The sequence below is a fragment of the Vigna unguiculata genome, chromosome 11, assembly GCF_004118075.2.
Source record: "Vigna unguiculata cultivar IT97K-499-35 chromosome 11, ASM411807v1, whole genome shotgun sequence".
Classification (NCBI taxonomy): Eukaryota; Viridiplantae; Streptophyta; class Magnoliopsida; order Fabales; family Fabaceae; genus Vigna; species Vigna unguiculata.
In genome coordinates, this window is record NC_040289.1 from 34,642,815 (window position 1) to 34,714,903 (window position 72,089).

The window sequence follows — 72,089 nt, forward strand, 5'->3', positions numbered from 1 at the left end:
CACTCTCAATATTTACGAAAATGCCACTATAGTCTCAATTACTTGTAATTTTTTATTTATTGTGTTGTTTATTTATCTTTAAATCTTTAAACTTAAAAAGTAGTTACTAATATTTGGTAAATTAATAGATCTGGAAAATATATTTTTATAATAATAATTATATTACATTTATAATTATTATTATTATATTACTAGCATAAACACAGGCGCGAAGGCTTCGCGTCTGTGTGTATGCATTTTTTTAAATATGCGTGATATTATATTAGTAGGTGATAATATTGTAATATTATTAAGTTGTTATATAAACTAAAATTATATTTATTAAAAATAAAGTGAAATATATAAGAACAAATGAAAGAATAGCCATTGATAAATAAAGAAGAAGAGAAAAAACAGAGATAGCCGAATTTATAAAAAACTTCTAAAAATAACGGTCAATTTTAAAAAAATTAATAAATTATTATATTTAAAGGGTAAAATTGGCATTTTGAAATGTGGACGCAAAGAGGGGAATTCCCTTTATATATTGTTATAGATTATAATGGTATTATTATTATTATCATTACAAGATATTATTATAATGATATTATTATTATTATTATTACTATTGTTATTAGTATTTTTATCACTACGTGATATTATTATTATTATTATTATTATTATTATTATAGTTAGACACATATTTTGTTTTTGTTTAATATCAGAGCATATCTCAACCACTTATACTTTTTATTTGTTTTGTTGTTGATAATCAAAATCAAAGTAATTATTTAAATTTAAAAATTAAGTACTAAAATTAGCAAAATTATAAAACTTAAAAGTAACTTTTTTATATGAATAATTATTTCAATTTAAAAAATAATAGTTAAGAGGATAAATTTATAAAAAAAAAGGACACTAAAAATATGTATTGTTTTTTATATATAGTTATAAATTATTACTGTTAATATTAACTTTTACATTAAAACTTTTAGTATAAACATTTTTATTATTATTATCATTAGTTTATAATTAATATCATTAGTATAAACATTAGTTTATCATTATTATTATTATTATTATTATTATTATTATTATTGATAATGTTATTATTATAAATATTTTTTAATTATAAAAATATTATTGTACTAAATAATTGTATTAAATAAATTTTTAATTTTTAAAAAATTATAATTTATAATAATTAATAATATTATTATTAATATTTTTAGTAGTTAATTATATAATTTTTAAATTTATTTAGATAAATATAATAATTATTATATTATTATTTTATAAAAAAGAAAAGAAAAAAAAACCGTGCATACGCACGATTACATACTAATTTATACATAATTTTAGGTTTATCTAAAATTTATAACATGAATAATACTAACAATAAATGGAAAAGTTACATTAAAACAAAATAGCATAGGGTTAATTATTAGTATAATCAAACTAAGTTTTAACGTAAAATTTTAGATGTTATTCATATAAACTTTCTGTTGATTATTTTTGTTGACAAATATCTAAACATATGTTTACATTCTAGAAGGACAAAATAATACAAATACTCTTAAAGTATATTTATAATTTTAAGAAAACACAAAATCACATCTATCGACGTTCTTATACGAATTATCATAAAAAAAAATTGATGACGTAGCAATTATTCGAGAGTAAAATAATATAAGAATCAATTTATTTGAAACTTGACATTACTGTAAAAGTAAACTTTCAAAACGTTACTACGTTATTTGAAACTTGACATTACTGTAAAAGTAAACTTTCAAAACGTTACTACGTCATATAATGACGGTTAAAAATGTAACTTCTTCAAATGAAATGTGGTGACATTTTAGTTATTTAAGAAAAATTTTGAACAACGGTCGATACCTCAACAAACATTGTCAAAATTAGTGTATTTTAAAAACAATGATACTTATTTTACACAACCGTCGTTAAAAGTGATTTAGATGAGAGATGACATTTTCCTGTTGCAACCGTTGTCAAAAAATTGGTGCATCTTGTTATATTTTCATTTTCGCTTCCCCTACTCACACATTATTTTTTTCTCTCTCATTATCATTCTCATTAGCATGTTACATCGTTGTCTACCCTCCTCAATACTCACATTGTTGTTGTCACTCAGTGCACTGTCGTCGTTTGTGTTGTCGATGTGTTGGCCGTTGCTCATGTTGTCATCGATTCGTGCCGCCATTGCTATGCATTCTAATCATGATGCTGCTTGTTCACACACCTTGCTGTCACTGTCATTCTTACCTCATTACCACCCACTACAAGAAAAATATGAAATAGTGACCAAACCGAAATTTCGGTCACTATATGACTAAAATTGGTCATTGATCAAAATAGTAACTGATATAGTAACTAACTAATTCGATCACTATTTCCTTAGTGACTAATGCATAATGCTTGAATTAGTGACTGAGTGAGTGATTGATTCAATAACTAGTTTAGTAATCAAAATTTATTACTAATTTTGATTTAGTCAAATAATTTAACTCTAATTTAGATACCACCTTTTTAGTAACTAATAATATTATTCTTTAATTTTAATGGCTTTCTTAAAAATAAGATGCTTAGTATTATATAGTATAAAATTTAGCTCTAATTTAGATAGCACTTTTTTAGTAACTAATAATATTATTCTTTAATTTTAACTGTTTTCGGACAAATAAGATGCTTAATATTACATAATATAAAATTAATCAATGAAAACTTTAACATATACGTACTTATAGAGTATAAATAAACACTAAAAGTTAAATAAACTTTAAAATCATAAGAATATGTAAACTAGTTATTTAGACAGGTATAAATTATCCTTCAAACATAAAATGTATTGATAATATAATTTCAATGTTGCCTTTAAGAAGAATACATTTTGAATTTGGTAAAGTTACAAATATAACATGCTTTGCCTTCGTTCCCAATAATATCAGCCAAGTGAGTTTGTGGAGGGAGTTAAGGACATCGTCATCAACAAAGTTTTCAAAGATTTAATGGCCAATGAGAGCAACAAGGCCACAACTAAGTATCCCCACCACATGGTTGCTTCAATCTTCCCCAGCATTGGCAAAAGTCACATCACCCAAGCGCTATTACTGTCGTTTGCACTGTGCTGTCGCCGTTTGTTTATGGGCGTTGTACTATATAAAGGATGATTAAAATATTTATGTTCGTAGTCATAACTTTCGGTAAAAATTAATTTTTTTTTTAAATTTTGAATTAATTTAGTTTTTTATTTTCGAAAAATGTAAAAATTTAATTTTTTGACAAAATTTTATTACTTTTATTTTGACATTTCATGCAAATAATTTACTTTTAAATTAAAATTAAAACACTTTAGTTTTGACATATACCGATTCTTTTACTGTCACATAAGGTTTTTTATATACTGTATTTTATAATACTCAAACCTTCCATAAAAAATATTAAATACATAAATAAATGTTATTCTACTATTTTTAGGGCATTATCTTGTTTAGATTCATTATGGTTTATTTTCAATCTAACTTTTTCACACAAATAGTTTATTTTTTTAATTAAAATTAAAATATTTTAGTTTTAACATTGGTCAATTCTTGTACCGTCAGATAAGGTTTTCTAAACTGTATTAGGATATTTTATAATAATGCTTTAAAATAGATTTGATTTGCCACATATTTACTTGATGATTATATTTTTTTTTTTGCTCTTTTCTTTATATCCGTTATACATAAAACTTAATTGTTTTGTTTTTAATAGGGAAAAAAAATGGATAACAAATCAACATCAAAATAACAAAGATAAAACTGAAAATAAAATGCTGAAAATAAAAGACTTAGAATAATTCACAAAAAACAGTCAACACTAACCAAATGTCAAATATAACTACATGATTGAAAATGACATATTTGACATTTGGCTCAATCAATAAATGATGCAGGTAACATACAACTACAAAATAACATATATGACCTTTTTCTTTCATATATATATATATATATATATATATATATATATATATATATATATATATATATATATATATATATATATATATATATATATATATATAATGGTCCATGATCTAAGATGATATATATGTAATGAAGCAAGATAGTAAGTACTTCACATGTTAGTAACACCACCAAAATTAAAATTAGGGTATTTTAATACTTTACTTTATATTTTTTCATTTGAAAACACTTACTTTCCTCATACTTTTCATTTGAAAGAAATATCATTATTTTGTTTTTCGAAATAAGAATAAAATGTTGAAGATTTTTCACTAAATGAATAAATAAGTTTTAATTTAACTTATTCTCCATGGTGTTTTGTAAAGTAATGACACTTGAAAACATTATCTCATTCTAGTTGGTTAGGTCAATAAACAATAAAATAATCAAATTAATTCATTTATAAAATAATGCATGTCATGTTTATATATATATATATATATATATATATATATATATATATATATATATATATATATATATATATATATATATATTGTGTTTTTCAATTATAGATTCATTATTTACAAATTTATTATATCGATTGGAGTTTCACAATTATAACCGATAAAAGAAGTAACTTACTTTTTCAAAAACAAACAAATAATATTTACTTTCTAAATTTTTTATTTTCTTCCATTATATCAGAGAAAATTTTCATATTTTTATTTATTTCTTTCTATTGACAGAACACACCAAAATTCATTGCCAATTAAAACTCATAACAATAGTATTTTTTATATCACTGAAAGTATTTCTATTTTTTAATATTTATACCAATATATATATATATATATATATATATAATGTCTCATAAATAAATTACAATGTTTAATTTTAAGAATTAAGAACCATATATATATATATATATGTATATATATTAACAAAAAATATTTTTTTTTTATAAATGACACCGGAGATGAAATACATTTTAATAGATATATCGACTTGAAATTTTAAACAAGTACTAAAATTTATATATACACATATTCTATTTAGTTGACCATTTAAGTTGTAACATGTATAAAACAAAAGGTTATTCTACTAATACTAGAATTATCATTGTCTCAGTGACATATAGTATATTAATTTCAGAACTTGATCAAATATATTAGACCTTTGAACACACATTTTAGTATGACATGCACTAGAATATATTATAAGAATATAGATATTTAAACAATGTGACTACAGGGACACAATAAAATCTATGTTTTTGTTACATTATAGTACAAAGTAGATTCTTCATTCTCGTGTACACATTTTCTTTCTAATTTTATTCTTTAATTAACTTTATCTTTTAATTGTGGAAACTACGTGCCCCGTCAATTTTTACCATTTTTATCTTTTTCGTTAAGTAATAATTAATTTTTCTAATTATTACTAAAATAGAAATGTTATTAAATTTAAGAAAAATATATTTTAAAAGATAATTATAAAAAAAATGGATAAAAACTTTAAAGGATAAGATAGTGAGATGTGTACTTAAAAGGGGTTACAGAACATTTATCAAAAACAATTATATATATATATATATATATATATATATATATAATTATAAATTATTAGTAAAACAAAGTTAATAAATTTAAACACATATATTTTCAGAAAATAATTATAACAAAAATAGATACAAAATATAAAGAGTAAAATGATTAAAAAATAGTTTATATTGATAAGGGCAAAATTGGTAGTCAAATTGTATACCAACAACCTGTAACTGAGTTACCAAAAACAATTTTCTTTATTAATAATTATAGACTATTTGACATTTTTTTTATAATTAGCATTGTTTTAAATAAAAATGTCATTAAATTTATAAAAGATATATTTCTTAAAAAGTAATTATAAAAAAGTAGATACAAATTTAAAAAATAAAATAATTTATATTAGTAAGAATACAATCAATAGCAAATGTGTATAACTTAAAGAGATAGTTATAGATATATAATTATAGATAATTATAAATATAATTATTTTTTTAAAAGTGATTATTTGACATTTTTTTTTAAATTTAACCATTATCTTAAATTAAAGTATGCATTTCTAATAAAAAAATTATCTACAAAATAAATGTAACGTTTCATTTAATTATTATGCTTATGCGGAATTAAAAGACACGTCACACAAAATAGTAATAGGGAGTAGTCCGGGGGTCCTTATCACAATTCCTACAACCTAGACACACACGATGCCAACGGAAAACCAGATACAAGTCTATCAAAGAGGATAGAGTAGTAATGCATAAAACGATACATGGGCCATAGCCCTAAAGAAATCATGAATAAGATAAATCCAGCCCAAAAGGCCAAGCAGCGGAATCACCATTTTCTTGCTGACCACGAGAACCTCGCCCATCTGCTCCCATCAATCAAATTGATGATCATCGCAATAAAGAAGAACCACATACAAGATAACCATACAACAAACAGGGTAAGCTAGAGCCAACAATATTTTCATCATACAGTTAAATATACTTTCACCATCCAATATCCATACAACAACCAAGCATGTTATGACTTTTCAATCAATACACTACGACTCGACTCATCCGGATACGTATAACTTGGTCGGATTCAGCAGATGCCCGCACTTGTGGTGGATACCTCTGCTCACCCCCGAGCTGTGTGTTACAAGTGTTACGATGGATCAATTTTCCCTCACCACAAGGTTAGCCCTTAATGAATTTCGGGCCTCCTGCTACTCTCACCACAGGAGTCAGTCCGCTCTAGGTGAGACTAACTGACCCCTTAGAGTGTCAGGATGCAACCTTACCTTGAATCTGAATCCTTACCTAGTTATACATGGGGCACCACCATGGACACCCACTACCAGGGGCCATGGATTACGTCCCGACCACTAAAGCGCAACCCCGGAGGTCCCACCTAGAGACCCCAAGGAATTACACGCTGACACGGACCAACATTCATAAATCAACAATAAGAGAACATTAAATCATATTTACAATTCCATACCAATCCCTGAGATTAATTCCTCATACGCATCACATTTTGAATCCATACACCTGATCATCACCACCCCATGAGTCTAGGGCCTTATCTCATATCAATACCATGTTCCTTTAGTTCCAAAACACTCATTCATCTCACATGCCAAGTTCCCACAACACCTATCATTCATCATTTATGAATCATGTAACGCATATATAGCAATCCATTAGGCATATATCCATACATATGTACATGTACCTCATCATGGCAGTCATACCCATACAATTCCAATCACAAGAGAGTAAACACACAACCAAACACAATACAGTCTCGCCCAATCCCTCGCTCAGGCTGAAGGGTCTCGCTCAGGCGAGACATTCACGCTCAGGCTAGTCCCCTTCGCCTAGGCGAGGGCTCGAAAAGGGCATCGGGAAGCAACGCGAGATCTCGCTTAGGCGAGATGCTCGCTCGCTTAAAATAAGGAGCGGATCGCCTGGGCGAGCCCCTGTTTGTCTCGGCTAGGCGAGGCTGGCTCGCCTGAGCGAGATCAACAGGTCCCACCACTGTTTCAGCTGTAGCAGCCATGTTTTCCAACCAAACAAATCATGCAAGATAACTCTCACGCATCAAAACGAAAGATCAAACCATACAATCAACAACCAACTCATACACAGTTCAAAACGACTCGAAACTAGAAACCCTAACTTCCCGTACCTGGAAAAGGGTTAACCGAGCTTCGACACGGGACCTCGAAGCGCAACAACTCAAAGATGGGTTCGCAGAACTGGCGGGACAGCGGAACAAAACCAGGGAAACTGTGTTAACGGAGGCTTTTTTAATCGAAAACACAAAACAAGATAGCAAAAAGGAAACTAACACTGTTGGAAGAGACACTTACATGGAGTATAAGTTCCTTTAGCTTAACGTGACAGTGGAACAAAAACCCTAGCGGAGGGGGATTGACGGCTGCAGCTCAAGTTCTCTGAAATGGAATGAAGATGTGACTTAGGACAACTAGAAATGATTTTATCTACTGGACCAGCCCCTTAGGCCCACTTACAAAAACAACCCCTTTAGTTTAGGGCAAAAAGAATAATGAATAATATTAACGGGCCTTACAATAAATAAAAATTTCTATCATAAAATTAAAAAGTTATTCATATTTATTTTTATAGTTATATTAATAATAATTTTATTATAAAAGAAATAAACATACATGCCCTTATATTTATATCTTTTTAATTCAAAGATGTAATTCAATGGAAATATTATATTAGATCTATATGAACATTGTTTACTCTGTTAAGATTTAAAAAAAATCTAAAGAATTAAAATAATTTATTTTCAATCTACTATTAATGTTTTGAATTGATTTTCTGTTATTTATATCCGTTACGGTTTGTATTTAAACACTTTACTAATTATATTAAGGAAAAATCCAACTAAATTTACAGTTACATCTGATATTATGTATTATATATTATATTTTATACACACGTAGGAATAATAACTAATAAAAAAAGATAAGTGATTGGTTCCTAATTCCTTATATAAAGTTACAAGAGGAGACAAACCCCTCAAAGTCACTCACCCACTACTCTCTTCTTCTCTGCATTTTTTCTGTCACAGCCTTTGCTTTCATCTTCCTTTCCACCAATGTCTCACCATGCTGAATCGTCCGACTCGTGAGTCAACTCCTCCTCTCCTCCTCGCTGATTTTCTTCTGTTTTTTCCCAAATGTTGAAATACCCATGCAATGAAATTTGAGTTTTTTTTTTTTTGGTTTTGTTTTTTGGAATCAAAATTCAGGAAATCTGTGAAGAAAGACTTCTCCACAGCGATTCTCGAGCGGAAAAAATCTTCTAACCGATTGGTCATCGACGAAGCGGTTACCGATGATAACTCAGTGGTTTCCATGCACCCTCAAACCATGGAGAAAAATCAATTTTTTAACGGTGATACTATCCTCATCAAGGTTCGCTCAATCCTCGGACTCTGAGTTTCACTTAACTGTTTATTTATTTTGTAAAGTTTTTTTTTTTGTTAAATATTGTTATTGGGTATGTGGTGCAGGGGAAGAAACGTAGGAACACGGTTTGCATTGTTCTTGCAGACGAGAAATGTGAGGAGCCGAAGTTAAGGATGAACAAAGTTGTGAGGTCGAATTTGAGGGTTCTTCTTGGGGATGTTGTGTCTGTGCATTCGTGCTCTGATGTTCCGTATGGGAAGCGAGTCCACATTCTTCCCATTGATGATACCATTGAAGGTGTCACTGGCAATCTCTTTGATGCATATTTGAAACGTGAGTCAAACCTTCTTCTCTTCTACCACTTTTGAGGCAGTGATTGATGATCATTATAATGTAATACTTTGTTGCTGTTTTTTGTTTTGTGCTGTCACTTGTCTCTGCTTTGTTGGTTCGTGAAAAGATGAGTTTGGGTAGACAGTATACTTAAGCTTTAATTGAACTAGTGTTTATCATAGAATATTTATTTGAAGTTGCATGAAAAATTGAGAAGGAAATATGGTTAAATTGATTTCATGTTGTTGTGACATATTTACCGAAATCAGGTGAAAACAGATTGTGAATATATTATTAATTAGTTTTCACATGTTGCTCCAAATACTTGTAAAAGTGCTTGGAAGATAAATTCAAGTAAGGCCAAGCCAATGTACTAATAACGGCGTTAATTTTTTTTCCATGTTCATGGTTTTTCGCCTTTTTAATTGGAACAGTTGGTGTGGGATTATTAATGTTGCCGGGATTTCATTTGATGACCTTTCCATTACATATTCTGCAGTTGTGTAAGAGGCTTTAACTGCATTTTTGTTTATAATTTGCAGCATATTTCTTGGAGGCTTATCGTCCTATCAGAACGGGAGATCTATTTTTGGTTCGAGGAGGGATGAGAAGTGTAGAGTTTAAGGTAATTGAAACTGATCCTGGGGAGTATTGTGTGGTTGCTCCAGACACTGAAATATTCTGTGAGGGGGAACCTGTGAAAAGAGAGGATGAAGAAAGGCTTGATGATGTTGGGTATGATGATGTGGGTGGCGTCAGGAAGCAAATGGCACAGATTCGTGAGTTGGTAGAGCTTCCTCTTAGGCACCCACAACTTTTTAAATCAATTGGTGTGAAACCACCCAAAGGAATTCTGCTGTATGGACCCCCAGGATCTGGTAAGACCCTGATAGCAAGAGCTGTGGCTAATGAGACAGGAGCGTTCTTCTTTTGTATCAATGGACCAGAGATTATGTCTAAACTTGCTGGAGAGAGTGAAAGCAACCTTAGGAAAGCATTTGAAGAAGCTGAAAAGAATGCCCCCTCCATCATATTTATTGATGAGATTGATTCTATTGCACCCAAGCGGGAGAAAACAAATGGTGAAGTTGAAAGGAGGATTGTTTCTCAACTTTTGACACTTATGGATGGATTGAAATCCCGTGCACATGTTATTGTTATTGGAGCTACAAATAGGCCAAATAGCATTGACCCTGCATTGAGAAGGTTTGGTAGATTTGACAGGGAAATTGATATTGGTGTTCCTGATGAAGTTGGGAGACTTGAAGTCCTTCGCATACATACCAAAAACATGAAGCTTTCAGATGATGTAAGCTCAGCATTGCTTAACTTTCATTTATGCTAATGAGTTTGTATTTTTTTTTTTCATGCGTGCCTAACTTAGTGCAGGACTGGTTGCTATGATAGTCTAGAGGATAGAGGTGCCTTGGCACTGACTCCAAAGAAATTTTGATTTTTTATTTCAAAAAATACATTTTTTTTTAATTCTTTTACTTTTTTATGTTAAAATTAAATTTTGTATATATATGAGGCCCTTGTTTATTATTTTAAAATAATTAAAAAAGAGGTTAGTTTGTTTTTTTAAAAAGAAGTTTCATGTTTACATGTTAAGATTAAGATTTGCATACATAGGTACCCTTTATTTATAATTGTCAAAAGGACCCACAAAAGGTCAGGATCGGCCTTGGCGTGTATACTGTTAACTTTTATGGATTCAATTTACACTTAATGTAAATTACTCTATGTAAATAATGTCCAAGCAGGTTATAGTAAGCGCGATGTGAAGGTTTGTTTCTAGTTGTAGTTATTGTTAAGCACATTTTTTTATTTTTCTTTTATTGAACTGCACCGGTTCCCTCACTGTAGGTTGATTTGGAGAGAATTTCAAAAGATACTCATGGATATGTTGGTGCCGACCTTGCTGCCCTTTGCACTGAAGCTGCTCTGCAATGCATCCGGGAGAAGATGGATGTCATTGATTTGGAAGATGAGAATATTGATGCTGAAATACTGAATTCTATGGCAGTTTCAAATGAACATTTCCTCACTGCTTTAGGAACTAGCAATCCATCTGCTTTACGTGAAACTGTTAGTAATTTTTTTTTTGTTTCTCTAAATTTAAAACACAATTAGCTGGTGAGAGTTTGTCTTTTAATGTTCTTTCCCCTAACTAGTTATTTTATTTTTCTGAAAGGTTGTCGAGGTGCCTAATGTCAGCTGGGAAGATATTGGAGGTCTTGAGAATGTCAAGCGTGAGCTGCAAGAGGTCATAAATCACAACTATCTTAGTTAAACATTGTGACTTACTTTAATATCAATATAATCTGAAAGAATCTTACCTTTTTGGTGTAGACTGTTCAATATCCTGTGGAGCACCCTGAAAAATTTGAGAAATTTGGTATGTCACCATCAAAAGGAGTTCTGTTCTATGGTCCTCCCGGATGTGGGAAAACTTTGTTGGCCAAAGCAATTGCTAATGAATGTCAAGCTAACTTCATCAGTGTGAAAGGCCCAGAATTGCTCACTATGTGGTTTGGTGAAAGTGAGGCCAATGTTCGAGAAATTTTTGACAAGGCCAGACAATCAGCTCCATGTGTCCTCTTCTTTGACGAGCTTGATTCTATTGCTACCCAGGTCTCTATTTTTGTCATGTATTATTACTAGTTTGTCATATTAGTATGCCCTTTGATTTATTGTGTCTGTTTTTATTATTGCTTATTATTGCTTATAACATGTTTTAAAATACTCCATTGATCTTACTCACCAAAGTTACATTTTGGAAGTTTTTTAATACCTTTGCAGTTGTTTGTGTACTCATTTTCTTCACCGTGTCATTGTTGTAGAGAGGAAGTAGTGTTGGGGATGCTGGTGGAGCTGCTGACAGAGTTCTGAATCAACTTCTCACTGAAATGGATGGCATGTCTGCTAAAAAGACTGTGTTCATAATTGGGGCAACCAACAGACCCGACATCATTGACCCAGCACTTCTACGGCCTGGCCGTCTAGATCAACTGATCTATATTCCTCTCCCTGATGAAGAATCCCGTTATCAAATCTTCAAGGCATGCATGAGGAAGTCACCTGTCTCAAAAGAGGTTGATTTGGGAGCACTAGCTAAGTATACTCAAGGCTTTAGTGGTGCTGATATAACAGAGATATGCCAGCGGGCATGCAAGTATGCTATTAGAGAAAACATAGAAAAGGTATTATTTTGCATAGTTGGTTGGTGATAAAAAATTCTGATTCTTTTCCTATACCTGCTCAGTGAGTTTCTGATCATTATGTTTGATCTGGGTATATACCTATCTTTTCGGTTTCTTTCAGGACATAGAGCTTGAGATGAAGAGAAAAGAAAACCCTGAGGCCATGGATGAAGACAATGAAGAAGATGTTGCAGAGATCAAGGCTGCTCATTTTGAAGAGTCGATGAAGTTTGCGCGTAGGAGTGTTAGTGATGCTGATATACGTAAATACCAGGCATTTGCTCAGACCTTACAGCAATCCCGTGGCTTTGGAAGTGATTTTAGGTTTCCAGAGACTGGTGGTTCAACAGGTGGATCTGACCCCTTTGCAACTTCTGCTGCTGTGGCTGAAGATGATCTGTATAGTTAGGTTTTACGTTTTTTGAATAGTTTGCTCCAAAGACGCGTTTTAAGGTTTTTTTTTTTTTTTCAGCTTTTAATTTTCGTATACTAAAAAAGTAACCAACATCAGTATCAGCTTTTGTAAAACTCATATCATATATGATGGACGAATTTCTGATTGTGTTGAAAAATAATTTTGCATATCTTTCGTAGCTTGCTTGCCTAATTTCAATTCAGCTGGTTTATCAGTATAACGTTATCAACCTAATTTTGGAGATTACTGCGTTACTCCCAAGTTTTTTGTGAGTTTCGGTACCTTGGATGTCATCAATTATACTTGGAGGAATTCACATGATTGTTGTGAGAATCAATTGCCAAAATATCTTTTGACAGCCATATTTTTGCAAACAATCACTTTAATAATAAAATATTACACTCAGTCTGAGGAAAATGGCATAATTAAAAGTGAAAAATTATTATTGTATGCGATAAAATGAGTGTCAAAATATTGAAACTCAGAAAAAAGAGTTTAACAAATAATTAGGATATCGTTTGCAATTGGTACTAATCTGGTCTTCTATGTTATCATTGTTTATGCTTGACTATTACTGGCTTAAAGAAAAGATTGCATATTGCTTTGCTTTGTTTTTACATCAAATGTACATAAGCTAATAATGACATTATAGTTTGCGCACCCTTGACTTAGTATGCTCAATATAATACTTAGAAAGAAAAAAATGTTTTATTTATTTATTTTTTAAAACAGGTAAATTTAGTTTTAATTTTTAATAATATTTAGTCATTTTTACTCCTTTTAGTTTCAAAATGTATTATTTTTTAAATCTCAAAGTGATTTCAATAATGTTTTATAAAGGAAAAAGGGGGTTTACATAATATGCTAAGGGGAATAAAAGTAGTGTATTTCAAAATTAAAAAGACCTATAAAAACAGTTTTTTAAGGGAAACTAAAACTAAATTACATATCCATGAATAAAAATCATATTTTGCCCTTATAAAAATAGAATATGTGCCTATTTTTATAATTCTTTTTTCTTCCAATTGGACAGGTGCTTTAAAAAATAAGACTGTTCTCTATTTCTTTTTCCAAACAAACAACCTTTTAATAAAAAAAATTGAAACTGAGAATTTTGTTTATTAACTCATTCAATTATAATAACTTCTATCCAATCTTTTTACTAAAATGTAACATTTTATATGCCAAATTACCAGTGAAAAGTAAACTAAAATGCAGCTTCATAAACTCCTTAGATAGGTTTGAAGGTTCAATTAACTAAACGAACACAAAAAAAAAAAAAAATCAGTACAGAAACTGAAAATTATAAGCCAATGCGCCAATCACACTGAACATAATGTACTTCACGACAACATGCAAAACATTACATAGTATAATATGACATCACCCTATTGGGGTGGTACAAGGTATATAATGTTCCTTTGGCGTTATTACATGCATGGCAAATATGCTGATGGCTTGGTAAAAACAAAAACATCTTCTCTGTTTCTCATGTTCTGTCAATGTCTTAAACACTGACCTATACACAACAAGAAAAGAATACTAACATTTTCACCTTGCCTATGCACATCCCTCAAAATTGCAACGAGTATCAATCACAAAATGCAAAGCAAAGCGACACAATCTTCTCATCTTCCCACCATTTACAAACACTTGAAACCAAACTCTTCTCCATTCCTCATCATCATCATCATCCTCGTGGCTTCTCCAAACGCATTCCAGAACAGCCACTAGAACCAAGAGTGTTATAGTTGACGAATCTGCTTGGAGCTGAGTTATGCCTATACCCTTTTGGCAAACAATTCTTCACCTGTCCCTCTCTGAAGACACTGTGTTTGTGACCAAGATGTGGCTTCAGATAAGTTTCAGCTTCGGATAAAAAGAGAGGCCTCGTAACTGTGCTGGGAGCACTTTGAGGAATGACCCTTGCAGCGATGGTGATGTGAAGGGAGTTCAGAGAGAGGAGGAAGAACAGGGCGAGAAGAGAGATATGTGTAATGGGAGACATTTAGATTTTTGTTTTGAACTTGTGTTGTTTGGTTTGAGTATGTGAAAGAAAGAAGGGGTTTTATGGTAGATTTTTGTGCAGAGGTTGTCTTAAATAGGCTCGTGAATAGCTACAGAATGCAGGTATGCACAGCTCATTGGTGGTACACAAATAACTTTGGAGGTGTGGTGGAGGTGAGTTGGAGAGGTTGGTGTTCTTTTTTTTTTCTTCTGTGAGGATGCTCGTGAGTTCATGTTTATTGCACTCACTCAATTTTTTGTGCTGTTTTTTTGCCCCTAAATCCAAGTAATATATCTTCTTTTTGTTCACGATTAGTTAGCATATGTCTCACAATGAAATGTTATAACACTGTTTTCTCTTTATTAAAGTGAAGAAAAAAGTGATGCAGGAAGTCACCTGGTGAAAAATAATTGAGATTTTGCCAACCAATTGGGGAACCATTTAAAGAAGATTGTAGCACAATTATGAGTGTGTTGATGAGTCAGTGTAAGAATTGAAGTGGATTAATTAACAACTTTCAATATCATCATCTCTATGTAACTATTCACTATACTCTTTACTTCCCATTATATTGGTTGGCCACCTAATCACCCTCATCAATCTTATATAGAAAAAAATGCAAGATTTCCCCCCATCCACACATTCCAAAAAACCCTCTTAATAACACACATTTACCCCACCCATAATTTTAATACTTCACCTCAAAGGCTTAAGTTATTGTAGACAAGGTTAGACACATCATGGTAAAGTAAAAATCTTAATTTTGCATAGATTGAAAAAAAAAATTGCAACTTTTAGTCTTTTTATGTGAATTTCCATTGCCCTATTAATTGAAATGATTCAACAAGTACAAGGGGACATGTAAATCTTGTGATGTTTAAAGAGAAGCAAAAGAACATGAACCCCACCCCCGAAATCTTTTGTTTCCCCTCATCTTTTTTCAAAGTTTATGCAATCTGGGAACAATTGGTTAAGTTGGGTCTGAAATTTAATGGACATGGGCTTCATAGTGCAGTTTAACTACTGACACTGGCCACAGCTACTCACACCCAACATGTAGCTTCATATCACAGAATTGGACCCACTTTATTTCCTTCACACATGAAGCTCTTACCTTTTCACACACTTTCCCCAGATATGTAAAGTGGCTCTCAGAAGATGTTCATCAACCATTTTTCACTGACACTAATAATTACACAAAACTAATCTCGGATAGAAGCAAGAGAATCTATTGGAAGTGTTTGAAAACCTCACGCATAGCTGAACCACCCACAGTAAAAGGTCATAAAATATGCAAACTGTAACATTTATGGTTCACATTCACCAACAAACTGTAATATAATATATTTATCAAACAATAAACTTTATTAAAATAACTTATGTTAAAAATTAAACTATAAATCTAATTTAATTTAACTTTACAATACCATATTATTAATATTTAGTTTCATGTTTATTTAAATCTTGATTTCGACTCTTAAAAGCAAGGCATGTTTATGGTGTTTTTTTTTTTAAATCAATTTCTAAGCAATATGTAGTCTAGTTTTATTTATCTTTCTGTAAATTGAGAAGATCGATTAATTAATGTAAACATTGGACTACGAAATCATAATGCTTAGACTATTCATTAATTTCTCCGAAGACACCGCCAAAATTAGTTTGCTCACGGGAAGCACGTCACAAGTTGAAACTACATTAGACACGGGTATGACACAAATCAAACAAGAATATTCCTAAATATTTGAAAATTTTAGGACACAATATTATTTTAGTAGTACAAGATAAAAATAAATTCATGTGAGTTAGAGCTGTATAAATCTCATGTGAGTTGAAATAAAATATTATAAGTTTTCTTATTATTATGATACTCTTATTTGCGTTACTATAAATTAAGAAAAGTTTAAATTTATAAATTACGGTTATTATTTATGAGTATTCGAAATGTTCATGAATTGCAGCGCTCAACCTGAATACGTTATCTGACACATGTGACATATACGACTGTTAAAGGGTTTGAAAATTGTCTATATTTTATCACTGTAAAAGTTATTTGTCATTCATATATCTTAATATTTAAAAAGTTTTTATCTCCATTCTAGATAAATCCAAATTGGTTTCTATTTTTTTTCTCGATTAGATCCCAACTTTTAACAGTTGATATAATTTAACCCTTTTTATTGTTTTATTCATATAATTTATGTTTAATCAATGAGATAGTATTCACACTTTTATTTACACCTTTGTTTAGATATATGTTAGTTTGGTTTCTATTTCTAAAAGATTCTCGATTGAATTCCAATTTTTAAAAATATATTTTAATTATTTATATATATATATATATATTTATAAATAAATATTTAGAGTATATTTAATTATATAAATATTTTATAAGTTTTTAATTGATGAATTAATATCTTTAATTGAATAAATTAAAATAATTATTATATTTATATATTAAATTATTCTATTATAACTAATAATTGGAATTTAATTTATAACTGTCAATGATTTAAATTATAATAGTGTTGCATATTTATATTTATACAAAAAATATAATATAGTTTTTTTAATTTTTTTTTTAAATTTTATTTTAGAAAAAGGTCAGCGAGCCACGAACGGATTAATCCGTCTTTGGTTTGTCAGTTTGTCGGGCTAGACAGACCTAGTTAAAACAGGTTGGTGGGTTGAAAATTCTAACCTAACCCATCCCTTTTCTGGTGGACTGATAGGCTAGTCCAACGGGTTAATTGTCCACTTTAACACTCTTATATAAGATAAACTTTCTTTGACGTAAGAAACATTTGATATTTTAAATATATCACATACATTTGTTTAGATGATATTTTTACATAAATATGTTGAATTCATAATTCTAAAGGACATAAACGTGACTATACTAATATTGGACTATTCAAAAAAAAAATATTAAACGATGATAATTGATGGAGATTTTTATAACCTTGTCTTTGTTGTAAAAGAAAAAATTGTTTGTATTATTTTTTAAATATGAGAAGATATTTCGTACCTTGAGAATAGATATAAAGAAACTCTTTTATATATTTAACATTGTATAATCTTATTTATTTGGATATTTATATATATATATATATATATATATATATATATATATATATATATATCACTGTTAAAAAAACTCATTTTTTTTACTAATTTTGTTTTGATTTTTTTTTCAGAAAATACTTACAAATCTTGTTGTGAAAAATAATTGCAGGAAATTACTGCCAATTGTTTTGCAAAATATTTTGTATAAAATACTTTTTACAACAAATTTTATAAAAAATACTCATGAATTTTATAATTTTGTAGAAATAATTACCCACGAAAAAATTATCTGCCAATTAAGATTCTTAAAATAAATAAAAGGAAAAAATATTTTCTTACAAAAAATTTTGGATGTAATATAAATTTTTTTAATAATATATATATATATATATATATATATATATATATATATATATATATATATTTATATAATTTGAACTTTTTAATGAAAGAGAAAGAATTATAATATTTTAAAGAATATTAGATGAATATATATATATATATATATATATATATATATATATATATATTTGTGTGATGTTTAATAATAATGTGACTTTTAGATAGAGTGTTACTCATAAACCGTTAGTATTATCCCAAATCTCGTAACAATTTTGATGGAGGATATTTGAGATCATTAAACCGTGTGAAGTACTGTAATTTTTTAATAAACCCAACTTCTACGAACATAAAAGTAACTTTTTGCTAATTTTTGCGAGGTAGTTGAGCAGAAAACGCTACCCGTTTTTATTTTATATATATATATATTACATTCTTCATTTTTTTTCATATTCTTATTAAAAGAACGAAAGGAAAATTGTTTTTGAGTTATAGACGTAATGTGTGCTCACTGCCCAACATTTTCTCTCCGTTAAAAGAAATTATTTCTATTATAACACAAAGTTATGCGAGAAATTAGAGAGAGAGAAAGAAATATAGAGTACGGTATAAAGAAATAATATCATCAAACTATGTTTTTTTTCTGTAATATATATTTTTTAATCTGGTACTCATATTTCGAAATAGTTATTAATATTATTATTTTTTATTTCTTATAATATTTATATTTACTTATATCCATTTAGTGGGTAGATAATTTATTTTTAGTCAATATCAATAATTTCGAAAGAAACAATTTTAAAAAGAAGTAAATACTATTATTATAAAACCTAAAACAAAAGAGTGGATGTACTACAAAGATTAAAACAAATAAAATATACGGAGACTATTTTAAAAAGATATTTATAAAGAAGCCCAATTTATATAAAATATATAGAGAGGGAGAGAAAAAAAGTTAAAACCTAACCTATATGTATAGAATAATAATGTTAAAACAAATTTAATTATGGAAATTGTGGGAGTGAAGACGATAAGGAAGCAGCAGAGAAAGAGTGGGTGGACAGAACAGAACAAAACAAAACAGAACAGAACAGTTATCTGAATGGCTACCTCAGTATCACTTCCCTGCTTCTCTCACACCCACTCTCACAGTAAGATGCTTTCTTCTTACTTTCCTAAACAAAACCATCTACTCTCTATATTTATTGTTCTTCATCAATCCTTCATGTACTTCCTCATTTCTTTATTTATGTGCTATCTCAAACTTAATAAAACAAGTAGTTCAATTTGGTGTGGATTGAGTGAGTATTCACCTATTGGATCAGGAACTACTTCTGCTAGGTATAGCCGTGTAGTTCACGTTCTCCGTTTCTCAGTTTCAACTGTTAATACAATCAATGTCGGTTGAGGGTTCTTTAATTTTTTTGTTTGAATTCAATTTTATAGTATTTGTTAGATAGATGAGCAAGAATATGCACAGAACTAAATACATGTTAGGAATACACCTTAAATATATCATTGAAGAAGATAGAACATAATTCTGAGTTCCAATACACAACTGAACTACTACATTTACCCCTTTCAAGAACCTGTTACTTGTGGTTAAAATTGGTTGTAATGAAGTAATTTCACCGCTTTCATTCTTTTCCCTTTTAATTCAATTCTCCCTATTCATTACTGAAAGATAAAAAGTCATTTAATTCCTTTAACAGATGTTAAGTTACAACTGCAAAGAAGGAGAATATCCACCGTTTCCTCTGCACTGGCTGAGACTGCAGCTTCAATGGCAGTAGCTGTAACTTTCGTTGGTGCAGCAGCTACTCTTATTGTAAAGAGATCCAAAACTTCTGAGTCAGCACAGGTCAGAAATCCTCGTTATTGATAGTATCAGAAAAATACGAGTCCGGATTCTCTATTGATTTTTTTGCTCCGATCCTCTACTTAGCATTAAAAATGCACTGTACTGATATTTTAAATATCTTTTTAATATATTTTAAAATATCAAAATGAGTGGTAATTAGTGTATTATAAAGACACAGTAGAAGAACAGTACAGAAAAATCAGCAGAGAATCCAAATTCGAAAAATACTTAATTGTACTTACAAACTCAGCAATATGTCATGCTACTAAAAACAACCTTGCTTGTCCAAACAATTAAGTAATGTTTCTCTATACTTCAACTTTTCAACGGTTGTTGAAGTTGTAGTTTTAGTGTAATCTATAGTTTGAACTAGCGGAATTCACATCAAGTGGGAGTAAAAACTTTTTTGAGTGTCAAAGTATGATTACAACATAGATAATTCGTTGATGGTACATTGGTAATGCCAGAATTGGGCTAGAATTGAGAAAGAAGGAGAAAACGATGATTAAATTGTGTGCTGAATTCCACGCTGTTTATCTAAATTAAGTTCATCTTTTGAAGTCAAAGATTCAATTCAAAGCATGTGAAGACTGTGGAGGTTCTGGTATATGTTCTGAATGCAATGGTGAAGGATTCGTTCTTAGGAAACGTTCTGGTGAAAATTCTGAGCAGGCAAGAGTGCAACCCAAGAATATGGCTACTCGATTCACATCTGGGTACTATTTTCTTACATCTCTTTTCCTCAAATTTTTATTTTTTCAGTTTAGCCATTGAAGTCGATTACTTACCAGGCTTCCAAAGAAGTGGAGCTATTGTACAAAATGCTCTTCTGGTCGATCGTGTTCAACCTGTGGTGGCAGTGGAAAGCTAAGTTACTAGTTTAGAACTACATGTTGTCAACCTAGCTCATCAGTACTACAGACTACACACACGCTCTTGTTGAAGTCACGGTTCAGAATGAGGCAACATAATGAACTCAACGATTATTAGTGATTCACATCCACTTGATTTCCTTGATCCATTCTGCATGAAGCAAAGTTCTATGTATATGTATTTCACTGGAAGTGTATAGTGTGTTTTTGCTGCATTTAGAGAGGTGTTGGGTTTACATATTTGGGGTCTTGATAGAATAGGATTTGAGTTGAATTAACATCCACATTTTATATACTCCTCTCGCAAATTGATGGATGGCCGTTCAGATTATATGCATACGTGGGTTTTTGCAACTATATGTCTTTTCCTTCATGAAGAATGGTTATAGAAATTGAGTTTCCTTTGACATTTCTAATATAGACCACAAATAATGAAACTGAAGTATACTCTTCTAGGTACCGAATGGTCAAGAAATTTACTATACAAAGATAAAACATCAATAAGTAATAAGGAAGTACACTCACATATAAGAACATAAAATCTAAATAAAAGAATTCAACATATTTATTTAATGGTTGGATACCTCAAGACTTACTTTGATACTCAAGGTGGAGACTTTTCCCAATTAAAATCCCATCATACTAACCTCTATATGAAGAGAGACCTAACACATAACATTTATGAGATGTGAGTCTAATTCACATAAGAGATTGATATCACCTTTAACTTAGAACCTTAAAGTAATAAGTTTGTTGGTTTTCTTACTTATTTGTTGCTCAACTTTTTTATTTTTATTTGTCCGACAATCGAGACAGGCCAGGTCGATGATAAAGATGGGTCAAACTAACTCGACGATCGAGACACGACAGATTGACCTAAAGACTCAGACAAGCCTACTTGATAGCCAAGACAGGACAACTCGAAGGCCGAGACGGATTAAGCCAAGTCGATGGTCGAAATGGTCTGACCCATGCCGACAGATGAGACAGGCTCTGTCCCACAGTCGAGACAGACCAATCTGGGTTGACGACCAAGAGGGACTTTCCTGAGCCCACAAATGAGATGGGTTAACCTAAATAGAAAGTTTAATAATATATTTAGAAAATCATGTTTAAAAAGAAAACGCATGAGCTAGTCTTGAACCACAAGACTTTCATGAACTTTTTGGTCTTTAGACGTTTTTAATTAGGACCTTTTAGGCCATGTTAACTTTTTTGGTCCCAACCTATGTAGTTAAGACCAAGACCGGGGACGGGTCAACTCTAGTTATACATGAATATTGTGAAATTGAACATACAACCTCTATCACCTTCCCTTCCAAATTTTATCACCAAACCAATACAAGAATGACATGAGAAGATTGTGATTGTTGTAATATAATATCAAAAGAATATTAAATATAGGAGAACTATGTAAAAAAAAATTGTATACATGGATTAAGACACTCCAAACTACCCTACTATTTTTGCTAAAAAGAAAAGGAAAGTTATGTTTTGACAAAGTTTTATGAAACAAACTTTTGATAAAGTACACATGACAATACTTTAATGGATGAAATAAAGGTTTGATATGATTGGGAAAGAAAAGAAAAATGTTTAACATGTGTTTTAATATTTAATGTGTCAAAGGATCATAGTCCAAAAGAAAAAACCTATATTATTCTTTCTTTAGGCATCATTTTAATATTTTAATTTCGTATGATAGAAGGGAGATAAATATGCCAATTTGGTGTCTAAACTGCTTAAGCAGCCATCCGTAAATAAACATTCAATAAATTACAGAGAGGAATGAATTTTAATGGAGTACAATTGCTTCAATTTTGTTGGCTTCTACCGTTATCTTCTCCATAGGAATGAAAAATACTTATAATTTATGTGCGGACCCAAAAACTGACAATAGCTCACAGACATATATCCCACTTGTACTTTGCCTGTCATTTGATATATTGTCAAATACAAAGGTTAGCATTTGCCGTCCGAAGAACTTGGAATTGAAAGAAACAGAAAGAAGCATACACGTAGCATACGACAGATCGTGGTTGGTTACCGTTCTTTTTCTAAAGCAGACGTAATTAACACATAAAATTTGCAAAAGGGTTCGATGCAACACTTCGGAGTTCACACTGAACCCAAGCCAAGTTCATGTTTTATAATTATTGAAATCACATTGTGTTGGTCAGAGATTAGGCAACTTTACCTTAAACAAATCTACAATAATGGAGTTTAGGAATTAATATATGAATTCAATCACTGATTCCATTAATTCCACTAATTAATAAAACGTCATCAAAGAATTCCCACCATCTAGATCCGTGCTGACTTATTGATTGAAAGTGATTTAGTGACATCATGCATTCACCAGCTAACAACTCTCTACTCTGAATCTCTATTTTCTTCTATATTTCTTACACCGTACAAGGCAGAATATTCAACGTGCCCATCTCATAATGAGTACAAATCATCACAACAAAGCTCAAACACAATATGCTTTATTAATTATTTTTTACATCACTTGTTTTTGGTATATAATGATTCATTCTTGCGTATATAACCCGTATATACGCAAATCCTTTCACAGAACAGAAAGACCAGATCACTCCTATCTAGGAATTGGTGTGAAAGACTACACCAAAAATCTAAAGCGCAAGAATCATTTTACTAGTTCAACATTCTTTTGTTTAGAAAAACTACTTATTCAATATGAGATTCCTCATTATTGGTGCTGACATTTTCTACTACAGTAGTTATACCTTGCAGCCTTAAAACACGGGATCCAGATTCCCCGCATTCACTTTTCAACACATTCACGCATTAAACAAATCAGAACCGCTTGACTTGGATCAGATGGTTCATATTTTATCTAAACCAAGTTTTGTTCGTTTGATCTTCGTTCAAGGGTTATAAATGCGATAGAGGTGTGAATGTGTGCAAAGTGGAGAAGCTAAATATGGGTCGGAGTTGTGTTTGGTGGGGTAGGGGCTGAGGCCACACGCTTACCTCTTTCTGAACGGCTATTCTCAGCAAATTTCAGACTATTCTGGTGCAAACCCTTTTGCTTCTCTTCCTCATTCCATTCAGAAGTGTAGTAAGATTCTTCATTGATGTCTTTTGAAGGAGGGAGGAACATGCCACCCCACTGAGGGAAGTGAACAAGAGTCACAGGAAGAGTGCAACACACAATCATGACACCCATCAAGGAGAGACCGGTGGATGTAGAAAACTTTGAGGTTGAAAAGAAGATCAACTGGGTCAAACCAGAGCCAAAGTTGCCACCTGCACCTGTTAGACCCGATATGATCCCCAGAGAACGCCTTGAGATGAAAGGAATGATGCCAAAAGTGGCACCACATGCAGCTTGAGCGCCGATAGAGAAGAGGATCATAGCCAACACTGCAATGGGAAGTGAGTTGGCACGACCAAGCCATATGCAGAAAACACCTCCTAAGGTTTGGAGGATCCACAGGTTCCAAAGCCTGCCCCTCATGCCGAACAACCTCGCTGCAACATCAGAAGTGTATCCACCAAAGGGACGAGCCAGGATATTTGCCATTCCAAATGAAGCAGCGATGATTCCAGCAGTGTGTAGCTTCAGATTGAACCTGTTTCGTAAACAAATGATTATTATAGAAACTATAGTAATCATAGCACAGTTTACTATAGTAATTCATCATAGAGAGAATGATATTATTAAAGTTGAGGCTTTTGGGTTGAGCTCTATGATGAATGAACTAACCTGTCATAGAAATACTCAGCAATGACATTGTCAGTGGTTAGTTCAACTCCCATAGAGTACCCATAGAGGAGGGCAAAAATCCATGTTCTGTAATTTGTTATGGCATACCATAACACCTGAAAACACAAAATAAAGTCAAGTTAGACAATGAGTTAAGGCTTGAAAATAGAAACTAAAAATGTGAGAACTTTACAGTTTCTGAGAGATGAAAACATATAAAGAACAAGGAGAGGATAACCTTGGAGAATTTGTCTCTGGCAACATCACCCTTCTTCTGCAAGGTTCCAAGGTTGCCATCAGGCAAATCTTGGCCTAGGGTTAGGACCAAGATCCCCATGATGACATGCAACCAACCTGGAACGAAGAAGGCAATTCTCCAGGCAGTGAAGGGAGTAGCTCCAGCTCTTCTGATCAATTCATAGACCAAGGGCATTATGAGCTGAGTGGCTCCACCACCCATGTTTCCCCACCCTGCAGCAGTTCCATTCACAAGCCCTATAATCTTACTATTAAACATGGTACTCATCCAGTACTGGCATGACACAAAAGTGGCCAAGGAGAACCCAATCATGAACCTCACTGCTATGTATCCTGCAGCGTCATCCACAAACGACATGCAGAACACAGTTGGCGCAGAAAGCATGATGAGGAAGGCACAGCCATAGCGAGGACCCAAGAGGTCGCAAACCGCACCCATTGTGAGCCTGGAGAAGATGCTGCCGGAGACAGAAGCAACCCCGGCATTCCCGATGTCGCTTTTGGTGAGGTTGAGGTTGTCGCGAATGATGGGGACAAGAGGAGCTGCTGCAAAAGTTGAGACAAAGCATGTGAAGAAGGATATCCAAGACAAGTGGAAGGTTCTCATGTGGGGGTTGGCCAGGGAAAACAGTTTGAAAACCTTGGCTTTGTGCTCAGAATCAACTGGCAAAGCAAAATTTGCCGTTGTGTCGGTTGGGACCATAGGGGAAGCCACTGAGGCAATGAAGGTTTGTTCCCTCCCTGTCACTCCATGCATGGAGCTTCCTGGAGATCCCTCAATATCACCCATTTGATCTTAACACTGTCTTGAACGAGAAAAGCAAACAAAAAAATCTTACACCAAATCAAAGAAAAAAAAAACTGAGTTGGTTTGAGAATGATGGTGAAGTTGTGAAGGAGAGACAAGAGTGTGTTGTATTTATAGTGGTGAAGTCGTTGACAATCCGCTAAGAGCCAATGAGATTAGCAACGGCTGAGAAGCTTTAAACATTAAAGAAAGGTGTGTTTCTCGTAATCCATTTTGCCGCGTATGCGTAAAAGAGCCCATGCTATATCTCAAAGGTTCATGTGACGTATAATAAACTCTGATATATGTGCTGTTAGATTATAATAACACTAGCACTTATATAGTATTTATTATTCAACGAATTTTGCCTCTAACTTAACCATTGTGAATTTGTGCTTGATTAAGCTCGGGAGGCAACTTGGCATATGATTATTTGGGGTTAGATACATGAAGTGTAACTAAATGCAACTAAATGCATGCTCCGACACTTTTCATAAATGGCGTGTCCATACGAATCAGACACCGACACTTGTATGATATTTATAAAACATACTATGTTGAATTTGAAAAATATTTTTTTATCTTTGACATGATTTTGACCATTAAAATAAGAAACAAATATTATATTATCATTATTTTTTGTATATTGGATATTAGATAAATAAATTATATTTATTTTTGTGTTAATTAACAATGTATTAATTAACAATTTCAAACTTAAACATGTATATATACACCGTGTATCCTGTATCCTATATTTTTTCAATTTCATCATATCTTCTCGTCGTATCCTTGTCATATCTCTATCCGTTTCCATATCCAGACAACATACATAGGTCGTAACTCAATGTCTGGATGGAAAATAAACCTGCGTAAAGTTTGTCTAACTTTTACTAGAAATCTATTGAATACGGATTTGAATATTATTTAATCTTCTAAATCTGATATGATAGTAAGTAACTATTCTGTGTTCGCCAAATTGTTCAAATACTTTGAATTTAATAGATAATCTAAAAAATTTATTTGCATATAGTCTTTTGCCTTTTTTTATTTATTTGAAGAACATTTTTTTTATTACACAATTTTTATTCTCTCTCTAACTATTTTTCCCTTCATTACAACCTCTGTTATACAATTTGTTTTTCTTTGTATGTTTTTATTGAAACCAAATTAATATTGCATTTATGAAACAGAAATATCAATTTTATCAAATTAAATTGTTATTAAGTACGCATTTGATTATTTCTACATTTTTTTTCACATAAAAAGATATAAATATCAAGTTCAAATAATCAATTGTATAAATCCTTGGTTTACTAGTTAATCGATAAATTTTATTTTTGTCAAAAAATTATGTTTTGTTTTATTGGAAGCAAACTTCTTTCAGTACACAACACTGGTTTTCATTTTCTCTCAACAGCTTAACACATTTGATATACCAAGTTTACATGAATCCTTAAATTAATTTCGCTCTCAATAATAAAAAAATAACAGACGTCGAAGTAGTTGTGAAATTTCCATAATTATTTTATGTTTATGCCAATGTTACTTGATGTTTTACTTTAAGATTTATTATAAGTTTTTTCTTAAAATTTCACATTAAAGAAAAACGATGTATCCTTCTTAACGACAATATTAGTGAAAACACATCTACTACACGATGTGTATTCACTTTTTTTTTAATATAAAGAAATAATAAAATTAATAATATTTTTTATGATTAAATTTAAATAATTTTTATAATTTTATTATAAAGATTTTTTATTTATTTTCTACATAATTTTTTAATTAAAAAGTTAAATTAAAAGAAAAACAGTCAAATCGAGAAAAATCATTAGATTTAACTTGAATGATAAAATTGATAAAATAATTTTAGTTTAAAAAATAAAACTGAAAAAAAACATGTACACGGTATCTTTTTATATACTGATATATAGATCAAATTATTGATAACATCATAGTTTTTTACGTACTATGATTTATATTTTTCTTTAAAAAGTATTTAATAAATATTTAAGATAATACAAGTACAAACTCGGATACGGGTCCAACCGGTGAGATTAAATACTAATATCATACTTGATGTTGATGAAAACGAAAATAATTATGATTTTTTAGTTTAGAAATAGGGATGAAATCAAACATGTCTTGTTTATATCTAGTACCCTGAAGAAGAAATCCAAGAAGAAAAAAAAAACTTTTGATATTTTGTGGGTACATATACTTTCCCTTCAGTGGCAAAATCAGTTTATGTATGAACAGACAATAAGCAACCTGGTTGAATAAGTAAAATGAATTAGTTTGTCACAAAGGTAAATCAAAATATTCATAAAGAAAGTGTTAGAATATGTCGTTCTCATTCAATTCCTAATACCACACGTTATTTAAGCACTAATTATTAATTATTTACTGCTTAAGTTTTGAAGACTCTTCATATGGCCTATTTACTGGTTCAGTTTTGAAGACTTTTCATATGGCCTATTTACTGGTTCAGTTTTGAAAACTCTTCATATGGCCTATTTACTGGTTCAGTTTTGAAGACTCTTCGTATGGCCTATTTACTGCTTCAGTTTTGAAGACTCTTCATATGGCCTATTTACTAGTGCAGTTTCTGAAGACTCTTCATATGGCCTATTTACTAGTGCAGTTTCTGAAGACTCTTCATATGGCCTATTAACTAGTTCAGTTTTGAAGCCTATAAATAACATCTCCATGACTTGAAAAAAAGATAGAAAAACATTTTACAGAGACACACTTTGTAATATACACCTGAGTGTTTTTTTTGGTGAGGATTCTTGTTCCCATTCAAGAGCTTTGTACTCTTCTTTTCATAGTGGAACTTTGTTCATTATTGTCCCGTGGTTTTTCCTCTTACATTCAAAAGAGGTTTTCCACGTAAATCCTTGTGTGTTATTTCTCTTGCTCTTTTACTTACTTCTCTTTAATTTCCAATTGTCACGATCTTATGCTTCCGCATGCTACGATACCATAACAAGTGGTATCAGAGCTCTTAGTTGGAAATTCCAAAATGTCTGCAAAATTTGACATTGAGAAGTTTGATGGCAAGATTAGTTTTTCTATTTGGCGAGTCCAAATGAGGGTTGTTCTAACCCAGAGTGGATTAAAGAAGGCTTTAGATGGAATACAAAATAAGCCAGATACCATGACTGATGAGCAGTGGGAGGAGTTGGATGAAAAGGCGCTATCATCAATCCAACTCTCCTTATCAAAGGAGGTTCTCCGTGAAGTAGCAAATGAAACAACCATTGCTGAATTATGGCTAAAGTTAGAGTCTTTATACATGACCAAGAGCCTTGCAAACAAGCTTCGTCTCAAAGAACGCTTGTATACCATTCGAATGGTTGAAGGTACTCCTATTCAATCTCATCTTAATGAGTTTAATTCTATCCTCTTGGATCTGGAAAATATTGATATTAAAATTGCTGATGAAGATAAAGTTGTTTTGTTGGTTGTCTCTCTACCTTCTACCTACAAACACTTCAAAGAAATTATGTTGTATGGAAATAATGATACCTTATCCTTTGAAGATGTTAAATCTAATTTATTGTCTAAAGAAAAATTTGATCTTGAAGTTCATTTTGTGGACAAGGGTGAGGGTTTAAGTGTCAGAGGTAGAACTCAAGAAAGAAGGAGTACAAGTGACAAAAAGTTCAGATCCAAGTCTAGGGGACGCAAATCCAACAAATTTTGTCGCTATTGTAAGAAACCTGGACATGAGATTTCTGATTGTTTTATCTTGAAGAAAAAACAAGAAAAACAAGAAGAAGGAAAAACCACACAATCCCCTGAATCTGCCAATATTGAAGCTGACTCTGACGGTGACATTACTTTGTTTGTTGTCTCTTCTAATAAGAGGAGTAAAAGAGAATGGATCCTTGATTCTGAATGTACTTTTCATATGTGTCCCTGTAAGGACTTATTCACTACTTTTGAATCTGTTGATTGTGGTGTTGTCTTGATGGGTAATGATGCCCAATGCAAGATTGCAGGAATAGGTACAATTCAGATCAAGACTAATGATGGTGTCGTCAGGACTTTGTCTGATTTTCGCTATATACCCGAATTAAAGTGAAACTTAATTTCACTTGGCACTCTTGAATCTCTCGGGTGCAAGTACTCAGCTGAAGGTGGAGTTCTAAAGGTATCAAAAGGTTCTCTTGTTTTCTTGAAAGCTAACCGAATTGGAAGCTTATATGTCCTGCAAGGGACTGTTGTGACAGGTTCAGTAGCTGTATCATCTTCTATGGCTGAAAATGATGTCACTAAATTATGGCATATGCGCCTAGGCCATATGAGTGAAAAAGGCATGCATCTTCTAAGCAAGCAAGAATATCTTGGTAAGCATGTCATTGGTAAGTTGGAATTTTGCAAACATTGTGCTTTTGGGAAACAAAAAAAGGTTAGTTTCTCTACAGCAACTCACAATACAAAAGGTATTCTTGATTATATTCACTCTGATCTTTGGGGGCCTTCTAAAGTTCCTTCCTATGGAGGACGTCGTTATATGATGACTATCATTGATGACTTTTCTCGTAAGGTCTGGGTCTATTTTTTGCGACATAAAAATGAGACTTTCCCCACATTCAAGAAGTGGAAAACTCTTGTTGAAACCTAGACAGAGAAGAAAGTAAAGAAGCTCAGAACAGATAATGGATTAGAGTTTTGTAGTGGTGACTTTAATGAGTTCTGCACAAATCATGGTATTGCTAGACACAAAACCATTCCAAGGAATCCCCAACAAAATGGTGTTGCAGAACGAATGAACAGGACTCTACTTGAGAGAGCTCGTTGTATGCTCTCAAATGCTGGGATATGGGATCAACATGATCTTTGGACCGAGGCAGTATCTATTGCATGCTACTTGGTCAATCGTTCTCCACATTCAGCACTTGACTTCAAAGTTCCAGAAGAGATTTGGTCAGGTAATCCTGTTGATTATTCTAATTTAAGAATTTTCGGATGTCCTGCATATGCACATATTAATAATGGCAAATTAGCTCCAAGAGCTATTGAGTGCATACTTTTAGGTTATGCATCTGAATCTAAGGGGTATCGTTTATGGTGCTCTGAATCAAAGTCTCAAAAGCTAATTCTTAGCAGAGATGTAATTTTTAATGAGGATGCATTATTATCTTCTGGAAAACAGTCCTTTGTGTCTTCTTCTACCAATACAGGTACTATACATGGTACTAATGAGAAGGTGGAATTTGAATTAAAATCTGCAGTTCCTGGTATTGATGTCCCATCTTCCTCTACAAATGAATCCAATAATGATCATGATGATGATGATGAATGTGATGATAAAACCACTTCTCCTATTCAACAACAAGGAGATGATTATTCCATTGCTCGGGACAGACCAAGAAGACAAATTAGAAAGCCAGCTAGATACACTAATGATTATTTAACTGCCTATGCATTGTCAATTGCACAAGAGGTAAATGATGGTGTTGAGCCTGTCAGCTACACTGAAGTTGTTTCTTGTGTTGAGTCTTCTCAATGGCTAGGGGCTATGAATGAAGAAATTCAGAGTCTTTATAAAAACAATACTTGGACTCTGACAGAATTGCCTAAAGACAAACGACCATTAAAGTGTAAATGGATTTATAAGAAAGATGGCATTCTCGGGGTTGAAAATGCAAGATGCAAAGCACGACTATTCGTTAAATGCTTTAATCAAAAGGAAGGTATTGACTTTAATGAGATATTCTCAACTGTTGTTCGTCATACTTCCATTCGTGTTTTGCTTGCTTTTGTTTCTTTGTTTGATTTGGAGTTAGAGCAACTAGATGTAAAGACAGCTTTTTTACATGGAGAGCTGGAAGAAGAAATTTACATGGAACAACCAGAGGGATTTATTGTTCCTGGAAAGGAGCATTTTGTTTGTCGTTTGAAGAAATCCTTATATGGCCTCAAGCAAGCACCTAGGCAATGGTACAAGAGGTTTGATTCTTTCATGATTGGGCAAGGTTACTGCAGGAGTCAATTTGATGACTGTATTTATTTTCAAACATTCCAAGATGGATCTTTCATATACTTGTTACTATATGTTGATGATATGTTAATTGCATCACGTGACAAGTTTTCTATCAGGAAATTAAAAACTCAACTAAGCAATGAGTTTGAAATGAAAGAATTAGGTGCAGCAAAGAAAATTCTTGGTATGGAGATCGCAAGGACCGTCAAGCTGGTAAATTGTTTTTATCTCAACAAAGGTATATTGTGAAAGTACTTGATAGGTTTAATATGAATGATTGTAAACCTGTTTCTACTCCACTTGCTGCACATTTCAAGTTATCCTCAGATCTTTGCCCATATATAAAGGAAGATATGGAGTACATGTCACATGTTCCTTATGCTAATGCTATTAGCAGTCTTATGTATGCCATGATATGCACCAGGCCAGACCTTGCATATGCTGTTAGCATGGTAAGCCGGTATATGCATAATCCCGGCAAGAAACACTGGAGTGCTGTAAAATGGATTTTTCGGTATCTAAAAGGTACTTCTCATGTTGGCTTGGTATTTGACAAAAAAATTGGCTACAACTGATAATGTTAGTTGTAGGATATGTTGACTCAGATTATGCTGGTGATCTTGATAGAAGAAGATCTCTCTCAGGTTACATTTTTACCCTCTGTAATAGTGCTATCAGTTGGAAAGCAACACTTCAATCTATTGTTGCATTATCTACAACCGAAGCAGAGTATATTTCAACCATAGAGGGAGTGAAGGAGGCTATTTGGCTCCGAGGTTTGGTAAATGAACTTGGTCTAACACAGAAAGTTCTTACTGTGTTTTATGATAGCCAAAGTGTTATTCATTTAACCAAGAATAATCGTTATCACGACAAGACCAAACACATCAATATAAAACATCACTTTATTAGAGATGTTGTTGTTGTTGGAGAAATTATGGTTGAAAAGATTGACACTTCTGAGAATCCAGCAGACATGCTTACCAAGCCGCTTCCAGTTACCAAGTTTAAACATTGTTTGGACTTGGTTGGTCTATACAACATTTGAATGCCCTTTGGGACTTTATCGGACGATGAACACTTGTAGAATTCGAACCAAGGTGGAGATTGTTAGAATATGTGGTTCTCATTCAATTCCTAATACCACACGTTACTTAAGCACTAATTATTAATTATTTACTGCTTAAGTTTTGAAGACTCTTCATATGGCCTATTTACTGGTTCAGTTTTGAAGACTCTTCATATGGCCTATTTACTGGTTCAGTTTTGAAGACTCTTCATATAGCCTATTTACTGGTTCAATTTTGAAGACTCTTCATATGACCTATTTACTAGTGCAGTTTCTGAAGACTCTTTATATGGCTTATTAACTAGTTCAGTTTTGAAGCCTATAAATAACATCTCCATGACTTGAAAAAAAGATAGAACAACATTTTATAGAGACACACTTTGTAATATACACCTGAGTGTTTTTTTTTTGTGAGGATTCTTGTTTCCATTCAAGAGCTTTGTACTCTTCTTTTCATAGTGGAACTTTGTTCATTATCATCCCGTGGTTTTTCCTCTTATATTCAAAAGAGGTTTTCTACGTAAATCCTTGTGTGTTATTTCTCTTGCTCTTTTACTTATTTCTCTTTAATTTCCAATTGTCACGATCTTGTGCTTCTGCATGCTACGATACCATAACAGAAAGAATATTCAAATTTGTGTCAAACAAGATTGTTCCCAAAAAATGGTAACTTAAATTTAGAAGTGAATATACGCACACAAATTTAGAAAAAAGAAAATATTACTTTTAAAAATTATATATAAATTGATACATAGTTTTTCTTATACCAAATAATGATTATCGTGTTGCTTTTATCCCATTTACATACTTCAATTTCTTCTTATCTATTATAATTACAACAAACATTCACTAAAATTCATATTCATTTAAGTTGTTATTTCGTCTAAATCTACATTTGAAAAAAATAATTATCCTATTAATTATTTTGTGACTTTATTTTTGAATTTTTAAATTATAATTAATTTTATATTATGTTACATTTTGTTTATATATATATATATATATATATATATATATATATATATATATATATATATATATATATATATATATATATATATGAAGAAAGAGAAAATATATGAATAAAATAAAACAATAAATTCTTCTTGTACCATATTTTTTGTATATGACATATCTTATATTTCAACACTCATAATATTTCATACTATAATTATATGATCCTAATAATTCATATTATAATATATTTCTTAAAATTTTACAAATTTATATTTTAATTAGATCCGTATCAAACTTTCAATATCAAGATGGAAACTTAAGACAATGTTTAGTGTACCATTAAGCATCGGACAATGTTCTTGTTTCTATTTTCACGCCTTACAATGAACCTTTGTTCAGAATAATTAAATGGAAAAATTTGCAGAATTAAATTAAGTAATCAGCTCAAATAACTATGGTGTGAATCCAATAGATAATATTATGAAATAAACTTTTCTTTTTTTAAATTTCAAATTCAACAATTAGATAATATTATAAAAAAACCCATGCAATTTGTTAGAATCGGAAGTAAATTAGTATAAAAAGATGAGTTTTTCTTTTTAGAACGCAGGGATACATTATTTATTTTGATACACACATATTTTAACTATTTGCACTTCTGTATCCAAGTGTGGGAACATTTGACCAAATTTATTAATTGATATTCAAAAACTGAACTTAAAAATATGTTTGAGTGAGGTAATGAAGATAGTTGACAAGTAGAAGAGCAGAAGTTGTGGCTTCTCTAAAACAAGTTTGGGCCCACAACAAATCAAGTTGCAAGTCAAACAATAACTATATGGCCATGGACATGGACATGAACATGACATGGGTCAGTAACTATCATCCATTCATATTCTCTCTTAAATATTCACCAAATTCATATTCACTTAAACACAATTTCTCATAGACTTATGTTTCTATACTAAATATGTGAAAAAACCCACCTCAATTTGTTCACCTACAGGAAAGTTTATAATAATAAATTGAGTAAACCAAAATACTTAAAATTCATCTAATGACTTGAATATGTAATAGTTAATAAAATATGATAATATTATATATAAATTTTAAGTCTAGTTCATATTTACAAAAGCTAGTTTTTAAGTTAAGAAGTCATTTTTTATGATTGATATATTATGATTTGATTTTATATATAGTAGGTGTAGGATTTTTAATACATTTCTTTATGAAAAATCATAAACATACCTTCTACACATCGATGACTAAATTTTTGTAAATGATTTAATAAAATTACAATATGTTTAACAAATTTTATTATAACAAACTTTGATATCATATTAAAAAATAAATTTAAATCTATCATATTTTTTTATAAAATGAAATTATAAAGTAACATAATTTAACTTTATCTTAATAGAAAAATCTGTGAAATATAATGGATGTGGTGAATAAAAAAAAGAAAGATATTTATACTATTATGGATTAAAAAATTTCATACTAACAGAAAAAAAAATATAGTTATAATAAATTAACCTCTTAATGGTAGTTTAGAGTTATAATTAAATATTTAGATTAGTTTTTTAAGAAATAAGTGCACTAATTGATCATTCTTTGATTAAATTTTTTGAATAACCTGTCACATTTATAGTGTTATTTAAAAAGTTGGAAGAATGGATAGCGACACAAAGAACACGGTCCGTACATATAACTCATCCCACCCTTTCAGGACCATCTAGAGTTCTTTCAATATTATTCGACATCCACCACTAACCATAATAATAATAATAATATTTATTATTATTAATTCATTGTTTTTCTACACCAAATATAATAACCTTAGACGTTTTCCGTACTACTTTTTAAATACCACTGTTTATGTCATTACAATTTAACTGTATTCCAAAAATACTGTATGTTGGCCAAAGTAGAGAAAGAGACATTTTGAAAATACAAATTATTAAAAGATTATAATTAAAAAACAATTTACAAAAAAGAGTGATTTTGTATAGCAAGTCTCAAGTGGTTAACAAAGATGTTTACACAAGACATCAAATTGGGTCACATTAGATTTGTTATATGCATTGTTCACTTCAATCCACTTTTTCTATTTATCATTGACAGTAATACCATAAGTTATGTGGGTATTTTTGAATTTAGAAATTGTTGGAGTATTATATAATGAAAATATTGGTATTTATTGTAAGAGTGTGGGAAGTGAGAGAAAGCTTTGTAAGATTTTATTTATATAATAAAATAAGTATGGTTGAAATAGTTTATAAAACAAATAATTCAAAATAATTTGATGTCAAATTAAATTTTTTATAATATAACATAAAGTTAAAATAAAATAAAATTTAAATTAAAACATAAAATTGTTATTAAATTTTACTAAATAAATAAAAATTGGTTTTCATAATAAAATTCTATTAAAATAAATTATCAAAACTTACTTAAATAAACTTTATTTTATTTTCGTTATTTAATTATCTTTAATTTTAATGTAAATATATATTAACAAAAATAAAATCATTTTAATATTTTTTTAGTTATTCATTTTATTATGGTAATAAATATATTTATAAATATTTAATTATTATATCTTACATATCAATTTTAAAAATATATAATAAAATTAATTTAAAATTTAACTAATTAAATTTAATATTTTCTTACAAAATTAACTATTAAACATTAAAATATTTATTGTATTAAACATTAAATATCATTATTATAATATTATTTACTTTAATTATTTATTGTATTATACTTTTAAATTATTACTCTCTTTAATCATGTACCAACTTAATCCTAATTTTATATTTCAACATTCATACTTGTTGACAATTTATGTTTAGCTATACTAAATCCAATTAAGGTTATTACACAATTAATAAAGAGACATATGTCGTAAAACTAATAAGCTGGATTAAAATGCTCATGAAATGAAAGGGATGATTTAAAAATAGTTGATGTTGAATACTTATCCCGGTTTTAAAGGTATGCTTCTAAGAAATATCTAGTTGTAGTCATTGAAGAATCAGTTTTCTTAAATAAATCTTTATGTGCTTTGACAAGTTATTTATTGTTAACTTTTCAAAAAAATTGCATTTTAGCCTCCATAATTTCAAGATCCATGTTTTTATATATATATATATATATATATATATATATATATATATATATATATATATACCTTACCCAAGAACCGAATACTGTTTGTTATAATCACTTTATAGAACTAGTTTAAAACACTTAAGATAGGGCTTCATAAAGAAATTTTAACCAATTTACAAACAAATATACAGTTAAGTTATCAAGAAATAATCTACTTAAGTTCATTAAAATATCATTTCCAGTAATTGGAATATTGAGTCTACAATAAATCATTACAAACAGTGGTGGGTGATTAAGGTTTGGAATATGAACATTAAACACCTGTATTTCCCCTTCTTTGGACTGGTTTGTAAAGCACGACTGTAACATATTTAGAACGGAAACGATGAGTGAATCCCAAAGCCACCACAGATCTTGGGGACTCTCTATTCTCGATGTAAAGATGATTTAGAATCACATTCTGAGGCAATGGAACTGTTCCTGCAGTGTCTCTGGTAGAATGATAATTGAGCAAAGTGTGTTGCAAATGTGAAGGCACCATAGGCGGATCCCTTGCTTCATCTTCATTTCCAGGGTAGACATTGTTGTAACTGGATTCAGGTGATTTTGGAACTTCAAATCCCACCACAGTTGCTTCATCCTGCAGGTACATAATTCTATCTTTCAGACCAACTAGGCTACTGCAGAAAACTAATTGATGAAATTACAAAGAATAAATCACTTGCATGATTTTCAGAGTGAGAATTGCTCATCTTGGAATTGGAACCCAACTGCTAACGGTGTGAATGCATCAATTAGAACCCAGGTGAGATTCCAATATACCTGAACAAAGAGTAGCTTTTAATGCATATACTTGATGCCGGTTTATTAGTTAATCAGAGACAACATTTGCAAACAACCACTCTACAAGCACAAACACACATCAAATCTAAAACCAAAATTAAACCGACTCAGACAACAATATGAATCATTTGTCCTCGCATATATGTCAAAAGGCATGCGTGCAAGGGAGAATGCTAGTGCACAAAGCCAAGATGGACAATTGGTGTTTTATGGCAATAGATCAATTAAGTTGTTCAGTAATTTCAATTCTAGGGGTAAAATGAGCAATTGTTTCTTCAGTCTATGACTCTAAGAACAAAGAGAACGTAGTTTATAACCCATAATTATATCCTCAGCCCAAATCTTCTAGACCAACTAAATCACCACCCTTCCCAGCATGAATTGCAGGTTCAACTACGTAACAGGGACCTAACCCGCAAACTTCTCTCATGTATTCATTTCGGTCAACGTCAATGATAATAAAGAAAACACGACACAAGAAAGTTCACTCATGCCAAACTTGATCAAAAGAAATCTACAACTTTAGGAATGAGAACTCCCCGAGTAGTAAAGTGTATTACTATAAATCTGAGTCTATATCATGCACTACTTGCAACGTTCACTCAAAAATAAGTTCTGTAGGCAACATCTTTGTAAATTCTTTCGAACTCACCTTTAGCATGAATGTAAAATGCCTGGTCACTGGCCAACCCCACCTGAGATAACTACCCCCTCCCAAAGGTGAAAAGAAATTTATAAGATTCATGTATGGATGAGAAAAATAATTTCACAAAATAAAGTATTAATGGCACTACTTTAGTCAATGAAAGATTGAGCTCCGCCGTTTTTAATCTTCCAAAATATTACAGCTATTTAACTTCTTTGAGCATTCCTTTATGATAGGCCATAGACCAAAGAAATAGAAATGTTGATCAACTCATGACTAACTCATAACAGATTAAAACAAAAAAAAAAGAAAAAAAACTTACAGTGTCCAATGTTTAAGAAAATTTGCACTCAATTATTTTAATCTAAATACATTTCATTCCAATCCAGCCATCAAAGTTGGGAAAAGCTAAACTGTCTAACATAGGCAGGCATATACTTGGCTTAATCATAATGGTACACGCTAAAAACTAGCATTTGGCTGAATGAAACTAGGATTAAAATTTTCATCAATAGAAAAACTGGATATACGCAAATAATAATCTCAAAAAAACTCGCTCCACAAATACCAAGGAGGAAAAACATAAGCAATAAGCCATAAGCACCGGTGTTTAAACAAGCAATTATAATACAAAGACACAGGTTGAAACCATACATGACAACAATGCCACCGCCACTCTGGACGGAGATTTTCAAATTGAATTCAAGGGAGGCCCAATCCACTCAAAATGAACACAACTAAATACACTTACTAAAAACACAAGCCAAAAATACTCCGTTCTAACCAACAATCAAGCTATAAGCATACATGAAAAATTACAAGCCCTCCTCATAAAGCAACATTAAATCCCTCCATAAGATTATAATTTATAACTGCATTTCTTTCTCCACGAAAACTTGCCCCTAAATCGTTACTTCATAAGCAACATAGAATCATAAACCAAGATGCAGTTCCCATGTTTCCTTCTATTTCCCACAGAATAAAAAACAAAACCAAACATTCCACCCAAACAACCAAAAGCCGAAAACAGAGCACACATTCATTATTTCTATTTTCAAAACAAAATACCCCAAATCGAGCATTCTAGTTCCCCTAAATTCGAGCTGCAAACCCAAACTCGATACAACGGCCCCACAAAGGAGGAAAATTTCACCAATTCACCAAAAATAAAAAAATAACAATCACCGCCAAAACGACATGGCAGGTGCAGAGCACATTGAAGAAAGAAACGTGGAGAGAGAAAAGTAAATGTACCGCGTCGCACGATATGGTGGAATTAGGCGAATTGGAGAAAGAAAGCGAAAATCAAAAGCATGAATTGAAGGCAAATGAGATATGAAAGATGAGAGGGAAGAAAGGGAAAGTGGAAGTTTGAAACCCTAATATGGCGATGGGAAAAGAAAGCAATGTTTGTGTTATGTTGTGATGTGTGGTGTGTCCGGTCACGAGAAATTTTGTCTGGACAAGTTAAATAGAATTAAATAATAGGTTCGGTTATCGAACAATAACTATAAACTAATTCAATAACATAACACCCCGTTTCACATGTCGTTTTCTTTATTTTTTTTTCCATGCATTTATAATAGAAAACAGAATAAGAATTTGTGAATTATTATCATTTAATTACATATGTATGATAATATTAAAAATTATATTTTAAATTTAGTTAATTTTTTTTTCATAATATAAGTTATGAAGAATCTAATAAATTGTAAAATATTTTTCCTATAATTTGTGAAAGTGATGACTTTTTATTTTTTCTTCCAAAAATATTTATAAATAAATTTATAGAAATTTGGTTTCTATAAAATTAATCAAATTTGATTTTGTATCTAATTTTCTTTCATCCTTCTAGACATTTGGAGATTGTTGTTATCGTCTCTATAAAATGAGAAAAACTTAAATACAGACAATTTAAAAAAAAAATATTATCCTTCCAAAATTTGAAGTAAATATCACATATTAATATTATATTATAGACATTAGTAAATGTCAATTGAAATTTTCATGCAATCTCTCTTTCAAATTAGTTGTTAATTAGTTTTGAAAAATACCGGGGAAAAAAATCATTATTTTGTATCTGTGATGGATGGAGGAAAAAGAACTAAAACTACCTCATTTTGTAGAAATTTAAAACATATTAAACGTGATAAAAATTATAAAATAATTTAATTAAAATACAAAATATATTATATTAATATAAAATTATTAACTATTAATTTTAATAAATAGAACAATGAATAAGGTACGAGAATAAAAGTAATTGTAAATATGTATTAATATTTTTATTATTAAATAGTCAAATATACAATTTAATGTTCTATATTTATATTTATTTAATAAGAAAAAAATATTATTAAAGTATTTCGAAAATTTTTTGTTATTAATTTAGTATATTAAGTCAATACAAATATTATTTTATCACATTAAATGTGTTAAAAATTGTCTTTAATGTTGTCTAAAGTAGTATAAAGTGGTGTGTTTAGAAAGAGAGTGGAAATAATTTTAAAAAATGTGACATCTATATTCATGATATGCATCACATATTTTTATTTATTTTGTAAAACTATTTAATTGAATAATCTTAACTTTTGTTCCAAATTATTACATATATTTTTTCCACCTTTTCTTTTATATATGCTTTGACAAATAGGCCATTAAGTTGTATCCTACGAGAAACCAATTAGCTATGGTTAATGGAAGTCAATGGACAATGAATTGAGAGCCATGAACTAAAGTTGAGCAAACTTTAGGAAGCAAATTCAATGGCATTAACTTCACTTCAAAATCAACCACACAAAAAGCCTAGGAGAAAGTGGAATCCCAAGTGGAAAAGATATTAATTTCTTCAAAGTCTATACAAAAGTCAAAAGTCAAAACCCATAAACATTCAAAGTAAAAGTAAAAGAACAAAAAATAAATGTTTTATTTTTTTAACAAGAACAAAATTTGACAAGTTAGTGAAAAGATTACCCCATATAGTTTGAAACATGTGCGGACGCACTAGGGGTGTTTGTTTCTATGTTTTTTTTTCTTTATGTAATAAATATATATTATATTAGAAGATATTTAAAGTTTGTGAAAAGAAACTTAAATATAATGTTAGATAATGCAGAGCAATATAAGAGTAAATGATCTAAAAATACAAAAATTAGAAAATAAAAAAATATATAAAGAGTACAAGATCCAAAATATAAATGTTAGTCAATGTAAAAAATGTAAATATAAACTCTCTAAAATTAGAAAGGTTAGAAATGTAGAAAAATATAAAAAGTATACAATCCAAAAAATATATAGGATAGACTATACATAAAAATATTGAGTAGTGATCGGACATATTAGAGTAATGTCTATTGCTAGATTCGTCTGATATATATTGCTGGTGTTGATTCTTAAGTGAGTATTCACCAAAGTTCCAAGTCCCACATTGAGTAATGTGAAGAAGAGAGTAGCAGAAAAGTATTATAAAAGTAAAAAGTTGGTTTTAAAGTTGTCACCATAACTCAATATGTCTCTTGGGTGTATGAGGGGTTTGGGTAGTTGTGTGTCATTCTAAGGTTTGTAATTTTTGCCAGAAAAATTTTGGTCCACAAAAAATTACAGTGATAATTCTTTTTATTGAGTGTTTGTTAAAAAATTTCCTGTGTGCTTTTATTTATTTTTCTGCTTTTATTTTGAGTGTGCTTCCGCTTGAAGAAATTATTATTTTTAGTGCGTGATTTTCCAACAGTTGGACTCCTCTAATTAGTATATGAAGTAATTCGTCTAATATATATTGGTAGACTCATCTAATTAGTGTATATAGAAAGTCATCTAATATATTGGTAAGACTCATTTAATCAACGTGTGGACACACTCGTCTAATACATATATATTTCTCGACTTGCCTAATCAGTATATAGAATGACTTGTCTAATATATATATTGCAACAATTTTCTACTCAATATATGGATAGACTCGTCTAATGTGTGTTAGAACACTCATTTCATTAGTGTATGAACATACTTGTCTAATGTGTTTTCCTATACTCATCTAATCAATGTATGAAATGACTTGTGTAATGTGTTTTGTTATTCCTATCTAAAAAATTAATAGACAGAGTCGTCTAATATGTATTCAAGGCTCCTTTGATCAATGAATGATCAGACTCGTCTAATGTATATTAATAGACCCATCTAATATGTATTAATAAACTCATCTAATTTGTGTATGGACAAATTCATCTAATGTGTATTGCAAGACTCATCTTATCAATGAATGGATACACTCATTCAATGTGTATTAATAAACCGTCCAATTTGTGTATAGACAAACTCGTCTAAAATATATCGTTATACTTGTTTAAACAGTGTATGGATGGATAGGCTAGTCTAATCAATAAATGACCAAATTCGTCTAATACAAATTAATAAATTGGTTTTACTGTGTATGGATATGATCATCTAATATATATGAACATTCATCCAATCATGAATAAAAAGACTCGTTATAATGTGTAATAATAAATTATCTAACTCGAGAAAAAAATTGTATTAGAGACGTTATTAGTAAAATAATTTTTTTTAGAAGAATTGATTTGATTCAGCATAACTGAGTTATGGAATGAAAATAAAACTGACCAATCTATACTAAAAAAACAATAAGAAAATATGATGAACCTAACTGTGTTTTTGTAGTCTTATACGTCGAGTTATACACACATCAATGTGGTTTTAATCTTGAAAGACTTTGATAGACCATTTTAAGAAAGTCAAAGTGAAACTGACAAAACTACTAAAGATAAAATAAATATCAAGTGTAATTTTTTTTTTCAGTTTTATATTCAGTTTATACACGGATGAACTTAACATGGCCATTAAAAGACTTTGACACATGAAGTGTTGAAGTTTCTTTACAATTATGTGTCTATAAATTGATATTCATGTTCCTTAAAATTTCACGACAAGAGCATCTACAGAGCATACAGAGACTCAGAAAAGTTTTCGAAAAAAAAAATGAAAAGTAACAGAGTTGCAGTTTTAATGTTAATTATGTTGGGTTTTGTACAAATTCTAAAAATTGGAGCAATCCCATGTCCTGCGAAATGTGCTATACAATGTTTAAATTCACCTTTAACCTATCCTTATTGTTATGTTACTTGTCTTGCATTATGTGGAAGTCTCCCCAAATGTGCTAAAAGCTGTGGTATAAACAAGTCCATCACCATTTACATTGGTATTTATTCTCTTATCACATTCATATTTCTTTAACATTTTATTCTTTATACTTAAATTAACCATGTTTTTTAATATGTTTTTTATTTATTATTAAATTAATGATGTTTTCACATCTTTCTTACAATGATTTTACGTATATCAGATGCTGCTGGTAAGGTGACTAATGTGGTTGATTCTTGCTTGCATAAGTGTCTGAAATAGAGAAGTAATAACTTTGAAGAACATTTAAGACCAAGATTAGACATATTTCTCATACTCCATTGTAATGAAAACATGAAAAATAAATAAATTTTAGATTATTATCTGCTCTAACTTTTGTATTAATTTTAAGTTAATATGTCAAATGTTTATTATGCATAGCCAAATTTGGGACAAAGTATTTTTGTTATTTTATGGGTTTTTTCGGAGTTTGATTCTCGATTCTGATACCACACTTTCTAATCTACTATACTTCTTTTTTAATATCAGATTAAATAAACGAAAACATTTTCATTGATTCTTGCTGTTGAATAAACTATTTTTAGATCAATGAATTTAATTAATATAAACGAGATTCTTGTTAAGATATTAATAATATGTCGTTGATCCGAATGCAGCTAAGTTTATTTTCCGTAAATAATATTCAAACTAAGGTCTTGTAAGTTATAAAAAAAAAAAAAACGCATTTGAGAAAAAGACCATTATCAAATCAATTGACAATCAACATTTTACATAAGAACTTAGTAACTAGTTTAGAAATAATTCACACCAATAACACAATAATAAAATCAAATAAAAATCCCTAGAACAAAATTTGTGCAAAATAAAAATTATATATATATATATATATATATATATATATATTATTGAATTAGAACATATTTAAAGTAACTGTACTTATTTATATATATATATATATATATATATATATATATATATATATATATTAATATTATTGACTACTTATATATTAAAATGCATTATGTTATGAAATAAAGCGAATAATATAGAGAATAATAGATAATAGAGAAGAGAAGAAACAATAGAGAATAGAGAATGAGAGAATAAGGAAACAATAGAGAATCATCTGTGTATTATTATTGATAGGAAGAGTCTTATTTATATATACAACATGTAATCCATAAAGGAAACAAATCAACTTAGTTAATACAAATATTTACATAAAGAGTAATGAATCATATGAGTATCAATCATATGAGATGTATCAAATCAATGGACAATCATTAATTCATAACACTCCCCCTTGAGTGTCCATTGATATAAGAGAATGTGCCTCATTAAAACCTTACTAGGAAAAACCCTTTGGGATAAAAACCTAGTGAAGGAAAAAGAGTACATCATTCTATATAATAATGTTCTTTACATCTTCTATTTCTCCCCCTCATGTAAACTTACATAATTAAGATGACGGAGTCCAATCTTGTGGACCAATTGCTCAAAAGTTCTTCTTGGTAAAGACTTTATGAATAAACCTGCTAGATTTTCACATGAATGAATCTTTTAGATATCTACATCATCCTTTCAATACACTATTGTCTTCATATATGGTCATCTTTGTTGGGGATATCCACAAGTTTCTTGCACATGTTGAATAATAGATCTTAACCAAACATATTCACAACTTTCCTCATAATTATATATGATTAAACGATATTGTTACTATGGTTTGTTTCATATACCATCATGAAACCATTGTGCTGCAACATGTGAAAACATCTTGTTTGTGATCAACCATTGTGAGAATATGTAAAATAACATGCATATACATAACCCATTAGGTCTGATTCTGAATCATTTGGATGAAATAATCTCATATTCGTAGTACTTTTAAGGTAACAAAACATATGTTTTACTCCAAATAATTTTCTTCTTGTAGTTGAAGAACTATATCTTGCTTAACAAATTTACAACAAAAAGCAATATCATATCGAGTATAATTAGCAAGATACATTAGTATTTCTATGAGACTAAGATATGGTGCTTCTGGACCAAGAAGATCTTCAACATTTTATTGAGGTCTAAGAAGAGTCTTTATCAATATCTAACGACCTCACAACTATTGGAGTGCATGATGGACATGACTTGTCCATTTAGAACATTTTAAGCACTTTAATTATATAAGCCTCTTGCCGTATAAAAACACCTTTATTTAAATACTCAATTTCTAATTTCAAATAAGACTTTGCTCTTCAAAGATCATTCATCTCAAATTATTTCTTTGAGTAATCAATTGTCTTTGTGAACTCCTTAGGAGTTCCAACGATGTTTATGTCATCTACATAAACAATAATTATGGCAAATTCATTTTTGGATCTTTTCATATAAATACAAGAACAAATAGGATTATTTTTATATCCTTCTTTTAATAAGTACTCAATAAGACGGTTATGCCACACACGTCCTGATTGCTTTAATCAATAAAAGAGCATGTTCAATTTTATTGAATAACTCTTTAGAATTTGTCTTGTTGGGCAAATAAAATCCTTCAGGGATTTTCATATAAATATGATTCTCAAAAGAACCGTACGAATAGGTTGTAACATCATCCATTAGATGTAAATGCAAACCTTGTTGTGCAACTAGGATTATCGAATATTGCAATGTTGTTGCATCCAATACTAGTGAATATGTTTTTTTCACAAATCAATACAAGGTTTTGTGAACAACCTTGAGCAACCAATTGTGCTTTGTATCTAACAATTTTATCATTTTTAATTTGATTTTTGCGCAAAAATCCATATGTACCTAACGAGTTTCACAATTTCATGTGTGCGAGCTATACTTCCAAAAACCTTTCGTTTAGTAAGCAAATATAATTATGCTTCTTTGCATATTTTCCTTTTGGCCAATCATGTCTTTGTCGACAATCTTCAATGATCATTGGCTATTGATCTTCATTGTCATTCATAGCATTCATCGCTATATTATATGTAAACGTTTCATCAATGTTGACTTCATTTTGGTTCCATATTATATGATTCATGACATAATTTATTGAGATCTCATCATTTTCAATAATTTCAGGTACCTAAGGTTCTTATGGAACCGAATCATTAATTATGTCAAATGAATCTTTTGGGATTCCACCTTTTCGATTAGGTCATCTTGCATTTTAGCTCCCTTTCTCATTCAAGAGTTTTTATCTTTGGAACTAATAGGCCTACCACGTTTCAAACGTGTCTTTGGAACTAACAAGCCTACCATGCTTTATGCGTGTTATGAAATAATATCCTTGAAACTTAATAAGTTTCTATTCAACTTCTTGGTAGAAATATAATAGCTCTTCTAGAGCCTTCAAATATATTTGTAGTACTATAAATAATACTAACATTTATGTCTCGCATTATCAAACAAGAGAAGAATTTATTACTCTTGATAATTGTATAAATTGTTACTATCAATAAGACACATAACCTTTGGTACTAGTGCCAATATTCGTTCTTCATATAAACGTAAATATCAATATGATTTTTTTAACACTCTTATAATCAATGAGGTGAGCAATGCTTCCATTTGCTTTAGCAAAGAAAATAATAATATCAAGATGAGTAGCATTCGTATGGCCATAATCAGAATCACCATCTTCATAAGCAAAGTGTGTTTCTATGTTTTTCTCATTATTTGTAAGATGCTTTGGTGTACAATAAGTACAACTCAAATGGCCTTTACCACCGTAATGATAATATATACTTTCATCTTTTTGTCAATATTTTCACATTTTCCTTTTCTCTTTTTCACATTATTGTGCCACTTCTGGTGACAAAATGTGTCTTTGAAATTTTCTTTATAACCACGTCCATAATCAATATCATGATCACGATCATGAAAATATAAATCAAATTTTGCTACATTCACTTTTGGGAATGGAGCAAAACCAATTTGAACATGTTTCTTAATTTTCTATCAAAAGCTTATTGCTTTGTTCAGCCATACAAAGGCATGAAATAAATTCATAATATTTATTGCTGCATTCACTTCTGGGAATGGAGCAGATTAGGCGGATCTCATGATTTTTCATCAAAAGCTTTATTGCTTTGTCCAGCCAGCCATACATAGGCATGAAATAGATTCATAATATTTGTGAAATCTCTTCTCACAATATTTTTGTCTCATGAGCAAATTAGTTGCTTAGATGCTTTAATTATTTATTTAATGGTATCCCAATATCCATTGCATCTAAATGTACTTTAACATTTAAAATCCGATATAAAGAATTCTTCCTTGTAATATCAAGGGTCACAAATCCAAATTTTGCAACGTTTCGCATGTTTAGAACTATCACATAAAATAATAATATTAATAATAATCATCATCAAAATAATAATAATAATCACCATAATAAAATAAAAATAATAAGTTGGAGAAGGAGATGAAAATTGATAAAGTCAAACAATTCTATCATAAGAGGAACAATATAAGGTAAAATTATAATTTGAGAAAAGAGTAGAGAGAGCCTGAATTGATACACGCATAACATTGTCGTTAGAGATAAAAAGCTTCCAGTAGTCCTCAATTGGTTGGAGCTTCGTGCGGATAACGTGTTATGAAATAGAACGAATAACAAAGAGAATAATAGATAATAAAGAAGAGAAGAAACAATAGAGATTAGAGAATGAGAGAATAGGAAGTAACTCATCTATGTATTATTAATGACAGGAAGAGTCCTATTTATAAATACAACATGTAAAATAAAGGAAACAAATTAATTTAGTTGATACAAATATTTACATAAAGAGTAATGAATCATATGAGTAAAATGAACAATCATTAATTCATAACACATTACATATTATATATTTATTACATTGGAATATCTATTACATTAAATATTTCTTCGTTTATGAATATGATAATGAATTTCGAACACAGCCTTAATCTTGACAAGCTTTAACAAACAATTTTTTAAATTAGGAGTTAATGCAATGTCAGCTTTAAAGGAAACATATTTAATAGTTATAGTAAGCCTCCAATTGGCTTAAAGGAAACAGTTTACTCTTTTTGTTTTCTGTGAATTTAATTATTAGTAGTTTTTTTAAAAATTAATTGTATAATTACATTAAATTTTTACTTAAATTTAATTGACATGTGTTTTCTTTGTGAATTTGGTAAGAGACGATAAAATATGGTTGACCTAAGTGCGTGTTTAAATGTTATGAGAGTTATAGATACCATATAATTGATATGATGATGCCTATAAATTGATATTCATGATCCTTAAATTTTCGCATCAATACTCATCTTTCTTAAAATTTGACATAAAGAGCATCTATAGAGCGTATTGGAAAAAAAGAAAAGAAAAAACAATGAAAACCAACGGAGTTGTAGTTTTGATGATGATTATGTTGGGTTTTGTACAAATTATAGAAATTGGGGCGTTATCATGTGAAGATAAATGTGCTATAGAATGTATACCTTCACTAGAAGCCTATCCTTTATGTTATATTAGCTGTGTTGTATTATGTGAAACTGCCACCACTTGTGCTAGAAGCTGTGGCAAAAAGAAGTCCATCACCGTTAATATCGGTATTTATTCTCTTTTCACATTCATATTTTTTTAACTCTTTATTGTTTATACTTCAATTAACCATCTTCTTACATCTTTCTTACAATCATTTTTTGTATCAGATGCTGCTGGTAAAGTCGCAAATGTCGTTGATTCTTGCTTGCATGGTTGTCGCAAGTCACAATAATTTTTTACATTTCGAGAACATGTTTCACGATCATATATGGTTGTAACAAAAGTATCAAAAAAATAAATAAAGTTTATTTTATTAAGTTTAGATGGTGTTTTATTTCACTTTCATTGAATTTAAATCAACGTGATTAAATTTGATTAGGCATTGCTAAATTTTCGACCAATTACTTTTGTTATTTTATGAATTTGTCATGAAATTAATTTAAACAGAAGGTATTACTTCATCATCACATCCCATAATATATTTGTCATTAAAATATGAATATAAAAAAAATTGTATAATGCTCATTATATTAGTGAAATAAAATGTTTGTAAATTTAATAAATATTTTGTTTTCATGAAATTTTATTTTGTATTCTAATTTAAAATGTTTACAATTTTAATTTCTTTCTAAATATTTAATATTCAAAAAATTTAGAATACCCTCATTTTGTTATTGAATATTTGGTAATATTATGTTTCCTTTATTGTAACTTTTTATCACTTACAAAATTAATTAATTAATATTGAAAATTGAATATTAAATGATAAATGATAAATAAAATCTAAATATATTAATTAAAATGTGAGTTGAATCCATGATAAATGTGTTCAAAAATAAAAATTAGGCTTAGATAATACTACGATTCTTATTTATGTCGAGTCTGTTCAATGTGATCATCTTTTTTCTTTCTCTGTTTTCCATGAGGTTCAAAATTTTTCGTTAATTTTGTTCAATTTAATAATTTCTTGTGACGATGTTTAAATCATTAACACAATGTGACCGTGTATGTCACTACTTATTTCATGTGTAGATTTGGGTGGATGAATTTTTGTGCTTTTTTGAGTGGATTTAGAGGATAAAGTAAGTGAATTTAGAGATAAATTTTATGAAAGTTAGTAAAAGAGTTGATTGATGTGATAGATAAAATAAATTGTAAAAATAGATAGAATTAGAAAGTTACTAAAATACCCTTGATGAAAAAAGAGAATGATTTTGTAATTTTATGTTATAAAAATAATTATAATTAATTAATACGAATTAAAAAAATCAACTTGTAATCTATAAAGGAAACAAATAAACTTAGTTGATACAAATATTTACATAAAGAATAATGAATCATATGAGTAAAATGGACAATCATTAATTCATAACACATTACATATTATATATTTATTACATTGGAATATCTATTACATTAAATATTTCTTCGTTTATGAATATGATAATGAATTTAGCATGCCAAAAGTAATAGTTGTGAGGACTATGCATGTGGATAATAATAGCATGGGCCACTCGAATAACACTTATAGGGCCATTTCTTCCTGCATCCCCTTATTTCTTCCTGCACCCCTAACTTCTAAAATCTCACTTTTAGCCTCCTGCATTAAAAACCCTAAATTTTGTTTTCTCTCCCATCTTCCCCTTTCTCATCTCTCTTTCAAAATCATCAAATCAACCTTGTATCTTGGATTTGTTAACAGGGATTTGAACCCAGAATCTCTCCTCATCCCTTCACCACTAGACCATCCTTATATCCAATGGCCTGTTTGTAGTTAAAACTATACTAATTTTAGTGTGGATTAGGTCAACATTAAATGATAGAAAAATAAAAATTAAGTAGACTAATTTTAGTGTAGATTAGATTAACATTAAGAAATAAATAAAAGTTTAATATATTAATTAGAGCGAAAATTAGGTTAATATTAAATGTACAACTAAATAAAAATTAAATATATTAATTATAAAATGACCAAACCAATATTACATGATAAACAAAAACTAAATTTATTAATTATAATTTGAGTCTAGTCCATGCTAAATGTGTTCATAAATAAAAATTAGGCTTAAATATTATATTGGTTCTATTTTTGTCGAGTTTCTTCATTATGGTTCTTTTTATTTTTACGTGTTCAATCAAATTTCAAATTTCAAATTTTTTTCTATTTGTTTATAGTTTGTAATCGTGTTTAAATTATTAATACAATGTGAACAAAGTATGTCATATGTAAGTTTTTTTTTTTCTTCTTATACAAATGTTATATTTCTTTAAAACCAACTCTAACTATTATATTATTAGAATATAATTTATTAGATTAATGTTTAACTTTTATTACATGTGAAAAATAGTATTAAAATTGATTTAAAAATAAGGCTAGACTTTATTAAAAAAAAATAGAGTTAGAGATAATTTAAAATTAGAGAAAACTTATTCATTATTTTTAAGCCAACTCCGTTAATGATAGAGGTAGTTGAAAATATATTTAATTGATTATACTAATTGTCGAATTACTTCAAAGGAAACATTTTCTACTCTTTGTTTTTTTTAATGTGAATTTAATGATTAGCATTTTCCTTATATTATAATGATTTGGATGATGGTATGTTGTTTCAACTATGATGTGATTTTAGATAAATATATATAGTTAGGATGATATGATAACTATTTTTTTTATCATAAATACTAAGTAAATTGAGATAAATATTTTTAAATTTTATAAACTAGCTTTCGTTAATATTTACAAATTTAATAAATTTTTTTTTTCATGATATCTTCTTTGATACTTTAATTTCAAATATATGTAATTATAATTTCTTGATATTCAAGAAACACAAAATATTTTTGTTTTGATATTGAATATTTGATAATATTATGTTTACTTTATTGTAGTTTTTTATTATTTTATAAAATTAATTAATTAATATTGAAATAGTAAGAAAATATATACATATATAAGTTTATACCCGTTACATGATGGAGATGAAATGAGATAAACATTTGAAAATTGTTGGATTTGAATATGAGAATGAGGATAATTTTATTCTTTGAGAATGATGATAATTTAGTTATTTGAGAACGAGTATAGGAGAGCAAAACTCGTCATTGCCATCTTCATTTATACATATCAATCTGACCTTGTCCTTAATTCTGAAAGGTTTTGACAATTTTTTTTTTTAATTAGGAGTTATTGCAAACTCAGCTTTAAAGGAAACATTATTATAGTAAGCCTCCAATTGATAATAATGTTTCCTTTAAGCCAATTGGAGGCTTACTATAATAATGTTTCCTTTAAAGCTGAGTTTGCAATAACTCCTAATTAAAAAAAAAAATTGTCAAAACCTTTCAGAATTAAGGACAAGGTCAGATTGATATGTATAAATGAAGATGGCAATGACGAGTTTTGCTCTCCTATACTCGTTCTCAAATAACTAAATTATCATCATTCTCAAAGAATAAAATTATCCTCATTCTCATATTCAAATCCAACAATTTTCAAATGTTTATCTCATTTCATCTCCATCATGTAACGGGTATAAACTTATATATGTATATATTTTCTTACTATTTCAATATTAATTAATTAATTTTATAAAATAATAAAAAACTACAATAAAGTAAACATAATATTATCAAATATTCAATATCAAAACAAAAATATTTTGTGTTTCTTGAATATCAAATAGTTAGAAAGAAATTATAATTACATATATTTGAAATTAAAGTATCAAAGAAGATATCATGAAAAAAAAAATTTATTAAATTTGTAAATATTAACGAAAGCTAGTTTATAAAATTTAAAAATATTTATCTCAATTTACTTAGTATTTATGATAAAAAAAATAGTTATCATATCATCCTAACTATATATATTTATCTAAAATCACATCATAGTTGAAACAACATACCATCATCCAAATCATTATAATATAAGGAAAATGCTAATCATTAAATTCACATTAAAAAAAACAAAGAGTAGAAAATGTTTCCTTTGAAGTAATTCGACAATTAGTATAATCAATTAAATATATTTTCAACTACCTCTATCATTAACGGAGTTGGCTTAAAAATAATGAATAAGTTTTCTCTAATTTTAAATTATCTCTAACTCTATTTTTTTTTAATAAAGTCTAGCCTTATTTTTAAATCAATTTTAATACTATTTTTCACATGTAATAAAAGTTAAACATTAATCTAATAAATTATATTCTAATAATATAATAGTTAGAGTTGGTTTTAAAGAAATATAACATTTGTATAAGAAGAAAAAAAAAAACTTACATATGACATACTTTGTTCACATTGTATTAATAATTTAAACACGATTACAAACTATAAACAAATAGAAAAAAATTTGAAATTTGAAATTTGATTGAACACGTAAAAATAAAAAGAACCATAATGAAGAAACTCGACAAAAATAGAACCAATATAATATTTAAGCCTAATTTTTATTTATGAACACATTTAGCATGGACTAGACTCAAATTATAATTAATAAATTTAGTTTTTGTTTATCATGTAATATTGGTTTGGTCATTTTATAATTAATATATTTAATTTTTATTTAGTTGTACATTTAATATTAACCTAATTTTCGCTCTAATTAATATATTAAACTTTTATTTATTTCTTAATGTTAATCTAATCTACACTAAAATTAGTCTACTTAATTTTTATTTTTCTATCATTTAATGTTGACCTAATCCACACTAAAATTAGTATAGTTTTAACTACAAACAGGCCATTGGATATAAGGATGGTCTAGTGGTGAAGGGATGAGGAGAGATTCTGGGTTCAAATCCCTGTTAACAAATCCAAGATACAAGGTTGATTTGATGATTTTGAAAGAGAGATGAGAAAGGGGAAGATGGGAGAGAAAACAAAATTTAGGGTTTTTAATGCAGGAGGCTAAAAGTGAGATTTTAGAAGTTAGGGGTGCAGGAAGAAATAAGGGGATGCAGGAAGAAATGGCCCTATAAGTGTTATTCGAGTGGCCCATGCTATTATTATCCACATGCATAGTCCTCACAACTATTACTTTTGGCATGCTAAATTCATTATCATATTCATAAACGAAGAAATATTTAATGTAATAGATATTCCAATGTAATAAATATATAATATGTAATGTGTTATGAATTAATGATTGTCCATTTTACTCATATGATTCATTATTCTTTATGTAAATATTTGTATCAACTAAGTTTATTTGTTTCCTTTATAGATTACAAGTTGATTTTTTTAATTCGTATTAATTAATTATAATTATTTTTATAACATAAAATTACAAAATCATTCTCTTTTTTCATCAAGGGTATTTTAGTAACTTTCTAATTCTATCTATTTTTACAATTTATTTTATCTATCACATCAATCAACTCTTTTACTAACTTTCATAAAATTTATCTCTAAATTCACTTACTTTATCCTCTAAATCCACTCAAAAAAGCACAAAAATTCATCCACCCAAATCTACACATGAAATAAGTAGTGACATACACGGTCACATTGTGTTAATGATTTAAACATCGTCACAAGAAATTATTAAATTGAACAAAATTAACGAAAAATTTTGAACCTCATGGAAAACAGAGAAAGAAAAAAGATGATCACATTGAACAGACTCGACATAAATAAGAATCGTAGTATTATCTAAGCCTAATTTTTATTTTTGAACACATTTATCATGGATTCAACTCACATTTTAATTAATATATTTAGATTTTATTTATCATTTATCATTTAATATTCAATTTTCAATATTAATTAATTAATTTTGTAAGTGATAAAAAGTTACAATAAAGGAAACATAATATTACCAAATATTCAATAACAAAATGAGGGTATTCTAAATTTTTTGAATATTAAATATTTAGAAAGAAATTAAAATTGTAAACATTTTAAATTAGAATACAAAATAAAATTTCATGAAAACAAAATATTTATTAAATTTACAAACATTTTATTTCACTAATATAATGAGCATTATACAATTTTTTTTATATTCATATTTTAATGACAAATATATTATGGGATGTGATGATGAAGTAATACCTTCTGTTTAAATTAATTTCATGACAAATTCATAAAATAACAAAAGTAATTGGTCGAAAATTTAGCAATGCCTAATCAAATTTAATCACGTTGATTTAAATTCAATGAAAGTGAAATAAAACACCATCTAAACTTAATAAAATAAACTTTATTTATTTTTTTGATACTTTTGTTACAACCATATATGATCGTGAAACATGTTCTCGAAATGTAAAAAATTATTGTGACTTGCGACAACCATGCAAGCAAGAATCAACGACATTTGCGACTTTACCAGCAGCATCTGATACAAAAAATGATTGTAAGAAAGATGTAAGAAGATGGTTAATTGAAGTATAAACAATAAAGAGTTAAAAAAATATGAATGTGAAAAGAGAATAAATACCGATATTAACGGTGATGGACTTCTTTTTGCCACAGCTTCTAGCACAAGTGGTGGCAGTTTCACATAATACAATACAACTAATATAACATAAAGGATAGGCTTCTAGTGAAGGTATACATTCTATAGCACATTTATCTTCACATGATAATGCCCCAATTTCTATAATTTGTACAAAACCCAACATAATCATCATCAAAACTACAACTCCGTTGGTTTTCATTGTTTTTTCTTTTCTTTTTTTCCAATACGCTCTATAGATGCTCTTTATGTCAAATTTTAAGAAAGATGAGTATTGATGCGAAAATTTAAGGATCATGAATATCAATTTATAGGCATCATCATATCAATTATATGGTATCTATAACTCTCATAACATTTAAACACGCACTTAGGTCAACCATATTTTATCGTCTCTTACCAAATTCACAAAGAAAACACATGTCAATTAAATTTAAGTAAAAATTTAATGTAATTATACAATTAATTTTTAAAAAAACTACTAATAATTAAATTCACAGAAAACAAAAAGAGTAAACTGTTTCCTTTAAGCCAATTGGAGGCTTACTATAACTATTAAATATGTTTCCTTTAAAGCTGACATTGCATTAACTCCTAATTTAAAAAATTGTTTGTTAAAGCTTGTCAAGTTTAAGGCTGTGTTCGAATGAGAGAGTGGATATGAAAGAGAGTGGAAAGATGAATTTATGTAGATTTGGGTAGATGAATTTTTGTGTTTTTTTTTAATGAATTTAGAGAGTATATCGAATGGATTTGAAGATAAATTTTATGAAAGCTTGTGAAAGATTTGATTGATGTGATAGATAAAATAAAAAATTATAATAGATAAAATTTTATAATTACTAAAATACTCTCAAGATAAAAATATATTAAACAATTTTTAAATTAGTTAAAAATAATACATTTTAAAAACAATCATTTAAATAACTAATAAAAGATAATAGAAAAATAAATTATTATATTATTATAATTACTTTTAAATAATTATTATTCTTTAAAATTAGTAATTAATAACTAATATTATTATTATTATATATATTATTTATTATATATATTATTAATAATTTATTAGATATATATTATTAATTAATATATATATATATATATAAATTATTATTTATTATTATAAATAGACATTATTAATTTTAATAATTATTATATATATAAATATATTATTTATTTTTATTATTTTATTATATATAAATATAAGTAACCGGTTACATGAGATATATATAATATATGTTATGTAACCAATAATATACGTTATGTAACCGGTAACCGATTACATATAATTATTAATATTTATATATAATAAAATAATAATAGTAATAATTGTATATAATTATTAATAATATATATTTTTATTATAATTTAAGAATAATATAGTTTGTAATTATTAATATTTGAAATATTATGAAAGAAAAAAATATAAGAGATGGTTAAAATGGTAAAGTTAGCTATTATTTCTGTAAATATTTGCATTTTGGTGTGGATGGAAATTTGATTCAATCCTTAAATCTGTCGTGGTATATGCTTCTAAATTAGCGTAATGAAACATGAAAAGTTACAATAATCTATCTGCGTAAATCAGTAAATTCGTAAAATCATTACAAACGAACACTATCTTAAAGAAAATAAATATATCATTCTGTCAAATCATTATTAACATGGATCAAACAAAAGAGACTACATCATTATTAAAATTACATTGAGTCAAAAAAAGTTAAGAAAAGTATTAAATTATTGTTAAAAAACGAAGAAAAATAAAAGTATTAAACTTTAATTTAGTAAGATAATTAACTCAGCATTTTATATGTAAAATAAGCATATAAATTCTTTTATTCAAAATTAATTAAAATATAAATTAAACATGTTCATAGTTATGATATTTTAAATAGTATTTAGGGAGAATGAAAAAATAAATAACTTCACTGGTTTTATATGATTTTTATTGGAGGTCAAAGTGTTTAGAGAATAATTTTAAGACAAACTTTATATTAAATTGGATAAGATATTTTGAGAGATGATTTAATATTTTGAAAATTTGTAATTGTTTTATGAAAAAATATGTTGGTTGGATAAGTAATCTTGAAAAAATTTGAAATTATATAATTTTATTAGAGTAATCGGATGACTTGAAATTAAAGATTATAAAATTTCATCAAAAATTTGTGAATTTGAAATTCTTCATATTCTTAAAATCATATTCTTAAATTCATATTTTGATGTTCGTAGTTTAGGTCGATTTGAGTTTGAATACTCTTTTCGACATGATGTGAGATCTACTCAGCTTATTTTGATAAAAGATATCGATTCGATGTCATGATCTAACATGAGCTCAATTTTACTTGGTCAAACCTAATATTATTTGTCTTGATTCTAATTGGATCCAAACCGAGCTAGATCTGACCAAACTTGACTCAAAATAGACCTAACCCAACTTGACTTGATTTGGATTTAGGTCGACTCAACTTGATCGACCCATGTTGACTTGTCTCAACCTTGACCTTTGTTGACTTAACTCCTTGGTTAGGGCCAAGTCAGCTCGCCTGAACCAACTTGATTTGTCCGGGATGAGCTCACTCAACTCGAATTAGGCCTAGGCAGATTTGAATCAACCTGGTCTTAATTAGGTTAGGCCATACCTGATCTCGATAAGACTATGATCACCTGAACCTAATCCAACTTGATTGAATATGAGTAAGGTCCAACTCGGATGAATGTGGTCAGAGATACTCCTATGTTCAAAACACTGTTTGGTGAAATAAGAAACAACATTGTAACATTCAAGTGTACCTCATCAAAACTCATAAACAGTGTCATGTTTTTTATTTTGTAATTAATGTGTATGGAGGTGAATAGAACACATAGTCGAGTTATATATTTCATGTCCCAGGTACACTTCAAAATCAATACTTAATATATTCCGATCTTATTTTATTAAATATAAATCCGCTAAATTAAAAATTAATTAAAAAATTGGATAGTATAATTTAAAACACATACAGGTTTATATTATAATTCATCGTAGAGTTTCAGATATCATAAAAAAAATTTATCATTTAAAAAATAAAATAAAATGAAATAATATATATATATATATATATATATATATATATATATATATAAAACTAAGTGTCAATTTAAAAAAAAAAAAACTTCTCATAATCTATAATCCTCTTTATTTTAAACTTATATTTTGTTGAAAAAAATGCATTATCAATAAAGAATATAAGAAAAGTCAAATACAAAGTTAAAATGTGTTTAATTGAGGCAAAGAACATCATAGACTTAGAACCCATTATATAGTCACTAACACTCACTCTCTTGGTTATCCTAGGCAATGTGAGACTTTTCAAGACCTGTTATTTTCATCAACCCAACATTTGGTGGGCATTGTTGTGGGTTGCACAACTATCCTGTGACAAAGACCAAGTGAGCTAAGTCGCAATCGAAGAGTGAGATTTCTAGTAGAACAGTTGTTGAGGGGGAGATGGTTGTAGGTACCATCAATTATCCTATGGCAGAGACCAAGTGGGTCAGGTCACAATCGAATCATAGTGTTTAGGCTATTACACTCTTAAATAAAAAGAGTTGTACCCTAACTATTGGTTATATCTCTTGATCTAATGGGTAAACGCTCGATCTAACACACACACACACACACACACACACACACACCACACACACACACACACACACACACACACCACACACACACACACACACCACACACACACACACACACACACACACACACACACACCACACACACACACACACACACACACACACACACACACACACACACACACACACACACACACACACACACACACACACACACACACACACACACACACACACACACACACACACACACACACACACACACACACACACACACACACACACACACACACACACACACACACACACACACACACACACACACACACACACACACACACACACACACACACACACACACACACACACACACACACACACACACACACACACACACACACACACACACACACACACACACACACACACACACACACACACACACACACACACACACACACACACACACACACACCACACACACACACACACACACACACACACACACACACACACACACACACACACACACACACACACACACACACACACACACACACACACACACACACACACACACACACACACACACACACACACACACACACACACACACACACACACACACACACACACACACACACACACACACACACACACACACACACACACACACACACACACACACACACAACACACACACACACACAACACACACAACACACACACACACACACAACAAAAAAAACACACACACACAACACACACACACACACAGATATATATATATATATATATATATATATATATATATATATTAAACATATTTATTTGTTAACCAAATACAAATTCACATCTAATAAAAAATAATATTCAAAAAGTAAGATTTAGTAATTAAAAATGTACAAATTAAAGCATCTTTAGTGATGTTAACGTAAACAAGTAACTTGATTTTAAGTAACTAAAAGGTTTATAAGTATATAATAGGCTGTGATGCTCCATGGGAATATATGAACTTTTCAGAGACAGAGGGAAGAAGTTTGTTTTAATTTGAGTGTGTCAGTAGCAATGCAGTGTGTTTTATTCTCCGGTAAAAAATGTAGTCTTTCCCAGAATTTATTTTATAATCCGAATCATATTTTACATATGATTTCAAATCTTTATTTTATAATGAGAATTCTCGTTATAAATTTGGTTTAATTATGTGTTAATTATGTTTTAAATTTCATGTGAGAACTTTCAATTGAATCCATTAATTAATTTTTATGATTTTTGAGTATTTAATAAATTTAAAATTTTCAATTAAATCTTCGGTTAAGTAACTAATATGGTTATTATTTTCCATGTTAATTTGTTAAGTTGTTACTACATCTAATTTTATTATTTTACTATTTTTAAAAAATTATAAATTATAATTTTATAATTTTGTAATTTTATCGTAATATCATTATATTGTTATGATTTTATATCGTTATAATTAATTGACGAATTAATTATTTTATGTGACTCATTTGAAATATTATGATAGGGCCGAATGTGTTTAATAAAATATAACGACCTATTGGTTATTATGAGAAGTCAAAATAAAATAAAATAAAGATAAAATAAAATTCAGCCCAACTTGATGGGCGTTGGCTTATAAAAAAGATTAGGGTTTTGTCTCTGGCAATAAGGTTATTTAATAGTAAGTCATCAAGAACGCGTGAGAGAAAAAAAAGAAAAGGCCATCAAGAACGCAGGAGAGAATAAAGAAAAGCAAAGAGATAGATTGGAAAACGGCGGTTAGAGAACAAACAAATTGAAGAAAACATTCTCATAGGATCTCTTATGATTTATGTTTGTGGATGTGAGGTTGGAGAACAAACACATTCTCGTAGGATTTATTATGGATCAAGGTTAGTACCTTATTATGATTTATGTATGTGGATGTGTGAGAATAATGAATCTTAAGATCCTATACTAGTTTTCTATAATGAACCGATAGTATGAAAACTACAATTTATTTACATATATCATCATAATGTTGTATTCTTATCGCTTATCATCATAATGTTATTATTTTCCATGTTACTTTGTTAAGTTGTCACTACATCTAATTTTATTATTTTACTATTTTTAAAAAACTTATAAATTATAATTTTATAATTTATTATTTTATAACTTTGTAATTTCATCGTCATATCATTATATTGTTATGATTTTATATCATTATAATTAATTGACGAATTAATTCTATTATGTGAGAAAAAAGAAAAAGTCATAAAGAATGCAGGAGAGAATAAAGAAAAGCAAAGAGATAGATTAACGGCGTTTAGAGAACAAACAAATTGAAGAAAACATTCTCATAGGATCTCTTATGATTTATATTTGTGAATGTGCGTTTGGAGAACAAACACATTCTCGTAGGATTTCTTATGGATCAAGGTTACTATCTTATTATGATTTATGTATGTGATGTGTGAGAATCATGAATCTTGAGATCCTATACTAGTTTTCTATAATGAATTGATAGTATGAAAACTACAATTTATTTACATATATCATCATAATGTTGTATTCTTATCGCTTATCGCTTATCGCTTATCGCTTATCGCTTATCGCTTATCGCTTATCGCTTATCGCTTATCGCTTATCGCTTATCGCTTATCGCTTATCGCTTATCGCTTATCGCTTATCGCTTATCGCTTATCGCTTATCGCTTATCGCTTATCGCTTATCGCTTTATCGCTTATCGCTTATCGCTTATCGCTTATCGCTTATCGCTTATCGCTTATCGCTTATCGCTTATCGCTTATCGCTTATCGCTTATCGCTTATCGCTTATCGCTTATCGCTTATCGCTTATCGCTTATCGCTTATCGCTTATCGCTTATCGCTTATCGCTTATCGCTTATCGCTTATCGCTTATCGCTTATCGCTTATCGCTTATCGCTTATCGTTATCGCTTATCGCTTATCGCTTATCGCTTATCGCTTATCGCTTATCGCTTATCGCTTATCGCTTTTTATCGCTTATCGCTTATCGCTTATCGCTTATCGCTTTTTATCGCTTTTTTTTTTTTTCGTTATCGCTTATCGCTTATCGTTTCTTATCGCTTATCGCTTATCGCTTATCGCTTATCGCTTATCGCTTATCGCTTATCGCTTATCGCTTATCGCTTATCGCTTATCGCTTATCGCTTATCGCTTATCGCTTATCGCTTATCGCTTATCGCTTATCGCTTATCGCTTATCGCTTATCGCTTATCGCTTATCGCTTATCGCTTATCGCTTATCGCTTATCGCTTATCGCTTATCGCTTATCGCTTATCGCTTATCGCTTATCGCTTATCGCTTATCGCTTATCGCTTATCGCTTATCGCTTATCGCTTATCGCTTATCGCTTATCGCTTATCGCTTATCGCTTATCGCTTATCGCTTATCGCTTATCGCTTTTATCGCTTATCGCTTATCGCTTATCGCTTATCGCTTATCGCTTATCGCTTATCGCTTATCGCTTATCGCTTATCGCTTATCGCTTATCGCTTATCGCTTATCGCTTATCGCTTATCGCTTATCGCTTATCGCTTATCGCTTATCGCTTATCGCTTATCGCTTATCGCTTATCGCTTATCGCTTATCGCTTATCGCTTATCGCTTATCGCTTATCGCTTATCGCTTATCGCTTATCGCTTATCGCTTATCGCTTATCGCTTATCGCTTATCGCTTATCGCTTATCGCTTATCGCTTATCGCTTAATCGCTTATCGCTTATCGCTTATCGCTTATCGCTTATCGCTTATCGCTTATCGCTTATCGCTTATCGCTTATCGCTTATCGCTTATCGCTTATCGCTTATCGCTTATCGCTTTTTTTTTTTCGCTTATTTTTTTTTTTTTTTTTTTTTTTTTTTTTTTTTTCGCTTATCGCTTATCGCTTATCGCTTATCGCTTATCGCTTATCGCTTATCGCTTATCGCTTATCGCTTATCGCTTATCGCTTATCGCTTATCGCTTATCGCTTATCGCTTATCGCTTATCGCTTATCATCCCCTTATCGCTTATCATCCCCTTATCGCTTATCGCTTATCGCTTATCATCCCCCTTATCGCTTATCGCTTATCATCCCCCTCATCGCTTATCGCTTATCATCCCCTCATCGCTTATCGCTTATCATCCCCTCATCGCTTATCGCTTATCATCCCCTCATCGCTTATCGCTTATCATCCCCTCATCGCTTATCGCTTATCATCGCTTATCCCTTATCATCCCCTCATCGCTTATCGCTTATCATCGCTTATCCCTTATCATCCCCTCATCGCTTATCGCTTATCATCGCTTATCGCTTATCGCTAACGCTTATCATCGCTTATCCCTTATCATCCCCTCATCGCTTATCCCTTATCATCCCCTCATCGCTTATCCCTTATCATCCCCTCATCGCTTATCCCTTATCATCCCCTTACCGCTTATCATCCTCTTATCCCTTATCATCCCTTATCGCTTATCCCTTATATTCCCCTTATCGCTTATCCCTTATCATCCCCTTATCGCTTATCCCTTATCATCCCCTTATCGCTTATCGCTTATCGCTTATCGCTTATCATCCCCTTATCTCGCTTATCGCTTATCATCCCCTTATCTCGCTTATTGCTTATCGCTTATCACTTATCATCCCCTTATCTCGCTTATCGCTTATCATCCCCTTATCTCGCTTATTGCTTATCGCTTATCGCTTATCATCCCCTTATCGCTTATCGCTTATCATCCCCTTATCTCGCTTATCGCTTATCATCCCCTTATCTCGCTTATTGCTTATCGCTTATCGCTTATCATCCCCTTATCTCGCTTATTGCTTATCATCCCCTTATCTCGCTTATCGCTTATCGCTTATCATCCCCTTATCGCTTATCGCTTATCGCTTATCGCTTATCGCTTATCGCTTATCGCTTATCATCCCCTTATATTGCTTATCGCTTATCATCCCCTTATCTCGCTTATCACTTATCATCCCCTTATCGCTTATCGTTTATCGCTTATCGCTTATCATCCCCTTATATCGCTTATCGCTTATCATCCCCTTATCTCGCTTATCACTTATCATCCCCTTATCGCTTATCGTTTATCGCTTATCGCTTATTATCCCCTTATCGCTTATCGCTTATCATCCCCTTATCGCTTATCGCTTATCATCCCCTTATCGTTTATCATTTATCGCTTATCGCTTATCATTTATCATCCCCTTATCGCTTATGGCTTATCATCCCCTTATCGCTTATGGCTTATCATCCCCTTATTGCTTATCGCTTATCATCCCCTTATCGCTTATCGTTTATCATCCCCTTATAGCTTATCGCTTATCGCTTATCATCCCCTTATAGCTTATCATCTCCTTATCGTTTATCATCCCCTTATCTTTTATCATCACCTTATAGCTTATCATCTCCTTATCGCTTATCATCCCCTTATCGCTTATCATGCCCTTATCGCTTATCGCTTATCATGCCCTTATCGCTTATCGCTTATCATCCCCTTATCGCATATCGCTAACGCTTATCATCCCCTTATCGCTTATCGCTTATCATCCCTTTATCGCTTATCATCCCCTCATCGCTTATCCCTTATCATCCCCTCATCGCTTATCCTTTATCATCCCCTTACCGCTTATCATCTTCTTATCACTTATCATCCCTTATCGCTTATCCCTTATATTCCCCTTATCGCTTATCCCTTATCATCCCCTTATCGCTTATCGCTTATCGCTTATCGCTTATCACTTATCATCCCCTTAACGCTTATCGCTTATCATCCCCTTATCTCGCTTATCGCTTATCATCCCCTTATCTCGCTTATCGCTTATCGCTTATCGCTTATCATCCCCTTATCTCGCTTATCGCTTATCATCCCCTTATCTCGCTTATCGCTTATCGCTTATCATCCCCTTATCGCTTATCGCTTATCGCTTATCATCCCCTTATTGCTTATCGCTTATCATCCCCTTATCGCTTATCGCTTATCATCCCCTTATAGCTTATCGCTTATCGCTTATCATCCCCTTATAGCTTATCGCTTATCGCTTATCATCTCCTTATAGCTTATCATCTCTTTATCGTTTATCATTCCCTTATCGCTTATCATCTCCTTATAGCTTATCATCCCCTTATAGCTTATCATCTCCTTATCGTTTATCATCCCCTTATCGCTTATCATCCCCTTATAGCTTATCATCTCCTTATCGCTTATCATCTCCTTATCGCTTATCATCCCCTTATCGCTTATCATCCCCTTATAGCTTATCATCTCCTTATCGCTTATCATCCCCTTATCGCTTATCGCTTATCATCCGCTTATCGCTTATCGCTAACGCTTATCATCCCCTTATCGCTTATCGCTTATCATCCCTTTATCGCTTATCGTCCCCTCATCGCTTATCCCTTATCATCCCCTCATCGCTTATCCCTTATCATCCCCTTACCGCTTATCATCCTCTTATCACTTATCATCGCTTATCGCTTATCGCTTATCCCTTATATTCCCCTTATCGCTTATCCCTTATCATCCCCTTATCGCTTATCATCCTCTTATCGCTTATCCCTTATCATCCCCTTATCGCTTATCTCTTATCATTCCCTTATCACTTATCACTTATTAACCCCTTATCGCTTATCACTTGTCATCCCCTTATCGCTTATCGCTTATCATCCCTTTATCGCTTATCATCCTCTTATCGCTTATCATCCCCTTATCGCTTATCCCTTATCATCCCCTTATCGCTTATCTCTTATCATCCTCTTATCGCTTATCACTTATCAACCCCTTATCGCTTATTACTTGTCATCCCCTTATCGCTTATCCCTTATCATCCCCTTATCGCTTATCATCTTCTTATCGCTTATCATCCCCTTATTGCTTATCATTTATCAACCCCTTATCGCTTATCACTTGTCATCCCCTTATCGCTTATCACTTATCATCCCCTTATCGTTTATCACTTATCCCTTATCATTGTCTTATCGTTTATCATCCCCTTATCGCTTATCCCTTATCATCCCCTTATCGCTTATCATCCCCTTATCGTTTATCGCTTATCCCTTGTCATCCCCTTATCGTTTATCATTCTCTTCTCCCTTATCATCCCCTTATCGCTTATCGCTTATCCTTTATCATTCTCTTATTGCTTATCGCTTATCATTTATCATCCCCTTATCGCTTATCGCGTATCCTTTATCATCCTCTTCGCTTATCGCTTATCCCTTATCATCTCCTCATCGCTTATCGCTTATCACTTATTATGCCCTTTATCGCGTATTCTTTATCATCCCCTTATTGCTTGTCGCTTATCATTTATCATCCCCTTATCACTTATCGCTTATCCCTTATCATCCCCTTATCGCTTATCCCTTATAATTTCCTTATCGCTTATCACTTATCACTTATCATCCTCTTATCGCTTATCCCTTATCATCCCCTTATCGCTTATCGCTTATCCTTACCAAGTAATAGGTATATACTCATACTCGCCCGTAACTATATTCACTTTCTTATTATTTCAATATCAATTAATTAATTTTTATAAAATAATAAAAATACGTAAATAAAACATAATATTATTAAATATTTAATATTATAAAGAGTGTTGTTTCTTTCAATATCAAATGTTTGGAAATAAATTTGACTATAATTTTATTATAATTATATACATTTCGAAATAGAATATTAAATCAATTTTAATTATTACTAAAACATTTATTAAATTTGCAAACATTAATGAAATGTAGTTTATAAAATGTAAAAATGTTTAAAAAACATATATATTTAAATTAAAAATTATTTTAAATGTCTATTTACTTCAATTTTTTAAATTCTAATGAAATTTCATTTTTTATATACTAATAAAAGTTATATTACATACATATGTACATCCTCATCTTCATCTCCATACTCATACCCAATTCAAAAAGTCGTGTATTTTCTATATCTATAATTATACTCAGTCAATCAGAGATTCCTGGTCAAAACATGTACGAATTCAAACAATATTAATGGAACCAAATTTATTTGTCATCTCTACTTAACCGTCACATCACTAATTTAGCAAAGGTAGTGAACAACTAGGATTCAATTAAAATAATTAAATTTATTGAGTAATAATAAACTATAAAAAATTATTAGAAATTCAATTAAAAATTTTCAAAATTTTACTGGAAAGTTAAAACATAATTATACCTACAATTTTTTTTTTGGTAAACATTCAAATTGGTTAGTAAAAGAGAAATAAACCAACATCTTAAATTGTAATTATAATCTTTGTATAAATGAAGTTACATATTTATAAATATTTTTAATTAAATATGTACAAAACTGTGTGTTTATTAATAGAATATTAAATATTAAATAATCCATATTAAAAAATGTTTAATATTAAATATGAGTACTTAATTTTTTTTATTTAATACGATGATTTATGTGCCCACTCAATTTAACTTATCCAAATTTCGATAAAGAAAACAAAACTAGGATACAACAATATTATGAATTTCAATTCCTAAGAGTATGTTTAATGCAGATTCTAAATAAATTTTCTAAACTAAAGACTTGAGTTTAAATAGAAAAGTTATATATATATATATATATATATATATATATATATATATATATATATATATATATATATAAAATTAATATGGTGTCATTAAATTAATGTTTTAAGTTGTAAAAAAGTTAAAATACAAAGAAAAACCATTAAATAAGAAATTGTTATTGAAATAAAACTTGCAATAAAATTTTAAAAAATAATTGACGTAATAGGAGTTCGATAAAATAAACTAAAATTTCATAAAAATATCCTACAATACTTTTATATTATGATCTATGATGCACCGATACTTCAACTTGGGTCACGTATTCGTATCCGACACGTATCATGTCCGATATTTTAGGATACTTCATCGATACTTATCAATTAGGTATCTAATTTATAAAGTCGTAGTACACTACAAGTATATATTTGAATAATGATCAATTTTAGTGACAAAAAATAATTAGTCACTATATAGTGATCAAATTGACAACTAAAATAGTTCCAAAAATTTATAATTCGTCTCTAAATTGATAATTAAAATAGTTTCAATTATGAATTAGTTTCTCAATTTGTCATTAAAATTAGTTGTCAAGTTTGGCTACCAAAATAATTAGTCTCTAAATTGGTCTCTAACATACTTTTGGTTACTAAAATTGCTCATTATTTAAAAGTTTTTTTTTTAAATAGTACTTCTATGATGACAATAATTTATATTATTATATTGACAACTTTAGTACATATAGTTTTAATTTTGATTCACACAAAAACAATCATATATTTATTATGTTTTTAAGAATTATTATATATTTTTCAATATTTATACACAACGTATCTATCACGTATCGTATCCTATTATTGTGAAAATAAACGTATCAACGTATCGGATACGTGTCGTATCCGATACGCGTATCGTATCTGTGCATCATAGATTATGATACTCTTCCAAAATACTAACTGAAGTTCTATTTTAATTAAAAAAAAAAAATAAGAGTAAAATATTTTTTTAGTCTCTAAATTTTGATGGAAAATTGAAATTTTTTTTATTCAAAACTTTAATATACTTTTGTATCCAAATTTAAAAAATTAATTAATATAATTATTTTAATCTAATTATTTTAAATTGTTTTGACGTGTTAAAGATGTTTCTCAACTTACATTTAAGAAAGAATGTGTCAAACGGATGTAAATAACTCATATGCTAGTATAAAATGCGTTTGATATATAAAAAAATTTAATATATAAATAAAAATAATTTTCATAATTTTAACATATTTAATAGGATTAAATGTGCTTTTAACTCTTAAACATGTACGCGTATTTGTAATTTGTTTATGTCTCAATTTTTTTTATATTTTGCTCTCTAAACTTTACAAATGAATGAATATATATTTTTTAATCTAATGACATTGAATTTATTTAACGTGTAAATGACATTTTTGGTAGACATTTGAGCTAAAAAATTGTTAAATGGTGTAAGCAGTTTAAACACCAAACTAAAATGTCATTTGACACATAAAAAAAACTTCAATGCAAATGGGTTAAAAAAATTATATCTATTCATTTTTTAAGTTTGATGATCAAATATTATCAAAGTTTTGAATAGAAATGAATCTCAATTTCGTGTAAATTAAGATACCACAATAATATTTAACCCTATTTAATATGTTTCACGCCTTCAAAAAAAATTATATCTATTTTGGCACCCCCAAAATAATTTCAGAACATCCGACATTGACTATATCAATTCATTTCTAAAGTTTGAGAACCAAAATATATTAAAGTTTCAAATATGGACATATTCCAATTTACATTAAAGTTCATGAACTAAAAATGTATTTAACCGAAAAATTAATTATGTCACATTGTTTCTCTTGTATCCAGCTCCATTCATTTATTGTTTTAGCTTATGGAAAGGCAATGATATTGTTTCTTTCTTTCACGTTGCGAGTGAATGAAGGTACAAATTTGCGGGATAAGTGCCAAGATGAGTTTGGACTCAAGCGTTAAAATATGAGAGTTTGTACTGTTCATGAAGGTGTTTTTACGAATATGTCCTACACTTTCAGGTGTGTTCTTTATGTTGATGGAAAGGAGCTAGGTGCAACATACAATGGCGACGAGGCCCACCTCACAAATGAGGGCGTAAAGAAGGACTATCAGGATGATCACCTATTTAAACTCGATGATAGCGGCAAGGACCTTAGGAGGTGGCATCGCCAAGGATTGGAGGAGTCTGAGCTCCACAAATATGAAAGTGGAAGAGGAAAAAGATTGTGAAGGTAGAGTTTGATGAGGATGGTGATTTACAAGAAGAGAAGTGTTTGGTTGGAGTGTCACGTTTTGAAACTGATTCTAAGTTGAGGAATCGATTGTGCATGGAGGGAATCAATTATGTCCTCATGAAATCAATTATGAAAAGCAAGGAACCAATTCTAAATGCTTTAGAGTCGATTATGGATTTTATTAACTTCAAATTAATTTTAACTAAATATGTTTTATTTTTTTATTAAAGTTAATAATAACGGCCAAAGTATAATCTTATATTTTAATTTATTAAAATATATTTTTTATCTATCACATTCATAAAATCATTCATAAATTTTAAATCTTTTAAAATAGATAACACAAATTTTATCTTCAAATTTCTTCGTATTCGATCACTCAGTCTCCTCCAAATGCATAAATGAACGAAACTTTTAAAATTTTCTTCCAAGTCTTTTTTAAATAATAATATCTTATCTGAATTACAATTTTATACTTCATTATTTATACTTCAATCTTTAAAAAAATTTAAAAAAAATTAATCACATAATTATTATTTTTTAATTAAAAACAAGTAACATGTTTTAGATTTAAATCCCTATTCCCGAGTATAAATCTTATTGTTGGAGCATTGAATACTATAAGAAATAAGTGTAATGCAACCATATTTAGATGGAGTACACTTCACGTTTTCATTTTAACTTTTCCACTTTCTACACACTTGTATAGTGTTCTCAATTTCAGTTCCCATTGATGCATTCTTCATGACGAGTTTGTCAACTCTGACAGTCAAACACGCAAACATCACATCAAACATTTTCTTATCAATTTTTGTCACATTGTCATTTTAATCATATAAGATTAAAAAAAGTTAAATAGTAAATAAAATGGATTATATATATATATATATATATATATATATATATATATATATATATATATATATATATATATATATATATATATAAAAGAAGAGTGATAATAAAACAAGACATGTAAAGAAGAAAAGAAGTTACTTTAAACGAGTATTGTATATGTCGTATTAAGTGAAGGAATTGATGAAGACATGTTGATTTCTTACTCAATGATTGAATTTCATATTTAATAGTATGATCCAATTAGAGATATCAATGGTACAGGTAGAATACGAGTATACGAGTAGTAGTTCCCTTGTATCTTATCGATCAGATAAATATCTGTCTCGTATTCATATTTATATTTGCGGGTATCCATTATGCGGGTACCTGTGCATATTTATAAAAAATAAAAATAAATATTTAAGAACATATTTTAATCGTAAATTCAAATAAAATACAATACATAACATTTATAAATTTTAAACAAAGCCCAAATAACACATTTAAATAGTGTTGAATAACAATTTACAAAGAAATAATTTTTTTAAAACTAATTGATAAAAAAATAACTCATTTAAAATCAATATGTTAATATTTTAATCATATTTTTTTAATTTAAATTGTGTGTATGCATTTTTTAAATATGTGTGATATTATATTAGTAGGTAATAATATTATAATGTTATTAAGTTAATATATATATATATATATATTAAAATTATATTTATTAAAAATAGAGTGAAATATATCAGAACAAGTAAAAGAATAACCATTGATAAATAAAGAAGAAGAGAAGAAGCAAAAATGTCTAATTTTATAAAAAGTTTGTAAAAGTAACAGTCAATTTTTAAAAATTTAATAAATTATTATATTTAAAGGGTAAAATCGGTATTTTGAAAAGTGGACACAAAAAGGAGAATTCCCTTTATATAGCTGACAATCAAATTGTTATATTTAAAGTTTCTAGTAAAAATGTCAATGAAAAATTGACATATTAGAATGAGAGATAAATGTATTAGAAACTTAATTACTCATGCTTATCTCTCTTGACTTTGTCAGGTAAAAAGAAATATTGCAGATCTGCTTATCAAAGGGTTGATGCATCAACAACAAGAATTTAAGTCGTCGAGGGGAATGAGACTATAGCTCATAAATTAGTTGCAACAATGGACATCCATCTCCACATGAATGGCGATCCCATGGAATGGAGTTCAATGGGTAACAA

The 72,089-nt window shown here is 29.8% G+C and overlaps 4 protein-coding genes across 6 annotated transcripts; 2 read left to right on the plus strand and 2 right to left on the minus strand.

Moving 5' to 3' along the window:
- The first annotated feature begins 8,536 nt into the window (after positions 1 to 8,536).
- On the plus strand, positions 8,537 to 13,026 carry LOC114168726 (cell division cycle protein 48 homolog). Its single transcript, XM_028053636.1, has 9 exons — positions 8,537 to 8,640; positions 8,765 to 8,930; positions 9,029 to 9,257; positions 9,800 to 10,566; positions 11,124 to 11,345; positions 11,452 to 11,523; positions 11,610 to 11,891; positions 12,101 to 12,460; positions 12,582 to 13,026. The coding sequence occupies exons 1-9, from the start codon at positions 8,612 to 8,614 to the stop codon at positions 12,867 to 12,869; spliced, it is 2,415 nt and encodes an 804-aa protein (XP_027909437.1). The 5' UTR covers positions 8,537 to 8,611; the 3' UTR covers positions 12,870 to 13,026.
- Positions 13,027 to 19,302: 6,276 nt separating this feature from the next.
- On the plus strand, positions 19,303 to 21,427 carry LOC114169081. 3 transcript variants are annotated; one of them, XM_028054100.1, is made up of 4 exons: positions 19,303 to 19,436; positions 19,998 to 20,146; positions 20,708 to 20,862; positions 20,938 to 21,427. In XM_028054100.1, exons 1-4 carry the CDS (start codon positions 19,388 to 19,390, stop codon positions 21,023 to 21,025), a joined length of 441 nt encoding a protein of 146 aa, XP_027909901.1. In that variant the 5' UTR covers positions 19,303 to 19,387; the 3' UTR covers positions 21,026 to 21,427. The 3 variants fall into 3 exon arrangements, with proteins under 3 accessions (XP_027909901.1, XP_027909902.1, XP_027909903.1); XM_028054101.1 differs by having other exon boundaries at positions 20,714 to 20,862; positions 20,938 to 21,372; XM_028054102.1 differs by having other exon boundaries at positions 20,948 to 21,311.
- A 2,064-nt stretch (positions 21,428 to 23,491) lies between these two features.
- Positions 23,492 to 25,909, minus strand: LOC114169105 (high-affinity nitrate transporter 2.1-like). Its single transcript, XM_028054127.1, has 3 exons — positions 24,990 to 25,909; positions 24,752 to 24,867; positions 23,492 to 24,617 (listed from the first exon to the last, which is right to left on the minus strand). Exons 1-3 carry the CDS (start codon positions 25,797 to 25,799, stop codon positions 23,960 to 23,962), a joined length of 1,584 nt encoding a protein of 527 aa, XP_027909928.1. The 5' UTR covers positions 25,800 to 25,909; the 3' UTR covers positions 23,492 to 23,959.
- An 11,224-nt stretch (positions 25,910 to 37,133) lies between these two features.
- On the minus strand, positions 37,134 to 39,918 carry LOC114168690 (SNF1-related protein kinase regulatory subunit beta-3). The gene is made up of 3 exons (XM_028053596.1): positions 39,681 to 39,918; positions 37,663 to 37,759; positions 37,134 to 37,577 (listed from the first exon to the last, which is right to left on the minus strand). The coding sequence occupies exons 2-3, from the start codon at positions 37,687 to 37,689 to the stop codon at positions 37,251 to 37,253; spliced, it is 354 nt and encodes a 117-aa protein (XP_027909397.1). The 5' UTR covers positions 37,690 to 37,759; positions 39,681 to 39,918; the 3' UTR covers positions 37,134 to 37,250.
- Positions 39,919 to 72,089: the final 32,171 nt, after the last annotated feature.

Coding starts and splice junctions, on each gene's coding strand:
- LOC114168726 (XM_028053636.1), top strand. CDS start 8,612: ATGTCTCACCATGCTGAATCGTCCGACTC. Junction 10,567..11,123: donor ACATGAAGCTTTCAGATGAT/GTAAGCTCAGCA, acceptor CCCTCACTGTAG/GTTGATTTGGAGAGAATTTC. Junction 12,461..12,581: donor TTAGAGAAAACATAGAAAAG/GTATTATTTTGC, acceptor GGTTTCTTTCAG/GACATAGAGCTTGAGATGAA.
- LOC114169081 (XM_028054100.1), top strand. CDS start 19,388: ATGGCTACCTCAGTATCACTTCCCTGCTTCTCTCACACCCACTCTCAC. Junction 20,147..20,707: donor AAACTTCTGAGTCAGCACAG/GTCAGAAATCCT, acceptor CATCTTTTGAAG/TCAAAGATTCAATTCAAAGC. Junction 20,863..20,937: donor GCTACTCGATTCACATCTGG/GTACTATTTTCT, acceptor ATTACTTACCAG/GCTTCCAAAGAAGTGGAGCT.
- LOC114169105 (XM_028054127.1), bottom strand. CDS start 25,799: ATGGGTGATATTGAGGGATCTCCAGGAAGCTCCATGCATGGAGTGACA. Junction 24,868..24,989: donor CCAGAGACAAATTCTCCAAG/GTTATCCTCTCC, acceptor TTGTGTTTTCAG/GTGTTATGGTATGCCATAAC. Junction 24,618..24,751: donor GCTGAGTATTTCTATGACAG/GTTAGTTCATTC, acceptor TTTACGAAACAG/GTTCAATCTGAAGCTACACA.
- LOC114168690 (XM_028053596.1), bottom strand. CDS start 37,689: ATGAGCAATTCTCACTCTGAAAATCAT. Junction 37,578..37,662: donor ATTCTCACTCTGAAAATCAT/GCAAGTGATTTA, acceptor ATGTACCTGCAG/GATGAAGCAACTGTGGTGGG.